At 31.5% G+C, this 54,973-nt stretch overlaps 1 protein-coding gene and 1 long non-coding RNA gene across 3 annotated transcripts; both read right to left on the reverse strand.

Moving 5' to 3' along the window:
• Nucleotides 1–7,341: 7,341 nt before the first annotated feature.
• Nucleotides 7,342–20,071, reverse strand: LOC139492522 (uncharacterized). Its single transcript, XR_011656875.1, has 3 exons — nt 19,738–20,071; nt 17,211–17,287; nt 7,342–8,315 (listed from the first exon to the last, which is right to left on the reverse strand). It is a non-coding gene; the product is annotated as an uncharacterized lncRNA (long non-coding RNA).
• Nucleotides 20,072–27,495: 7,424 nt separating this feature from the next.
• Nucleotides 27,496–33,488, reverse strand: LOC139491725 (uncharacterized). 2 transcript variants are annotated; one of them, XM_071279555.1, is made up of 3 exons: nt 33,364–33,488; nt 32,920–33,099; nt 27,496–31,949 (listed from the first exon to the last, which is right to left on the reverse strand). In XM_071279555.1, the coding sequence occupies exon 3, from the start codon at nt 31,527–31,529 to the stop codon at nt 29,781–29,783; it is 1,749 nt and encodes a 582-aa protein (XP_071135656.1). In that variant the 5' UTR covers nt 31,530–31,949; nt 32,920–33,099; nt 33,364–33,488; the 3' UTR covers nt 27,496–29,780. The 2 variants fall into 2 exon arrangements, with proteins under 2 accessions (XP_071135656.1, XP_071135655.1); XM_071279554.1 differs by lacking the exon at nt 32,920–33,099 and having other exon boundaries at nt 33,364–33,475.
• Nucleotides 33,489–54,973: the final 21,485 nt, after the last annotated feature.

Raw genomic sequence — 54,973 nt, forward strand, 5'->3', positions numbered from 1 at the left:
TAACCTTGTGAAATTTAATAATTTATTACCAACAGAGACATGTGTTAAAGAAGATTGTTACCCTCTTATTAACAAACAACAAATTATTAACATTTACAGTTTTATCAATTCGTTTAATGTGTTTAATGTGTTTAAGCTTTTGCCATTTGATTAGGAACTTTCTGTTATGAGTTTCCCTCGCAGTTCAGTAGTTTTATTATTTTAATTTTCATATGAAGTGTGATCAAATACCTCACAGTCTTGTGACAATACAAGCTTTTTGGAACAGCCACGATATCATATCTTTTAGATATTTGTTAAAGAACTTAAAATACACCATTGTTCTTTTACACATAACCCTTTGACAGCTTATTGCTGTAGAAACATTTCCTACTGTTTGCTGGTAAACCATATTTTGATGGTATATGGCATTGGATTGTAGATATCAGGTTACATTATCGTCCATGCTGACATCGCTGTCACACGTTTATTGATATATACATCTATGTGTGTTAATAATGGATTTGCTGTTATTGTAAAGTTTGCGATACATTGTTAAACCTTTTATAGCAATGAAAATCTTGCTTGTTTTGTTAATTGTTATTTTTACTTGTATCATAACATTTAATTTTTTGTATAATATGGATCCCTTTATTTTCTGGGGAAGCAATCTTCGTTGATTAAGTAAAACTTGTATTTTCGAGGATATTTACATTCGATCTTTTGGCAAAGTCTGCATACATTCTTTTGTCTCAGGATTTTGGACAGGCACACACAGAAAGTGACGGGGACAACCATGTGTCCGTGCGCACTCTAGGAAGTCTAACATTACAAGGGCGTTCAGCTAGTAGTTTCAACTTAAAAGCCAATTGCAAAGGGGTCTAAGGTCCTTTCTTAAAATTTCATTTATGAACAAACATAAAGAACGATTTGAGGGGCATTCAAGAGAACCAAAGAACAAAATCAACAACAAGACCGGAATGAGACCAAAAATATCTTGAAATCCGCCTTACTCTAGATGCAATAAACACTTTTTTATTGATTTTTTAGCAATACAAATATAATAAAGCCAAAAATATTTCAGCTCATGTGATTCTATCCTGTTCATTATCATGTGCGTCTGGTAGCGGATCAACTAGAAAATTATAATTAGTAATAAGATGACAACAATGATATCTCATACTGGGTGCAATCAATGCCACGAACCCCTCAAAACTAAAAAAAAAATATTGCAAATTTACTGAACATATCAGTGGCAAGTGCATTACCTTTACAAATTATCCGCTACACAAAAGCATTTCAGACGAAGGTTTTATTAACACCAGTAAACTATTAAATTGTATATCATTTTGATACAAAAAAAGAAGATGTTGTATAATTGTGTCCATTTAAACATCAGAAAACCAAGAAGAAATAGATCACGTGAGAGAAAAAAAATGTAGTCTGAATCATCGGATGGATATCAATTAGATTGAAACCAGGTGTACTGATGGGATAAACATCTTTTGGCATGAGTGTGTAACTCCACTCAAGTAATATCTGTGGTCTCGTGTCAAAATCAGTCATGTCCGACTTTTGATAGTAAACAGTGAGTACTTGGGTTCATCGATTGAAGAAGAATGTAGTGACACTATAAACAAATTCGTAAATTTGAATTTGAAAATCATGAATCTTATTGTTTTTATCTGTTTTAAATCACAAGCACACAAATATGCTGCATGTTGTGTTTTATCAGACAAGTGCTATCAGCTTAAGTTTTTCGCAGTTTAGATTGGGAAAAGGCTATCGGCAACCATTAGTTCAGCGGCAAAATCCAATATATAAGTACCGGCCCACGTCCACTTGTATTTTTGTCCATCTGATGAGTTAAGCCTTTTTCAACTGATTTTTATAGTTCGTTCTTATGTTGTACTGTTATACCACTGTCCCAGGTTAGGGGGAGGTTTGGGATCCCGCTAACATGTTTAACCCCGCCACATTATTTATGTATGTGCCTGTCCCAAGTCAGGAGCCTGTAATTCAGTGGTTGTCGTTTGTTTATGTGTTACATATTTGTTTTTCTTTCATTTTTTTTTTACATAAATAAGGCCGTTAGTTTTCTCGTTTGAATTGTTTTACAATGTCTTATCGGGGCCTTTTATAGCTGACTATGCGGTATGGGCTTTGCTCATTGTCGAAGGCCGTACGGTGACCTATAGTTGTTAATGTCTGTGTCATTTTGGTCTTTTGTGGATAGTTGTCTCATTGGCAATCATATCACATTTTATACAATTATGGTAAAGGCATGAAACTTCGCACAACGTTAGTTATGATGCTTATAAACAACTTTGGATATAGAACCATTTAAATTATTTCCAAAAAGGTCGTCAAATTCAAAGTTACCACTAATAGTCAATAACCTATATCCTATTTATTGGTATGATTGATTTTTAATCGTAAAAGCAGGAAACTTTACACAGTGCTAGTTATGACGCGTACTTACAGTTTTGGTAAAGAGCCATATTAAAAAATAAAAATAATGGTCACCTTATTAAAAATGGCCAATAGTCAAGAGATAAAGTTCTATATTGTTGGTGTATTTCATCACTTAATTTAAACAGCTTGAAACCTTGTACAGTGCTATTCATGACGCTAACAAACATTTTGGGATACGGAGCCACCTAAAAAAGTTAACTGATAGTCGCCAAATTCAAAATAGCCACCAATAGTCCAGAGGCTAAGTCAAATTTATTGGTTTAATTGCTCTTTTTATAGTACAGCCAGAAACTTTGCACAGTGCTAGTTAAATAGTTAGGAAAATGGAGTCATTTAAACAAATTCCTAAATTGCCACCACATCAAAATGGCCACCAATAGTCAAGAGGTGAACTTCAATACATTTGCACAACTGACCACTTTATAATAAAAGCACGAAACGTTGCATGCTAATGAACATTTTTTGATATAAAGCCAACAATTAGAATCTAAAAGAAGCGTCTGTACCCCAACCATTGCTGTCTTTGGACAGCATGATTAAGTTTGGATTTAATGTTCGGGATCGTTCGTACCTGATCTACTGAAATACACATTAAACATCAGCCACTTTACTTACGTGTATGTTTAAAACAGCAACCTGGTAAATAATGTCATAAAAAAAACTCGATCAAACATTCTGAAATAGGAAAAAAAAACATTGCATACAATGAAAATAACTTGGTACGCTGTCCTTGACCTACATTCACCAGGAGCGCTTAAAACCCGAAACATGGACGTCAAGGATGTATTGAATAAATCTAGAATAGTATAATTAGTAAATGCTTCTTTTTTGATTGATAACATACAAATATTTACTGATGTTCAGTGGTTGTCGTTTATCATGTTAATAGTGTTTCTATTCATATAAAGCAGACTTAATAAAAGAGCTTCTCAGGAAAATTGAAAATAAGCTATCATTATTCTTTAACTTCACGATCCTCTATATAGAAGATTTCCTCTCACTCAATAATTTAGAATAACATAACATTATATTGAAACTAGTTGAAATGGATCGGTTTACCCTTCTGGAGCAAAATTTACACAAATATTTTGGTTGGTTTCGTGTTGCTTGCTGTTTGGTTTACTATGCAGTGTTTTTCGTGTATCGTTGTTGCTATGGTGTAGTTAGTTTCTCTTTGACTAAATAGCTATTAATTTTTCTTTAATATCCTCTGCCTCTATTTACATAAACTATATTTAAGGATGTACTTAGGTGAGGTTTTGGAATCTGTGTCAAATGTTCGGACTCCTTGGTGTTTTTCCATACAATACAATGTAAAATATTTTGCCCCATAACACCCATTTATTTTTTCATATAAGACTTATTAGCTCATGAATGGTCATTTACCAAAATTTTAGAAGATTCTTGATTTTCTTTCTTTTGTTTTGAGACCAAATAATGCAAATGCAAATATAAGGTAAAAGTCCGAGTCAGCCTTTTCCCGCCACATTTTAAATCTCAAATATCTCGAAAAGGAGGTCCATGACCTATCAATATTTTTAGTTTATTTTAATCCTCAATTGATGCTCTACTAGCTTATAGTATCAATTTTCACTTCTTAATTTATTAATTTTCACCTAACCTCACCTAAGTACATCCTTAAGATACAAGTTTTATTAAGAAATGTAAACCTTAGGAAAAAGTCGAAGGAATGTTGGAAAAGAAAGGTGAAAGATACCAATGGGACACTGAAACTCATGCAAAAAAAAAAAAAAAAAAACAAACAAAAAATGACAACGCAATGGCTAAAACAAAACAAACAAATAAACAACAGTAAACTGAACGCAAGATATCAACCTAAAAAAACTGAGCAATACGGACCCCACCTAAAAAGGGGATGACCTGTGGTGCTCTAGAATAGTAAGCAGATTATGCTCCATATGTGGCATCTGCCGTGTTGCTCGTGTTAGTATAGCACTGTCTTAAGTCTATTATGTAGGCCCCTTTCGGGTGAAAGAGGATGGGATTGAAGTTAATACAATTGGAACATATCCATTGTTATCAATGAAATGGATGTTCTGTTCGTGATGGCGTCCGTAAAATGTATGAATGAATGATTTCAAATTCACTTCATGGAACTCTTGGTTGAATAGCTTTTGATTGAGCAGTAACCCTGTATCAAAGAAATCATGAATGGAAACATGAGGAGCTTGAAAAGTTGTTTTAACAATGAACCGAAAAGCCTGGTTCATCACAATACGACTTTTACCTGAATACCTGAATATTTTGACCCTTTTAAGTTTAAAGATTTACATATGATATTTCTTACGTAGGGTACATTTGATCAATAAAAAACAAGTTTAAATATTTCACTTATATTGGAATTGTAATTACCATAGGAAATTAGCACAATGATTGTACGTTCGATTTTTTTAATGTTCCTGTACATATAACAACGGTTAACCTTATACATTTTAGGGAAGCAATCTTAATTTACTTGTAGAGCTCATAATCATTATATGTTTCATGATACAGAAAGTAATTTTACATCATTAAAAGTATCATTTACGCCATCTTTAGCAATTTGCATTATAGGGATGTTTATTCCAAACATGTAATGGCATTTCAATTCTATAAAAATGCAAAATTCATTCAGCAGTATTTAATGTTTTTATTACTTAAATATTGAGATGAAGTCAAAAAGACAGGGCAAATTTTCTTTTAAAATATCGGGTTGTATTTCAACAATTCGTCCAGTTCTTTTCATTGACTTAGATAAATATGTTTTAGCATGAATACCATTGTGCAAAAACGGAGTAAAAAAACCGGCAGAAATTAGCATGCAATATTCTTCTGTCATATCATGTTTAAGTATGAATTATCAGCAGCATCAGTCGTCAAACGTTCGTGATTTAAAGCCCGGATTGTTGGCAGACTTAGCAGTACAAAGTGGCAGTTGGCTGATTTAGAGAAGAAAATGAACATAGTATACTACTGTTGCTTTTTTTGATTAAAAAAAAATATCTGACTCCAAGGACAATATAAAACAGAAAGTCCCTTAACAAACGGTAAAATCAAAAGCGCAATCACATCAAACGACTTAAAATACAACTATCATATTTCAGACTTGGTACAGGGATAAACACACGCAGCGATTGATGTATTAAAAAAAAATATGCAGGGAATTAACCATCAACAAAAGACAACAACAATATAGTAATGCACTAAATTGTGCAAAAATATATACTACACTAAAGAAACAAGACTAGTTATCTTTAACGAATTTCATCCGTAAGGAAACTATTCGTGTGTTTTATTTGGATTTTCCAAGAAAAGTATATTGTTAGGAATAAACTCATTAAAATGTCAGGATTGAATTTTTGTTTTTGCGACTGATTCGCGTTTCGTCTACAAAAAACCCATGAGTAACGCTCGAATAAAAAAGTTCAAAAGGTCGAAAAAAAGTTGAAGAACATGGAGAACCAACAATTCTTCAAAGTTTGCCAAATACAGCTAAGGTAATATATTTCTGAGATAGAAAAACCTTAAGTTTTTTTCAAAAATTCAAAGTTTTGTAAACAGTTGATTTACAATTGTGCCCATATCAAGGATAACTCGCGTCATCAAAGAAATGCTGACAACTATGCTTGTTATACCCTCAGGAAATAAAAGCTCCACCAGTGGTGGCATCAAAACAATGGTTGTAAATAAACTCATCATAGATACCATGATTGAATTTTTGAGGTATTCTTAGATCTTTTTTTTCAAGACAAATCGTCTAATTTGTTCATACATGTATTCATAATATCTTGTGAAATTTCAACCGAATATCGATTAGTATTGCGAACGGTTCACGCAGAGTTGGTAAAGTCGCTTGCTCTTAAAGACGAACCATTTGGTGTTCATACAAGTGTCGTTTTATTTTTTCTTCTTTTGTATATTGTCAATTGATTGTCGTGTTTTGAACATCAGTAAAAGAGCGACGAAAGATACTAGAGGGACAGTCAAACTCATAAATCGAAAATAAACTGACAACGCCATTGGCTAAAAATGAAAAAGACAAACAGACAAACATGACACAACATAGAAAACTAATGCATAAGCAACACGAACCCCACCAAAAACTAGGACTGATCTCAGGTGCTCCGGAAGGGTAAGCAGATCCTGCTCTACATGGGTACCTATTGACCATCATTTATCTACATATTTTCTAAATGAGCATGATAATCAAATGCACTGTTTTTTTTATCAAAAAATGTAGTTTAAATGAGATATACGAAATAGTATAACACACTAGTACATCCGGAAACTTTTATATATATTAGATCATACTATTTTTTACCAAATTATTATGTAACTATTGTATCAAATGTGACCAGTTGTTGGTTACCGGTTGATATCAATATAACCATGTACCAACACATTTTTATCTTGATATTGAGGTCACACTTTAACTTACAGATTTTTTGTTTTTTTGAGTAGTAAATATTTTGCAGAACTGAACGTTAAAATTGATATTTATGTTAAAATTAATTTAATAAAACAGAGACCTTATCAAATTTTAAAGGAACAAAATATCCTAAAAGTTTTGCTAAATACAGCTAAGTAATCTATTATCTATATATTTGAACGTTACAGAATCCGACCCTAATCTATAACAGTACTGGCATTGCACCTGCATTACTTAAAATATATAATTCAGGACTGCTGAAACACTTAATTAAAAGTGTCATATGTGTCCACTTTTTGTAATCATAAATTGTTTCGGCGACTCACATCTATTAAATTGCTCTCAAGCTAAAATTCAAGTCTTCATGAGATACGTTTTTTAAAAGGAATAAAAAGTATAACAAAATAGTGAACTGTTAGTTTAATTAGACAAAGGCCAAATCCATAAATACTGAAAAATATAAATGTTAGACATTTATTTAAATACATTACACAATGAATGTCGATTTTGAAATTGTATCTCTAAGTTTGTCCTTCCACATTCCATTGGTACACATGTCAGTTTTCAAGTACCGAAGAGTACTTCGCAAGTATACATGTATCGAGGGATGATCTGCATTAAGCTGTCCTGTCGTTTCAATGATTCCCCGAATTGCATTTAGCCATCCTGTTGTTTCAATGATTCCCCGAATTACATTAAGCTGTCCTGTTGTTTCAATGATTCCCCGAATTACATTTAGCTGTCCTGTTGTTTCAATGATTCCCCGAATTACATTTAGCTATCCTGTTGTTTCAATGATTCCCCGAATTACATTTAGCTGTCCTGTTGTTTCAATGATTCCCCGAATTACATTTAGCTGTCCTGTTGTTTCAATGATTCCCCGAATTACATTTAGCTTTCCTGTTGTTTCAATGATTCCCCGAATTACATTTAGCTGTCCTGTTGTTTCAATGATTCCCCTAACTGTATTTAGCTGTCTTGTTGTTTCAATGATTCCCTAACTGCATTTCGCTGTCCTGTTGTTTCAATGATTCCCCTAACTGCATTTAGCTGTCCTGTTGTTTCAATGATTCCCCTAACTGCATTTAGCTGTCCTGTTGTTTCAATGATTACCATAACTGCATTTATATGTCCTGTTGTTTCAATGATTCCCTAACTGCATTTAGCTGTCCTGTTGTTTCAATGATTCCCCTAACTGCATTTAGCTGTCCTGTTGTTTCAATGATTCCCCTAACTGCATTTAGCTGTCCTGTTGTTTCAATGATTACCCTAACTGCATTTATATGTCCTGTTGTTTCAATGATTCCCTAACTGCATTTAGCTGTCCCGTTGGCTCAATGATCCCCCAACGGTTTCATAAATGCACTTAATAAGACAGGAATTTCTTACGTCGTCTTTCTGCACGTTTAAGACATTGCCCACAAGATTTAACCTGAAATAATACGGAAGACGGATAATCAAAGTACTCTTAATGTAAATGCATCATGAATGCGGTTAATATTAATTATGTATTTCTTTATACCTAAAAATGCTTTATAACACCGTTTTCATTTATCGCATATTATTGTTAATAGATAAGGTTTTATAAAATCTAACATTGCTGTCAAGGCACTTTTTAAAAATGACATGTCTTCGAGCAAGACCGGTGTTCAAAGATCAAATAGACACTTAATTATTAAATCCAATTTAAAATGTAACAGTTTGTTGTCTAACAAATTGGAATTTATTGTCTTCAAATTCCAATGAAGATATGACAGGTATTAGCAGAATATAGCAATAGACGTGTGAGATCTAAAGATTTATTCATTCGTGTGGCATTGTAAAATAAATAGTATTAAGCGATTAAAAAAATGGCAATATTTTGAATTGGAGTTATCTTCCCTTGGTCATAGATTGAATTATTTTGCAAGTAAAACTGTTATGTGTTCAAGTATGATAATACACATACGTATCTTTTTATAATTTGATTATCTGAACACATGTTATTGATGAATTAGTTGACTTTACATGAACAGAATATACAGAATGAACACCTTTTTTTCAAAATGCTAAGTGGTGTAGAAATTAATCCTTGAATATATCTGTCATAACATCATGCAGGTTTTGTGGTTGCATTTAGAGCTATATTTTACCTTATAATAAGTATAAAGTAAGCTTGTTCTTTTCAGAAAGTATAAAGCAAATTAGCATTAGACGATGATAAGGACTGGTGTAATTGGTGTATAATCAATATTTAACTTTCCATGAGTTTGTTTATACGTAAAGTTCTATCCAATTTTAATTTGTTAATTTATCCAGGAACGAAAATTGCAAATTTTGATATAAAAAAGGAATACAATAGCCTTTATTTAATGATATAAATGATCTATAAAATACTATGCTAAACATTTTTCTAAAATTCTTATATACTAATGGACTCAAAATCGTTTACTTTTTATTTCCCGGATTTGCACAAAATCCTCTTTCGTTCTTCCGGTCTCGTTTTTCATGAGACTTTGAGTAAAAGAGAACCAAAAAGTTTTCTTAAATTTAACGCTTGCGGTTTGTTGCAAACATTAGGCTTCAATTAAAGTGCACATCATATTTATATACACCGATGTCTTTTACAGACATATTTTCAATCAAATACTAGCATTTATATTCGACAAGTGTGCCATATAAAAATATAAGTATTTTAGTGTATTGTTTTACAAACTCGCTTATACTTTTATTTTAAACATGCTATGAAAACAATAAAGTTATTATCTAAGGCTTTTCCTGTAGTAAGGTATGATCAATGTTAACATATCATTTTGAGAAATCATGAACTTTTTGCGAGGAATCAAATGATATTCTTTTCATCTGTTTTTGTATGTTTGCAAACACAGGCACATTTAAAATTAACAGCTACTAATACAAATAAAACAAAAGTTGAAATCTGTAGTACATCTTGACACGAACTCGTGTGCTTACTTATTAAGAATTTTTGCTTATAATAATGACATGAAATAAAGTCATTAGACACATGGGAAAAGTCGCACTACTTTTAAATCTACGATTTGTATGCTGTTTAAGTAGACAGAGTTGCCTTTCATACATCTCTGACACTTAATTCAACAATGACAACTGAAAAAGTTAAGATTTAAAGAAATGATGATACACATCACTATCAAACAAATAATTAACAGAAATAATAATTTTTAGCCATACATTTTCCCCTAAAAGACACAGTTTCCATTCATAAAACTGACAGGGACTATATCTATAGACAACCAATATACGAGTGACCAAACAGGTCGTTTTTGAAGAAAGAAAAAAATCATTTCTTCTTTTTCTATTAAGTCCTTTGATCTTCTCTTCTGCATTTTCTCACTTTATTATAAATGAAATAACATTTTAACTGCATGTTTGAAAATATGAAGTGTGCAACAAACAGAATGCAGGATAAACGTCAATGAGACAGCAACCTAGCGACAAAAATAAGCAAACGACATGTGCACGCTGAATATAGAAAAGGAGATGCGAGTTTCCCTCAATGAGACAGCATCCCAGCGACTACAAATATATATGAATGATATATTTACTTTGCTGATGCTACCACTTGTTTCTTTTTTTTTACTTTTCTACTGATAAAAAACTGTCCGCAACGAAAAAGCCGGTAGTGATGAAAGTGGCATTAAACACTAAAAAAGCAATACAATCAATCATGGTTTATTTCAGACGTGTCCTACATCGTTTTATGGTTTGGCAAACAAGAACCTGTTGAACGGATTTTAAATTGACTGAAAGCAATGTTTTGCAACACATACATTTTACTCTCTTCTTGGATAATGACTGATATATTTGTCGCTGGACATGAATCAGCTACATCAAATACAAATATTTCATCAATGCCTTGTAGAATTGATTGATTGGTTGAGAAACATATTGCTAATGTCATTTATATGCTTGACAAGCACTAGTATATGACTAAAAAGTATAAGTAGACTTAAGAGAAGGTAGGAAGGGTTAAGCATGAGATATAGGACCTGCGTTTATAGGTCTTAGTGTCCATATCTATTTAATATGGAGACCTTTAACTTTGAACTTTATATTTAAAGTTTAAACTTTATAATGGTAAAGTATGTTCCTTGTTTAACTTTAAGACGACGCCTTTATATATAGAATATTTTTTCTTACTACAAAAGGGTGTGGTTTATGTCCAAGGATTGCAAAATTTCTGAGAATATATCGCGCAGTCATTATTTGGATGCATCATTCGGTAGCTAAGTAGACATGTCGTTGAGAAGCACAAATGTACTACACTGACTGTGTCTGTAAAGATTCTATGTGCAAAAACGTAATAGAGTTACGTCCCTGCTATACTGAAGTCTGTAGGTTTCAGCTCTGGAGTTCCCAGTGAAGACATATTTTTGTATGTTTGCAAACACAGGCACATTTAAGATTAACAGCTACTAATACAAATAAAACAAAAGTTGAAATCTGTAGTACATCTTGACACGAACTCGTGTGCTTACTTATTAAGAATTTTTGCTTATAATAATGACATGAAATAAAGTCATTAGACACATGGGAAAAGTCGCACTACTTTTAAATCTACGATTTGTACGCTGTTTAAGTAGACAGAGTTGCCTTTCATACATCTCTGACACTTAATTCAACAATGACAACTGAAAAAGTTAAGATTTAAAGAAATGATGATACACATCACTATCAAACAAATAATAAACAGAAATAATAATTTTTAGCCATACATTTTCCCCTAAAAGACACAGTTTCCATTCATAAAACTGACAGGGACTATATTTATAGACAACCAATATACGAGTGACCAAACAGGTCGTTTTTGAAGAAAGAAAAAAATCATTTCTTCTTTTTCTATTAAGTCCTTTGATCTTCTCTTCTGCATTTTCTCACTTTATTATACATGAAATAACACTTTAACTGCATGTTTGAAAATATGAAGTGTGCAACAAACAGAATGCAGGATAAACGTCAATGAGACAGCAACCTAGCGACAAAAATAAGCAAACGACATGTGCACGCTGAATAAAGAAAAGGAGATGCGAGTTTCCCTCAATGAGACAGCATCCCAGCGACTACAAATATATATGAATGATATATTTACTTTGCTGATGCTACCACTTGTTTCTTTTTTTTTACTTTTCTACTGATAAAAAACTGTCCGCAACGAAAAAGCCGGTAGTGATGAAAGTGGCATTAAACACTAAAAAAGCAATACAATCAATCATGGTTTATTTCAGACGTGTCCTACATCGTTTTATGGTTTGGCAAACAAGAACCTGTTGAACGGATTTTAAATTGACTGAAAGCAATGTTTTGCAACACATACATTTTACTCTCTTCTTGGATAATGACTGATATATTTGTCGCTGGACATGAATCAGCTACATCAAATACAAATATTTCATCAATGCCTTGTAGAATTGATTGATTGGTTGAGAAACATATTGCTAATGTCATTTATATGCTTGACAAGCACTAGTATATGACTAAAAAGTATAAGTAGACTTAAGAGAAGGTAGGAAGGGTTAAGCATGAGATATAGGACCTGCGTTTATAGGTCTTAGTGTCCATATCTATTTAATATGGAGACCTTTAACTTTGAACTTTATATTTAAAGTTTAAACTTTATAAAGGTAAAGTATGTTCCTTGTGTAACTTTAAGACGACGCCTTTATATATAGAATATTTTTTCTTACTACAAAAGGGTGTGGTTTATGTCCAAGGATTGCAAAATTTCTGAGAATATATCGCGCAGTCATTATTTGGATGCATCATTCGGTAGCTAAGTAGACATGTCGTTGAGAAGCACAAATGTACTACACTGACTGTGTCTGTAAAGATTCTATGTGCAAAAACGTAATAGAGTTACGTCCCTGCTATACTGAAGTCTGTAGGTTTCAGCTCTGGAGTTCCTAGTGAAGACATATTTTTGTATGTTTGCAAACTTTTAAGCACATTTAAGATTAACAGCTACTAATACAAATAAAACAAAAGTTGAAATCTGTAGTACATCTTGACACGAACTCGTGTGCTTACTTATTAAGAATTTTTGCTTATAATAATGACATGAAATAAAGTCATTAGACACATGGGAAAAGTCGCACTACTTTTAAATCTACGATTTGTACGCTGTTTAAGTAGACAGAGTTGCCTTTCATACATCTCTGACACTTAATTCAACAATGACAACTGAAAAAGTTAAGATTTAAAGAAATGATGATACACATCACTATCAAACAAATAATAAACAGAAATAATAATTTTTAGCCATACATTTTCCCCTAAAAGACACAGTTTCCATTCATAAAACTGACAGGGACTATATTTATAGACAACCAATATACGAGTGACCAAACAGGTCGTTTTTGAAGAAAGAAAAAAATCATTTCTTCTTTTTCTATTAAGTCCTTTGATCTTCTCTTCTGCATTTTCTCACTTTATTATACATGAAATAACACTTTAACTGCATGTTTGAAAATATGAAATGTGCAACAAACAGAATGCAGGATAAACGTCAATGAGACAGCAACCTAGCGACAAAAATAAGCAAACGACATGTGCACGCTGAATATAGAAAAGGAGATGCGAGTTTCTCTCAATGAGACAGCATCCCAGCGACTACAAATATATATGAATGATATATTTACTTTGCTGATGCTACCACTTGTTTCTTTTTTTTTACTTTTCTACTGATAAAAAACTGTCCGCAACGAAAAAGCCGGTAGTGATGAAAGTGGCATTAAACACTAAAAAAGCAATACAATCAATCATGGTTTATTTCAGACGTGTCCTACATCGTTTTATGGTTTGGCAAACAAGAACCTGTTGAACGGATTTTAAATTGACTGAAAGCAATGTTTTGCAACACATACATTTTACTCTCTTCTTGGATAATGACTGATATATTTGTCGCTGGACATGAATCAGCTACATCAAATACAAATATTTCATCAATGCCTTGTAGAATTGATTGATTGGTTGAGAAACATATTGCTAATGTCATTTATATGCTTGACAAGCACTAGTATATGACTAAAAAGTATAAGTAGACTTAAGAGAAGGTAGGAAGGGTTAAGCATGAGATATAGGACCTGCGTTTATAGGTCTTAGTGTCCATATCTATTTAATATGGAGACCTTTAACTTTGAACTTTATATTTAAAGTTTAAACTTTATAAAGGTAAAGTATGTTCCTTGTGTAACTTTAAGACGACGCCTTTATATATAGAATATTTTTTCTTACTACAAAAGGGTGTGGTTTATGTCCAAGGATTGCAAAATTTCTGAGAATATATCGCGCAGTCATTATTTGGATGCATCATTCGGTAGCTAAGTAGACATGTCGTTGAGAAGCACAAATGTACTACACTGACTGTGTCTGTAAAGATTCTATGTGCAAAAACGTAATAGAGTTACGTCCCTGCTATACTGAAGTCTGTAGGTTTCAGCTCTGGAGTTCCTAGTGAAGACATATTTTTGTATGTTTGCAAACTTTTAAGCACATTTAAGATTAACAGCTACTAATACAAATAAAACAAAAGTTGAAATCTGTAGTACATCTTGACACGAACTCGTGTGCTTACTTATTAAGAATTTTTGCTTATAATAATGACATGAAATAAAGTCATTAGACACATGGGAAAAGTCGCACTACTTTTAAATCTACGATTTGTACGCTGTTTAAGTAGACAGAGTTGCCTTTCATACATCTCTGACACTTAATTCAACAATGACAACTGAAAAAGTTAAGATTTAAAGAAATGATGATACACATCACTATCAAACAAATAATAAACAGAAATAATAATTTTTAGCCATACATTTTCCCCTAAAAGACACAGTTTCCATTCATAAAACTGACAGGGACTATATTTATAGACAACCAATATACGAGTGACCAAACAGGTCGTTTTTGAAGAAAGAAAAAAATCATTTCTTCTTTTTCTATTAAGTCCTTTGATCTTCTCTTCTGCATTTTCTCACTTTATTATACATGAAATAACACTTTAACTGCATGTTTGAAAATATGAAATGTGCAACAAACAGAATGCAGGATAAACGTCAATGAGACAGCAACCTAGCGACAAAAATAAGCAAACGACATGTGCACGCTGAATAAAGAAAAGGAGATGCGAGTTTCCCTCAATGAGACAGCATCCCAGCGACTACAAATATATATGAATGATATATTTACTTTGCTGATGCTACCACTTGTTTCTTTTTTTTTACTTTTCTACTGATAAAAAACTGTCCGCAACGAAAAAGCCGGTAGTGATGAAAGTGGCATTAAACACTAAAAAAGCAATACAATCAATCATGGTTTATTTCAGACGTGTCCTACATCGTTTTATGGTTTGGCAAACAAGAACCTGTTGAACGGATTTTAAATTGACTGAAAGCAATGTTTTGCAACACATACATTTTACTCTCTTCTTGGATAATGACTGATATATTTGTCGCTTCATATGTTAATACGACATTTTTTTTAGTTTAAATAAATAAAGGCAACAGTAGTATACCACTGTTCGAAATTCATAAATCGATAGAGAAAAAAACAAATCCGGGTTACAAACTAAAACTGAGGGAAACGTATCAAATATAAGAGAACTACGTCACAACAGAAACACAACACCAAAATGTAACACACACAGAGACGAACTATGATGAAACAATGGTCATTTTCCTTACTTGGTACAGGGCATTTTATGAAAAAATGGTGGGTTGAACCCAGTTTTGTGGTATGCCAAACCTCACGTTTTTATGGCAATGTTAATTATAACATTAAAATGACAACATTACACGACAGGGCTAATATAAATAAATTTGAGAAAATATTGTAAAACCTTTAACTGGTCATCCGATCTGATTTTTGTTCATATATATATATTGACCTTGATAAGGACTTTTACGATTGACATAAAAAATTGAAACATATCAAGTGTATTTTTACAAATTCACAAAAATGAAGACACATTTAAAAATATATGTGGTTATATTGTAATTGCAAATCTTCGTATGAATAATGTCAGTTCGTTGACGCAACACATGTCTTTCTTCCGATTAATACTTTTTCTTTTATATTTGAAAGTATTGTATTCTATTATTTAATGTGGGTTGTACAGATAATAACATTTATCTTACCTCCTATACATTTCTAGGAATATGTTTGGTTAAAAGCGACCTCGTGGAGACTGTGTATATTCCATATTAGGTTAGTAGGGAGGCGAGGCTTATTTCAAGTTAGTAGTGGATTAAAAAGTATTGAAAGTTCTGTTTAATATTGTTATATCAGGGTTGTTGACAATAAATATTTATCGTTTACATTAGTGTTTTAGTGCAGACCAATTGAAGAAAGTTCTTAAAATTGAACACTGTCTTGAACATTTTAATACAGAAATCAGAAGATGTGCTTTGATAGCAAACAAGACATCTTCAGTCTAAATTAAAAAAAAAATAAAAATAGTCGTTAAGATATATTTGTTACATATTGTGCTAGTGACCTTATATGATATATACAGGGTAGGTAAATTCCATATGGGGTTCGTGCTTCGCTCTCACTCTATATGGAATTTACTGACCCTGTATATATCATATTAGGCCACTTACACACTATGTAACTAATAATACCAAGACAGTAATATGACAGTTGTTGTTCTCTTGTTTCGTTGATTAATTATGTCCAACGTTGTCAGCTTTTATGGACCTCCTCTTTTTGAATTTGCCTTGGAGTTAATTGCTTTTGCTATACTATGTTTTAAAACATGCATACCGTACCTTGACCTATAATGGTTTATTTTTATAAATTGTGAATTGGATGGAGAGTTGTCTCATTAGCACTCATACCACATCTTCCTTTATCTATATGTTATGGCGTTTAAAAGAAGAAAACAAATGAGTAGAGTCATAATTATATTTTCCGTAATATATCTACTTGCAGTTCTGTTCAAGTTACTGTTCAACCAATTTACTTTGTATTTTATTAACACATCGTATTTCTTTAATTACAATAGGGATCATGTGACAATGTATAATATAGTTCTTTTCGGACTTTGAGGACACTTTTTTCAAACCAGTAGTCAATTATCTCAATTGTCGCCACTTAATTAAATTTCTCTTAAACTCCGGAAAGTTGTGCTTAAAATGTAATAATATCTTTGAGTTCATAGCCAAAAAAAAAACCAAACCATTAAGAAATCGTTAAACTACACTATGTGGTAGGATGTAATACATTATTAGGGTTGTAAAGTATAAAACAAAAAAAGGTTATTTAATAAAGAACCTATTTTTGTCATTCGATTACATAAAAGGATTAACAACTATACCTTCTTCTGTAAATGAAGACAATTCTTGGCTGTTTTATTGCCACATATTTCAAGATCAAGATCGTTAATGCAACAGTCTACAAAAATACAATATAAATCATTTGAAAAAAGCAGATTACAAGTTTGAAACAACATACACTGTATTATAAATAAAAAAAATGTATAGTATAACTGTCCAATCCCTTTTCGGCTAGCTACTTAACGATTTAAAATGACAGATTGGTTTATTTTATTTTTCTATTTTGTATAAATCATAAAATATACTCCTTTAGTTTGAATGTAACAGTTTGACTATATATAGTTCTTAGTCACACTTTATGAAATTGATATGCCCTATTTATAATTTTATGTTTGCTTAATGGTCTGTGTAATTCTTAAACCACAAGTATAGTGTATTTGTACCTGTATACCGTGTATTTTGATTTCGTGGTGTCAAAAGCTTCGTCAAAACGCGGGTTTTTATATACTACATATATTTGTTCAACTCAAGGTTCAAAATGTAACAAAAAAATCATTCAATAATGATAGAAAGCATACTTAATAGAAAGGTGATCGTCAATCGAAATCTAAAAAATAATATATATTATTAAGAACATTGAAAAACAATTGGATGACATTATCAATATCTTCTTGTCGCGAAAACCATACATATATATGAGTAATGAAATAAAGAATTCGGTCAAGGAAATGTATTAAATTATAAGTTGAATGAAATTAAATGCGGACCATCCTTGTATAATTTAGGCTACAATAAAATTGTATAAATTTAATAATTAGATCATTTTTTAAAATACTTTATTATAACATTAATTCAGCATTATAGTTGCATCGTATCTCCTGGGTTTGAACATTAATCTTAGACGCTGGTGATAGAAGTTGTTCCTTTGTGCATTTCCTTTTAATTGCCTTGATTTAAAACTGTTGTATTTGTTTATAAACGAAAATTGTTAACAAATTAAATGATATTAAATGTTTTATTAATAACTGTAGTTTTGTTTGAAATTGATGTCCGTTTGTCTAATAAAGTAGTTCGTTAATTAATAAAACGATTTAAATGCGGTAATTTATTTTTACTATTTGAACTTTTATTTCAGCACATTTTTCTAGTGATCCCCCACTTCATTTTAAAGATTTTATCATCTATAGTTTTCGCCTTTTTATTTTAGTAAGTCAGGACACAGGCCTTAAACTTTAACTGTAAATTAAAACTTTATAAAAATGGTCATTCCTACAAACTTTCAAATAGTACCTATACATTCTGTCTATGAGTTTGAAAAAAATGTTCTTTTAATTACACTGTTGGTTTGTAGATAAACAAAACCGCATTTCTGTAAATTATTATTGAAAATTGATAAATTATTATGTCTGCCTTGAAAGATATGATAAATTATTAAAAAAAAACAACGTCGTGAAAGTAAATGAAACAAATATCAATAAAAAAAACCCCACTTTTTCTTCTTTTCAACATTTTGTCTTTGTATTTTGTGTAATTGTTATGTTTTGTGTTGATTTTAATTAATTTCTTTTTGATATATTTGTTGATATACTTGATGTCGACCATTTTACTGTAAAAATTTGCATCTATCCTAATATGGTATTTTTTGTCACTAGATTTAAGTTCATTCTAAATATTGCAAATTTCAGAAAAAAACATTGAATGTTGCATATTTTACCGTTAATGTTATTACTAACACTGCGTCGGTGCCTCTGCTGGTTTACGGTTAGTCCCCGAGGGTATCACCAGCCCAATAGCCAGTACTCCGGTACTGGCATGAAAATACGGATTTTTTTGTATATATATATATATATATATAATTATTATAAATTAAGAAATGTATCTCCCTCATGCAAAGCTCTGATTCCTTTCACGGATTTGACTATACTTTTTGGACCTTTTGGATAATAGCTCTTCATCTTTTATATAAGCTTTGGATTTCAAATATTTTGGCCAAGAGCATCACTGAAGAGACATGTATTGGCGAAATGCGCATCTGGTGCAGGAAAATTGGTACCGTTAATGTTATTACTACCACTGGGTCGATGCCACTGCTGGTGGACGGTTAGTCCCCGAGGGTATCACCAGCCCAGTAGCCAGTACTTCGGTACTGGCATGAAAATACAGATTTTTTTGTGTTATTAAAATTTGCTGTTATAGTATTTTGGAAATTATTATAAATTAAGGAATGTATCTCCCTCATGTAAAGCTCTGATTCCTTTCACGGATTTGGCTATACTTTTTGGACCTTTTGGACAATAGCTCTTCATCTTTTATATAAGCTTTGGATTTCAAATATTTTGGCCACGAGGATTTCTGAAGAGACATGTATTGTCGAAATGCGCATCTGGTGCAAGAAAATTGGTACCGTTAATGTTATTGTTACGGCACATTTAAACATTTCCTTTTGAATAATTCCTTAGGACTTGTGATTTATTATTATTATTATTATTATTGTTATTATTATTATTATTATTATTAAAAATAAAATTCAGTCTTTTGAAATAAAAATTCTGAAGAAAGGAAACTTACCACAGTGTGCCATGCTTTGAGTGACCAGCTGAAAAATAACCAATATCAAAATTCCTGTTTGTACACACTTCATATTGCAAATAAAGCTGAGAATGAACTTAAGAGCTGTACGAAGCTTTTTCGTTTTATAGCCTTCAACCAACCTATATATAGTTGGAAAAATGTTGGAGGGAAAATGACATATTTGTTGCAATGCCTCAAAAATGTACACTCCTTTTGTATTAGTACTTTATATGTCGTTTGGATAGGTATACTATCCATCACTGTTTTAGTTCTACAAAAACTACTGTATATACCTTGGGTTTTCCAAACGGGGAATGTAGTAGGCTCCGGATTTAACTCGCCGCACCAACAATCCACTTAGTATACACAACAATGGAACATGGTATTAAACAATTTAACGAAGGACGAAACTTAAACATTTTAACCGCAAATCTTCCTAATGATTAAGGAACTCCTTTTATTTGATTAGTTCTCAATTTCAAAGTAAATATGATTTAAATATTGTGAGCCTGGTATAGTTTATGAGATAATTCAACCTTTAATACATATATCTTATAAAAAATCAAAATGTGGCCAATAAACAAAGAAAATGTAAGTATTATAAAAACGACATCGTTTAAATAGATACTAAATACATTAATGGCAGCTTTATATTATCAGTGTAAAATAGTACCTTAATGAAGTCATTAATCGTTTGTTATATATCAGATTACACGAAAAGCGATGATGTTCAACATTTGATAAAATACACATTTTCAGGATCGTAAAAGGAAAGACTAACATAGAAATTGTTGAAAATCGTTATATTTCTTTTTTCTTACTATTTGCAATTTTGGTTATCCGTCAGGTAAAAACAACTTACAAATGAATTGTAGGGACATATCATTCGTATATTTTTCCTGATTTATTTATACATGTAGTATGATGTTTTTATGCAATTATATAACGTATTTATATCTAATTGTCGACGTACGTAACTTGTCTGCGTTGTGTTGTATTATTTTCTATCAAAATCGAATTATTTAGATGTTTCACTTTATAATGAAAACAAAACCTAGACCTAGTCACATGTGGAGTAGGATCTGCTTACCCGTCCGGAGCACCTGAGATCACCCCTAGTTTTTTTGGAGTTCGTGTTGTTTATTCTTTATTTTACCAGACACTTAAAACCCTCCATCCTTTAATGGTGCATTTTACATAGATAAATAAAATCGTATAATTTAAACAAAATGAGGATGTTAAATTTGATGTATGCCTTTTGGTGCTTCTTCGTTACATTTGTTGTATTTATAGTGATTTAGATGATAACACAATGTTGATTGCTGTACCCCTATTTTTGTTACCTTTTGACCTATTGTGTCTTTTTGTTTTGTTCACGCATCGGTGACAATATAATGGAATTTGATGCGACTGTCATACAAGTGAGAGGTTTCGCTAGCTACAAAACCAGGTTCAATCCACCATCTTCTACATTTGAAAATGCCTGTACCAAGTCAGGAATATGACAGTTCTTGTCCATTCGTTTTTGATGCGTTTTGTTATTTGATTTTGCCATGTGATTATAGACTTTCCGAATTGATTTTCCTCTGAGTTCAGTATTTTTGTGATTTTTCTTTTTTCTATGTTGTGTCATGTGTTCTAATGTTTGTCTGTTTGTCTTGTTTTATTTTTAACCATGGCGTTGTCAATTTATTTTCGATTTATGAGTTTGACTGTCCCTTTGGTATCTTTCGTCCCTCTTTTTTAAGAGATGAAATGTGGCATCGACAGTTAAAACCCTCAAAATCTCTCATTTAAAATATTATCACGTTGTTTATTGTTTTTCGATTGAAAAAAAACCAGCAAAACAAACACATTTGTGCTTAGAGGCATACATTAGGAAATAAGTACAATGTATATAAACGTTTGTCTTGAGTTGATTCATATAGGACGTCAATATTATCTACTGAACAGTTTAAGTGAGCACAGGTCTTGAAAACTTTTTTTCTTCTGACAACTAATATTCCTGTTGGAATATAACTGTGAAAACGTCCTCTAATAAAGGCAACAGTAGTATATTGCTGTTAAAAACTCATAATTCGATAAAGAAAAACTAAATCCGGGTCACAAACTAAAACTGAGGGAAACGTATAAAACATAAGAGAACTACGACACATCAGAGACACAACCACGAAATGTAACACACACAGAGACGAACTATAATGTAACAATGGCTATTTTCCTGACTTAGTACAGTGTATTGTATGAAAAAACGGTGGGTTGAACCCGGTTTTGTGGCATGCCAAACTTCCCGCTTTAATGGCAGTGTCTTTAATCTAAATGATACCTACGTTTTGTTTTGCCAGTTTTATATAAACTTGTACATCATGATTTTTACCTTTGTATTTTTTTGCCAAAATTACTGTCTTACAAGCTCTATGAGCCGAAAATAATTAAACAAAAAATAATCATTAATTAAGCAGCGAGAACGCCATGAATACTTAAAGATTGTGCAACAAGAACACAAGAAGTGTATTATTTCATTGATTAATATGAAAATTCAAACAACTTGTCTAGTTTCCAACGTTGCTGGTTGTATATGGTGGTTGTTCTTAATGTTTATAAATTTTATGTCACATTTAATCTTAAACCATGGATTTGTTCCAAATCTCGTAAACAGAATTTCATCCTTTTTTCCCTCGAGTATGACATATCTGATCCCTTGTCACCGTATTTGTACAACTAATCAGAACTTTACGGGTGTCACTGAAAAAGCACAACTTGCTTGCAGGTGAAGTTCGTGTTGTTGTTATACCCCTATTTGTTACATTGTGTTCAATGCTTCGTTGTCAATATAATGGAATTTGATGCCTCCGTCGTACATGTGAGATATAGCGCTATAAAACCAGGTTTTGAAGTGTTTTATTATTTGCTTCTTCCATTTGATAAGGGACTTTCCGTTTTTAATTTTCCTCGGAGTTAAGTATTTTTGTTTTAAATTTTTCTTAGAGAACTTGATATCAAGCAAAATGTTTGGCTTGGTTCTTGGTTCTTAGTCTATAGTTTTGAATGTAGTGTTTTGTAAACGGTCGTAACTTCTGCATTCTTTTAATCTACGTCAGAACTGAATATATATTGTTTAACGATATGTAAATGTATTAGTACTATTCTGTACAACGTAAGTATAGTTATCATAAAATAACTTAAAATGTTTGAAATATTTACCTATAAAATTAAACATTCAAACGGATAGCATAAAGTATTATCAATTCACTAAATGACAGTGTGTTTTCATTGATAACAAAAAGTCAATCCCCTTTCCCAATATCAGATCGAGACATTCAATCTTTAAATTATATAATATGAATACACTAGTTTTAATTTCACGGCTTTTTTAACCTTGCAATCTAAATATAACTTGTTCAATTGTAAGACATTGACACACAAAATCATCTCAAAAATATTTATTTATAAACTTTTAATTAGGTCAACCGCAAACTTATCAGAGGTATTTCAAGTACTTTTATCAATTTGTTTAGACATTATTAAGTTTTATACCAGTAACTAATCATAACAATGTTATCTGAATATTTGCTCCTTAAAATCTGATTCAACTACATTGACGTGTATATTTGATGTAGAATGACGAACTCAAACACTACTTATTGTATGAGACTTATTTAGTAACTTTTCAGAATTTTTCATGACAGTTGTAATAATTTAATTGATTTTTGTCTGACACCAACTTGTTGTTTTTCTATAGGAAAAATGGTTTGAAACAATAGTTTGCATTGAATGTTCGATCGACTAAGGCCGTGTTCACATTGACCTACACTCGGTAATGTGTAAGTGTAACTCACACGTAAACTAAACAAAATTACGTTCACATTGATAAAACTCCATGTTTACATGTAGTGTAAAACATGTTTTGTCTACATGCAGTCGATACTCGACGTAGGCCTTGTGTAGATTAAGTGTACACAAAACTAGGCATTTAAAACATAAGTTTCACCGTGTACATATTTAAGGAAGAAACAATTTTCGAATAAAATTGATATTTAAAACAATTATTAATAAAGTTATTTACAGACATATTTGTCTTAACTTGATATTTTTATTTGTTTTTTTTAAAACTTAACGTAGCTTTATTAAGCCTTTATCAAGACTCAAAGCAGCATCATTGTCGAACACATAATTCATTTGAAAATTAAGGTCTTTCCGAATCGACTTGACTTGAACAGAAATGTTTGCCACTGGTATTTATTCAAACAACGATTCACTCATAAATGCATTACTTAAAAAGTGTGAGGTAAATGTATTGTTTGTCTAGTACATGTATCTCGGATCCGTTAAATTACCCTTAAAACTAAAGAAAAAAAACATTACCCCCTCCCTTTGCCAAATACTCCTTGGAGAAGAAATACCATTTGAACTAAACAGAAAAGATAGGAATATAGTGATCCGTGATATATTATTCCTTCTTCTCCTTCAATCTCTGTACCGATGTAATGCATTGGGTTTATGAGAATATAAATAGATATTCTTCGCCTGTAAGTATGCTGCTGCAGCCTACGTTTTCTAATGCTTAATCGATACATCTTTATTATTTTTTAACTACTGCAAATCATCAAAACGGCTTTCATAAAGAAGCAACCACTTAACTTAAAAAAGAAGGGGGGGGGGTAATTTCTAATGCTTAATCGAGACATGTTTATTATTTTTGAACTACTGCAAATCATCCAAATGGCTTTCATAAAGAAACAACCACTTAACTTAAAAAAAAGGGGTGGGGGGAGGTGTTATTTTGTTAATTTATCTGAGCCAGAATTTTTTTCGCGCAAACGTTTTATTCTGGTTTTTTTCGACGTTGGTAATCAATTTTATTTTCAACATTTAGCACTATAATGTATGGGGAAACTCTTGATTTAGAATATTTTGGGGTTCGGAATATTTCCATGGATCCCCCTCCCCCGATTTGAAGTCAAATGGTCGTTCCCTTACTGCTAGAAAAGTTGTCCGAAAACTTTGCATTCGGTTCTACGTGATGAACATTTAAATGACATAGAGTTTACAAGTGTGAACAAATCTTATGTACAGGTAATTAAACAAGGTGAACAAATTTAATGTGAAACCAATGTCCAGTACATTAAACTAAACAAGTTTACTGTACATGGCGTTTGGTGTGAACACGACCTAAAATGTATCATGTTTCTATCTCAGGGTAGATCGAAGTTGAATTTCATTCTAAATGTGAAGTTGTTAAGTGCAACAATTTGCTAAACAAGCTGCCGTTTAATTGGGTCTCTAAACGTTGCTACGTTTAAGTAAACTCGTATTTTAAAAAGAGTTGATACATACACAGTTAAAAGTAGCAAAAAGAGGGGGAATTTGCTTTACTTCCTTTCTTTATAACAAATAAGATAACATCTGAAATCTCGTTTTCGCAATTTCAGTTGATATCACCTTTTACAAAAAAATTGTCGTCAGTCGACTGACAAAACCTTTTTTGAAGAATTTTTAACTTTAAAATTACTTGGCCAATTGGAAACAAACTTGTTATTCACGAATCTGAAATTTGCAGCTTTAAAAATGCGCATTAATTTTCAGAAAATCAATAAAACAGTGTACGAGAATCCATAGATACAAAGATTTGTATTTGGCTCTATCTGTAGAAAACTTATAAAATCTTAAATTATACACTGATATCTGTGTTAACTCGTCGAACCTTTAAACCAACTTATCAGTAAAGGTTATCTTACCAGTGGTGTAATTCGATCTTTGAATATACTTTACATTGACCACTATATCTATTTTATCATCAGCAAATTAATCATAACTAAATTTGTACTCTTTTCAAACGGGATGTATAAAGACACATCCACGTTCATTCTTTATCCATAAAGAGGTTAACTCCTAACTATCTTATTGCCTGTCGATACATTTTATTTTGGCATTGCACAAGCCATGTCGTCTTTGACTGACCATGAAGTTAAAATATTAAAACCCTGTGTTTTAGTTGATTTTTGTCTCTGATGCATGATTTTTTATTATTAATTGTTTTTAGCTTTTATCTATCTGTCAGTAACTGCACGTACTCTTGAAATGTACTTTCTTGTTAATTTGACCTGTTGATACTATTTGTTATGTTTTTTTGTTATTCAAAGTTTACTTATTGAGGGTTATATCTGGTCTATATACCAGCTTTGATAACTGTTTAGTAATACTATACATTTTCACTTCTTCGTACCATGAACTTCAAAGTTTTTTTTTGGTAAAACTATTTCTTTTCTCCTTTTATACTGTTTACATAACAACAAAATTATTTTCATTCACCGGTGCATACTATTTTTGCAAATGGCGGATTTTTGTTCAAGGTTGTGTTTTTTATCTGAAATTGTTTAACATTTCACAGCGGTATAATACTTTTACTTTAATTATTCATCCTTTATTTTGTTTATTTTGTATTTACATTGTATCATAGATCAAATTTATTCGTTCAGTGTATGTTCACTTGTGTTAATACGTCTTTTGGTTGATATTTTTCAGTGTGTCATTCTATGTTGTGATGTTACACTATTGTTTCAGATGAGAGAGAAGGGTTGGTACCATTCAAACGTTAAAACCCGCTGCTATTATTTGCACCTTTTCTAAGTATGAAATCTGATGTTCAGTATTTGTCGTTTGTTGATGTGGTTTATAAGTGTTTCTCGTTTCTCGTTTATATTGATTAGGCCGTTGGTTTTCCTGTTTGAATGGTTTTGCAATAGTAATTGCCGAGGCCTTGTAGAACTTGCAGTTCGGTGTGATCCAAAGCTCCGTGTAGAAGACCGTCCTTTGACCTATAATGGTTTACTTTTATTAATTTTTACTTGGATGGAGTTGTCTCATTGGCTCTCATACCACATCTTCTTATATCTATATAAGTTAATTGCTATTCTTAAAGAAATGTAAATATGTGATGATAACTTTGAAAAATATTTCACATGGTTCTTGCAGTCGTTAAAAAATCTTTAATCAAGATAAAATAAAAAATGAACACAATTCAGTGAAATTACGCTATTAAAAACAAATCGTTATACTTAAATGAGGTTAAACAAATATATTTTGATCTTTGAAATAAAAAGAAGTAAATAACCTCTGCCACACTTTAAAATGTCAGGCAATAAATATATATGTATATATACATTAAAACATAAGTAAATAAGCTGCTTATTTATTTAATCAAATAAGATGTGTATTACCCTTTCAAGAATATTGTGAAATCATTATTGAAAGATTATTTCTATCAGACAGTTGTTATTGTTGACAATCAGAAATGAAGACGAGAGATAGCGCAATCATTTCCAGCTGTGGAGTACCCGACTTTTTTCTCACTTATGTGGGTGTGTTTGTTATGAGTATAATTTCATATAGATGTTTTTGTTTCTTTGTATAAATGACAAAAAAGAAGATGTGCTAAATGACTAAAAAAGATCATATTCACTTGTTAAAGATGTCAACTCGAAAGTTAAATTCAAAATTGAATTATACCTGTTCACGCGCATATAACTCTATTCAAATTCAAAGAAGATTTACATTGCCATGCTTTGACTTTAATATATTTATTTTTTTTTGGGGGGGGGATATTTTCTTTTATCTTTAATATTAAATTGTGCTTAAGTCATACCTGACAAGTTTTGGCGCTTAAGTAATACCACGGCAGACGTACCCCATCGTTTCGTACTTAAAATTTCATAACTGAAAATAGTTGCACTATCATAAACGATTAAATAACGCTTTCCAAATATATATTTATTTATTTTATCACAAAATACCTTTACAATGTACCCATTCAACTCTTACACAATAATATCACGCAAAGCAATTACAATTATTTATTTATTGGAAGCATCACAATCTTATTTATAATGCCAACCTATGACTTCTATTGTAAAAAAGGTCCGGTGTTTTTTTCTTATGAAATGGAACACGCAGAATTTAGAAGATAAAAGTAGATTCGTTACCTCTATATCATGTTAATTTCATAACCAGATCTGGTCGGAGTATAATTACCAGTAACTTTAGTTTTCCAATATTCAAATCAGTTAAAAATATACAAAATAAAGATCTAAAAAAAGGAAATGTTTGATGCGCATAGGCCAACCATCTTGCAAATCTCCACTAAGTCAAAATGTCACAATGAGGAATAAAACACAGGCTGTAACAATAGTTTTTTTTAGCGAATTAACAAAGTTAAAAATGGAAATGGGGAAAGTATCAAAGAGACACCACCCCGACCAACAAGTAGAAGGCGGAGGCCACCAGTGAATCTTCAAGACAGTATGAAAACTACTCACACGAAGGCGGACTTCACCTGGCCCTAAAATAAAATATGTACTATTTCAATGAAAATGGACGTTACACCAAACTATAAAAATGCATGCAACAGTGGTATACCGCTGTTCGAAAGTCATAAATCGATTGACAGAAAAGAACAGAGTTACAAATATAACCGACGAAACACATCAACTATAAGAGGAAAACAACGAAACAGAGAAACACTGAGGTGTAACAAAAACAAACAACAATGCAACACACACAGAAACGAACTATATGAAAACAACTTCCATTTTGACTTGGTAAAGATCATTTTAAGAATAAAATAGTGGGTTGAACCTGGTTTTATGTCTACCCAAACCTCGTTCTTTTCTGGCAATGTTAAATATAACACTCAAAATGACAGAAATACTTAACAAATAAATGCAAAAACATTAACGTCAGAGAAATACACAAATCAACAACACAATAGTACATTTCCACATGCTGACCACAGGATAAAAACGAACACGTAAAACAACTTTAAGCTTGCCTTTATGCTTTAATGATTTTTTTTGGGGTACATTAATTAGACTGTTAGTGTTCTCATTTGAATTGTTTTACATTTGTCATTTCAGGGTCTTATATTACTGACTGTGCGGGCTTTGCTCATTGTTGAAGACCATACCGTGACCTATAGTTGTTAAATTTCTTTTAATTTTTGAAAGTAGCTTAAGTCAACAGATATAAACAATTCACCAAAGTTTCATAAAATTTGTGAAAGTGTTTATGAGTAATTGTCCGAAAATTGGAAAATCCCCCCCTTTTAAGAATAAAGATTCATAACACGAAAACGTAAAATCTGAAATTTATAAAAATCGAAAAGGAACATATGTCAATAGATATAAACAATTCACCAAAGTTTCATTTAAGTTGATGAAAGCATTTTTGGGTTATTGTGCGAAAACTGGAAAATCCCCCTTTTTTAAGGATAAAACTTCATAACATGGAAAAGAAAAATCTGAAATTCATAAAAATCGAAAGGGAGCTTACATCAATAAATATAAACCAAAGTTTCATTAAAGTTCATGGAAGTATTTATAAAATTCAGAAGGGAGCTTACGTCAATAAATATAAACAATTCAGTAAAGTTTCATTTAAGTTGATGAAAGAATTTTTAAGTTATTGTCCGAAAACTGGAAAATCCCCACTTTTTTAAGGATAAAATTTAATAACATGGAAACGAAAAATCTGAAATTTATAAAAATAAAAAGGGATATAAACAATTTAACAAAGTTTCATAAAAGTTTGTGGAAGCGTTTTTTAGTTATTGTTCGAAGTGTGGACGACGGACGGATCACGGTATACCATAATACGTCTCATCTTAGACGGGCGTATAAAAACGACACAACAGAACCAAGTATTGTCCGTCCAACGACAGGATTTAACGCCACAAAAGATAGTCATAGATAAGTTTCTAAAGGCAAAATTTTTCTCTCATGTTTTCTATCACGTTTTAGACACGATCAACGACATTCTAGCAGAATGAATTCTTTAAAATATAAATTTCAAACGATTTGTATCATAAAGTTGTTTGGATAGGATGTTTTCAAAGAAGTTTAGTAGGAAAGAGCAAACAATCTAAATTTTATTTTTTTTTCTTAAGATTAGACCAGTCAAATAAATGAACAGAATCAGAAATCGAATATTCCAGTCTTACTCAAGTTCGTTTTAAATTCTAGAGTGGACAAAAATATCAATTTTCACTAGTTTAACAATTTCAATTTACACCAGCGGGCAAAATGGCTGGAGTCATTAGAAAAATAAGAAAACATTTTCTCTCCTATTCGCTCCCTAGCTCTACAAACTACTTCCTCTGGTTCATAAGTTGTAAAATCGCTCGCATAATCAAATACTGAAACTGTTCCATTAAATGGAACTTTCAAAATATCACTTTGTATTTTTTTCTCTTTAAAAAGTCCATTGAATGCATAGTGTGCAATTTCGCACTTAATATGTTTTTCTTTTCGTTTGATTATGTCGAGAACCACCGAACAGTGCTGAAGTTTGAAATATCTATACAAAATTATGTCACCTTTTTGTAAGTCGTCCTTAAGCCAAACTTTCTTTTTTGTAACACTTAGCATTTTCTCATTTCTCTCGAAGCACATTTTACAAAGCATGCCATGTTTATATTCAACCTGGTTCCTTAATAGTTCGTCACTAAGTCCACTTAATCCTTTCTGTAACTGAAAACATATTTTAAAAACAACCACAGCTTTCCTTATCTGAATGCTGAGTTTTTTCCCAGTTACACACCAAGAAACAAAATGTTCGCAATTATTATCAAACACATCATAAGCAAATTCTTCCTTAGTACCACGTGCAAGGTACGCTCCGATTGCCCGTTTAACTACTTCTTCGGGGGATCTCGGCTTTATACTTCCCCAATATTTACAAATGCTAACTATATCCGTCTTTAAATTGACAGTTTCAGTAGCACGTTTTAATTTAGCTAGCTTTCCTTTACGACGCATACTATCCCTTAACGCACCCATAGCACTGTTTGTATGGTGAATTAACTCCAAACCAACTTGATCGCTGTTATCATCCTTCGATGGAAATACTCTAACAACAATTGCATGATGGTCATAAAAACTCCTTGAAAGAATAATATGGTCGCCTTGGTTGATTTCCTTCCAGTTTTTAACTTGTACTGGTTTAATACAATCCATACAACTTCTACCAGCCTCACTCTCATCATGCTTCATCGATTGAAAAGATGAGTGTAAAACATTCGAATCCGTGTCATCATCGGAACTGCTACAAGAGAATCGGTCTTTATCGTAGTATACCCTATCATCATTATTTGTTTCAAGTAAATAATCGCTTTCGTCCTTCTTTTGTATCGATTCTAAAGTGGATTCAATATCTATGTAAAATGTAGAGTTTCCTATTTCTATGCCATTTTCAGAAATATCATCAAAGCCAAAATCGTTTAGTTTTTTTCTTGAATTTTGTCTTGATAGGGTATCTACCTCTTCAGTTATTTTGTCTAAATCAAATTGTTTCACTTCTTTTGAAGGTGTATTTGTTTGTGTCAATTTATAGATAGTAATGTGTGACGGGGGTCTTTGCATTATCGGGGAATCGTCTAACTTTGAACTTTTTGATGATGGATTTACAACATGGAATTCGTCTGGCGATTTTTCTGCTTTAGTATTTATATCCATTAAAGATTTGGTATATGTTATGGTCTTCTGACGAACTTCGTTGTCATTAGACTTTGTTTCAATCTTTGCGACATCAATTGACTCGCGACTTGCTCCTTGTTGATTTTCAGTAGATGACTTTTCATTTATATTATAAAAGAAGATTGTGTCGTGTGACTGGTCAACAGAATCGTCAACATGTTTTTCGCTGTTCCAATATTTAACCAAATGAGTATGTTCCTCAATCAAGTCTATCGGGTTATCAATAGTCTTTTGGCAGCTTTTTGCCTCCAAGTCGCTCATTTGAACTTAGTTTTTAGTAATAATTTTTCTATCATTAGTGTTTTCCAAAATTAACTTTCTAGAGTTTCTAGAGTGTCCATCGATTTACTTTTAATCTAAATGGTTTCTCATTGTGACCACTTACGAAATAATTCTGTATTAATTGTAAGATGATCGACCTCTTTTATCATGACTCCAGCCTATTGTTGTAATTTTGTACTATCAACTGACCGCTGATTTAGTCCGAGATAATGTCTCTTAGTTGCAAAGTTATCTATATGATTGGTTTAATGTTATTGTCTGTCACTGCTATGTTGCAAGTTTCCTGGTTTTGAAATTTTTAATGTAGTTCGTAGATTTTCATATCTATCTTGATCTTTCTATTCGGATTTGCCAGCAATCAAACTTGGCGGCTTTACAGTCTAAGTGCTATTATTTCCACTGAAAAAGAAAACAACACGTGTCACATATTTGTTGCCCTATAGACTGGTTTTTATATAAGTATCCATTGCGTAGCTATCGCCTATAAAGCCGATTCATGAACATGGGACATAAATTCAAATTCGAACTAATAAATATCATGAATGTTTGTATTTAGTGTGTAAAGTTGTGAGTGTTTGTTAGTGTCTACATGATTTGTGCTCTTTCACGCAAAAAAGAAAAAAAAACATATTCTAAACAATGTGGAAAGATTCAACATAATTGAAATAATAATGTTTCGTCTATGAATATAAAATCTGGTACCAAATATAAAGAAGCTCTTGTTTGAACTTGCTACAGAAAATACGAAACAATTTTCGTATTTTTGCATCAATTTACGAAAGACAAATGAATACTTCACAGCATGTATGTATATTGACCAGATCTGTGTTTCAATGTGTCACTTTGATACCATTATTTCTTGAAAACACATGAATGTAAAAAGGAAAATCACAAGCATACTGAACTCAGAGGAAATCAAATAGGAAAGTCCCTAATCACCTAATCACGTCGCAAAATCAAACGACAAAACACATCAAAAATGAATGGACAACAACTGTCATATTTCTGACTTAGTACAGGCATTTTCAAATGTAGAAAATGGTGGATAAAATCTGGTTTTATAGCGCTAAACCTCTCATTTGTACGACAGTCTCATCAAATTCCGTAATATGTACAATGATGCTTGAATTAAACAGACATGATAAATAAAATAGTCAAAATATGGGTACAGCAGTCATCATCGTGTTACAGTTTTAAAAGAAACAATGTCGCGTGTCTGACGTCAGAAAAATCTACATAATACAAATGTACATTGTATGAGTAAACAAATACTTTTTTACATACTTCTCATATATGATCATGTATTAATGTTACAATATAGGTATTTCCTAATTCTTATTAGGTTTATATGTAAGCATATTACACTTACAATTATATGTTATTGTTCGTCCGTGTATAATTATGAATTGATGCACCATGTTCAACCGGAAATTTTACAATCGTTTCCTTGACGTTAAACTGAAGTGTTTACTTCTTCCTGTTATGTTACCATGAAATGTGATAATGTTCTTTTGTTATGCATATACTTCTGTTATCATTGCACCTCAATCTAAATAAATAACACAGAATAAAAACGGACAAATTTTACATAGAATTTGAGGTCAAAATCATTGATTTTAGAATATAATGTGATTACAAAATTTTATCTACCTTCCAAATCTGTTGCTTCTTTAAATAGATTGATAGATCTATATGATCAAGTGTTCGTCACAATGTCAACAAAGTATACAAGATATATATCTATTACTTAACAGATATTATAACTTCCCTTTTCTGATAAAGATGCTTTAGCCCATTATAAACCCGTACTTACCTTTGTTTCAAGTCGCTGCAAATAGTTATAAGATTTAGAAATAATTATTTGACCAATTTTATAGGTGAATTTTTTGAAAGAGAAATCAGGTTACAGGTCAAACTTGATTCACGGGAGATAATCATAATCAAACTTCATTTATTTTCCACCGATCGTTCTAAGGTAAAAACATGGATTCCAATAATTAGTTTACTAAGAATTCATAGCTAGAGGCCTAACCATATTTTATATTTTTAGATGATGATTTTTCGTTACTAAAACATAAAAAAACATACTATTAAGTAACTGCTGACCTTTGACAACATGATTAAAGAACATGAGTATAATATTAAAAATTAAACATGTTAAAGTCAGAACTATTTAAATTAAGTTTATTTTCTTTATATTCTAGATTTGCAATAGATTTTTCCTGAGGATTTTACAAATGACTGCAATATTTGTTGAAAGATGTGTTATTCAGTTTTGTTTTATAATATAACGCCATTGTTCATCGTAACACTCAGTTTTAAAGTACTCTTTATATAGTATTGGAACAAGACAGAATATGGAATGTTGTTGACATATTAATAACTTAGGAACCCCCGTCTTTGTTGGATACTTGTCTTTTAATTTGTTTTAGTCTTGTAAGTTAATAGCTGTGGCTTACACGGGTGTATGTGGGGGGTGGGTATGAACACAGAGGCGACTTTGTGTTTGTCATGTTCCGTTACACATGATATGTTCAGTTCCTTGTGTCTAAGCGGCTGGTAACTGCTTCCACAAATTTATCATTTGTATGCATGCTTACCAAAGTCTTTACAAGTCTATCATAACTTTACACGATGGCGGATTGGGTTTTTTTTTGTGGAATTTTCTTTATGCCCGCGTCACACTGTCCCGATTTTTATGCCGATGGCAACACGATTATGGAAATTTTCAAAATCGGGACTGATCGTATCCAGATCGAGCTATTCGTAGTATCATCTTTAGCCATCGTAGAACCATCGGCCACTTTTTCTAGCCTTCGGGGACAACTTCGGGAAGGGTTCTAAATTTTTTAACATGTTAAAAAATCCCCGAAGGTGCGTCCGATGTCGAGGGTTCGTATTGAGTTCGTATCACCATCTTCACCATCGTAATGTCCCCGGGAATGCATCTTTGAACATCGTATTGCATTCGTGTTTCCATCGTTTCCATCGGGCAGTTTTGACATTACGATGTCTACACGAATGAATCACGAAGCTACCCGAAGGTCTTACGATGGCAACACGACTTCGTGAAAACCTCGTAATTCCGTCGTGTTGTCATCGAATAAAAGTACGAAGGCGACAAGATGGAACTACGACGGCAATAAATCCAGCTAAATATAAGTTAATTTTCGCGCTAAAATACATTTAAAGTGCCACTCGCGATATGCACTGGTCAGTCTAATACGACAGTTAAGAAAGACGTTCACAAAACATGGAGCTCATATCATATGATTCTATGAGAACAAGAAAGGCGACAGCGTTGTTTTTATTAATTCAAATGAACAAGAAGAGCAGCTATTACAGGCTCAGGATTTACTTTTACAAGTAAAATATTATTTTTTTGTCAATTTTTCATATCAAGTAACATAATGGAAATCATAAACGCGCCTCGTACACCAACACTGCAGGTACACGTATATAGGGAAACCAACTTTTTCTTCATTATTCTGATATTTTATGTATCGTCTGATCGCTGAGTTGTTATCACACGAACGTTTACTCCATAACCATTTTGTTTTCTATATGTCATATTTTGCCGCATTTGTTGCTTTCCGCACATCCTTCCTTTAGTCTATATTATTATGATATTCTCCTGGAAAGAGCTCTTTTTGAATAAAAGGGATCAACGAACCCATTACCTTACCTTTAAGATAGATCAGTAAACATGGGCATAATTATGGGTGATTATTCAGACTAGTGCACACATTTTACAGTTCAAACAAGGCAAGCCGAGACTGGCATCCCCTCGTATGTAACATATTGGGGACAAATATGGACACTCTATTTGTATATGACACATGCAGAAAATGGTAAATTGAATATGCATATTTAATACATAAACTATTTTTTTTAGAAATCAACCAAAACATTCAGTAACTGGAAATACCTTTAATATTGTCTTTAGAACCAGCTGGTAAAAAAATGAGCAACCAATTTCCTGTGTATTATGCTATTTCAAGGAGAAAAAAACAAGTCCATATGAATGACCTTGACCTTTGGCCTTGAACGTAAAAAATGTCATATCATTACAAGGAGTAACACTATACGAAATGTTGTTAAAATCTTTTGAAGCATATTGGTTTTAGAGTGTCCACAAGGGTGATATTGCCTTGTATTACAACTGCCACTGTGACCTTGACCTTTAAACTTTAAAGTCAATAGCGCTTAAGATATTCTTAACGAGTAACACCATTCACAATTTAAAACGCGTGATGCCTTCGGCATATACTTTAAATGCATCGTAAGCTGTACACGACGTCTTTTAGACATCGTATGGCCATCGCGCCATCATCGTAATCCATCGTGTAGCCTTCGTAATCCATCGTGTAGCCTTCGTTATCCATCGTGTAGGCTTCGGCTGAGATATGAAGCTAAAATACCCGTCTTCGGCTAACCTTCGTATGCCCATCTTTTGATATCGTATATAATTTCGGCACCATCGTATAGACTTCTTTATTAATCGTACTTGCTTCGGTCACTTTTTGGTATTTTAACGAGATCGAGACTAACTTCGAACGAACTTACAATTTTCGCATTCGGGTGTCCATCGTAAATAAAAATCGGGACAGTGTGACGCGGGAAATAAAAACGACAGAGATTTGATTTTTGTTATAATATTTTCAGTTTGTTGTAATTAATTTTCGAATGCTTTTACTATGTTTTAGTTTTATATTTGTTGTTGACATGATGCACAGTGTCAATTGGCATAGAACATGTTTCGTCTGATTGTCATGACTTGGCTACGGTAAAAAAAAATCAAACCTTAAAACAGTTAAAATGAATTTTCATGATTAGACTGACACACGATAGCGTTTATTCTGAAATAACTGAAACCTTCCTAAAGTATTGAATTATTTCAGAAGTCAATTGGTATTATCCATTAGGTCATCACCGAAAGAATTGAGAAAACAACCTTGGTATCAATACTTTATAATGACCATGTGTTGAAGGTTATACATTCAACGTTAGACCTGTTCCTTTAACCCTAATCATTTGATTTGGATATGATTTGAAGTTGACATGAATCGATTTTACTAATAAAATGTTTAAGGAATACAATTAGGAATCATTACCTTCCAGATAGTTAGAAATATTGACGACCACTTTACTCTGACCAGTTGAACTATTTAAACAAAATATCATCAAACAAGAATATGTCCATAATACACTAAAGCCCAATTAGCACTATCATTTTCTATGTTGAGTGGACCGTGAAAATGGGGAAAAACTTAAATTTGGCATTCGAATTAGAAAGATCACATCATAGGAAACATTTGTACTAAGTTTAAGTTGATTAGAGTTCAACTTCATCAAAATCTTCCTTGACCAAAAAACGTTAATCTGGAGCAGGACATACGAACGAACGGACGTACGAACGAACGAACACACGCACATTCCAGAAAACAAATGCCAATAAATGGGGCATAAAACCTAAATAGAATAAATATATAGTCTCACATGTCGCAAGGTTCGTCCTGAATACGCAGGAAATAGTTCTGATTTGTCGTAGAGCAGACACCAATTCTATATTTCCTACAAAATGCTATGGTTTTAAAATTGAGGTGAAAAATAAGTAAGCACTTATTTTGTTTGCCAATGATTCATGCATGGTCGTTTGAAAAAAAAAGATCGTCAAAAACAGTTGATCAGGGTCTTGTAAACAAATAAATTCGCATAATATTTTAAAAGAAGATTTGGGATGATTGCATATGAGACAACTCACTTTAAGAGAGCAAATGACACGAGGAGTTGACAATAGTTACCAAAGGTACCAGGCTTTGATACGCCAGACGCGCATTTCGTGTTAAGGGCATACGAAACAGTTTTGATTCTTTATAGAAATTTTAATGAAAATTTGCATATAGTTTATTTGTTATCTGATTTATTCAAATATGTAATAAAAACATACCTTCATGTGCTACTATTTGAATAAGTAGAGGTCAAAATTTCAGATATTTGCTTAAATCCGGATTTGTGAACGAGTTTTTCCATATATTTTGTTAAATTATTTGTAAATTCTGTTTTATATAAACGTTCCATAAATTTGTACATTTTATTTTTTTGAATAACTTTTATGTTTCAAATGTTCATAAATGTTGAAAAAAACCCGTAATTTTTGTTTTATATTTATGAAATTTAAAACAAAAGTTGTTGATTTTTTCATGAAAATTGGTACATATAATTTTCATATGTTATCACAACAAATGTCAACATCATCAGAAGAACACCTGTCACATATTGTTTCTTTATAAGGCACACTTGGTTTAATATATTGCCTAGTTTGAACTATTAATTTGTGATTATTTATTCTAAACTTTGTATATTTTTTTCTATTGAATTTTTGAATAAAATCCAGATATTTCTCCTTTTCAATGAACATTTTTAAAACTTTAAAATATGTACGTAGTTTACAACTTTCCATGATCAACTTTTGTCTTGTATCTGCCCACTTTTTTTTTTTGTAAAATTTAGAAAAGTATTTTTTGAGTTACTGTTTAAAGTGTGTGGCTTGTATCTGTTTAAAGTTTGAAATATCAATATTTTACAATGTTTGACACAAGTAGAAAATATATGTACCAAGTGATAATAAGATTCCTCGATAGTGTAACATTTTATTTTCTACATAAGTATTTTTCACTTTTCTACTTTTCTAATCGAACTAAATATTTAATTATATTTTTGAATATATCCATAACTAAAGCGTAGCGTCCTAGTTCGCACATAACAGCAAAATTTGAGCTGTTCTTTTAAACCCCTAGAGTAAATTTCAAAAAATGGTGGCTGGTCCAGGGAAAACATTTGCTAATTTAACAAAGTTGCATAAAACATCTGATTTAACCTTTATGTTAATATCACTTATATTTCAGAGCAACATAACAAAATGGGTTTCATAATATGGTGAAATACATGACTTGAAGTTGAAATTGATGGTTGTAGTGAAAGTAAATCTTTTTTAAGTTTCCATAGGGCCTTATTTGCCCTGTTCTAAAGTTTATGTTGTGCTCCAGTGGAAGAACAAGAAGAGGAGACTATGATGGCCAAGTATTTATTTGATTTCACACATTCCAGGGTTGTCAAATTAAGTGTGAATGCGTCACGTAATAATTTCCCAGATTTATTAAATATTATAATTTATTATATAATTTCTGTTTTATTTATATTTACATTTACCAATCATCAGAGATTTTTTGTAATCTTCTGGGTCTTGTTTTGGAGGCTTATATGAGAATATTATAATAAAACTAAGTCATCTGCATACATTAGACAATCAATTCTAGGTATATTTAAAAATAGTTGGCTAGATGAATTGGATAAATAATCTGGAAAGTCAAAGTCATTTATAAAATATTTACAGCTGAGAGTACCATTTGTGAAAATATCAAATGAAAAATAATATTGAAAATGTTTTTAAAAAGATTTTGAATAAGGATAGAGACTCTTCGGCAAAGCTAAAACCTTTAAAGTTAGTAAATACTTTTCAATGGTCTATATAAAAAAAACCATATAGTAATTTATATCTATTATGCAGTTTTTCCCTAAAAATATGCTACGAATGACAAAATGTAGTAACTGTTATAAGATTGCCAATGAGACAACCATCCGTCAGAGTTCAAATAGCGGATACATGCAAATACAAATCACCAAATAGTCGTCAACAATGAAAAAAACCAAACATACCTGATCATCTCTAAAACGCTCCGACGTAAAAAATGTGGAACAATTTTATTGAGACAAGAAAACTAACGGTCTTCATTTGTAAAAATATAAATAAAAAAAAAAACAGAAACAATATGACAGACATGAACGGCGGATCATCATTTAAATTGTTTTTCCTGTGGTACACTTTTATCAACACTACTAACCGACATTCTTTGTTTATCTTAAAGTCTTCATTAATACCTTTTCATTGATAATATGCACTCTGTGTGTTTCGTTTGTTCTGGTTGGTTTTTTCAATCTTTGTATTACACTTGCTTTTGTATTTGCTGATTTTTGTTTATTTAAGAACCATGTGAAGTTGATAATATGACCTTTTTATTTTAGCCTGTTTTTTTGGTAATTTGGATTATGAAAGGCGCCACCAGTAATAAGTCATAATAAGAACTTGCGTGTTATCAAGGTTGTTATCGTAAACCCGAACTTTTGACATAGGGTCATATACTTCACTTTAAATGTTGTTAAAAAGAGAGATTTTACAAAAACTGTAAAATTATCGAAGATGAAATGTACTTCTTTCTAAAGTGTTATACACAACAGCCCGTGTGGATTTTGCTTTTTCCACCTGCCCAATGTGGGTAGTCCACCCGTGCCCACTCTAGCTATAATCTCTTTTTTGTAAAACTATTGATTGAAAATGCTTATCTGCTTTTTTCAAGTGATTGTACTTGCAAGTCTTTAGATGATACAAAAGAAATTGAATGCCCACTCCTACAGGTGGACAGAGTGGACAAGATAGAAATTTTGCCCACCCGGTGCCCACTACCATGGTGGGCCGGTGGACAAAGCAAAATCCACCCACGCTGTAGTGTAGTTACAGTAACAAAAGAAAAGTCTTATTTTTTTTTTTATAAATGAGAATATTTTTTTTTACAACAGTCTTAAGATCGCAGGACAGATGACTCTTAAAATATTTTAAATTTCCTTAAGTATATTAATGATATTAATGATATTGTTTTATTTTGATTTTGTGTCACATGCTATAGATATATAGAGTTATGGCAAAATGTCAATTGAATGCAATTAATTTAATATGTCAATTGAATGAAATTAAAAAATAAATTTTTTCTTTATGTACTTTTATATTTGTGTAAATGTGTTTGGTATAAGCGTACCATTTAGAATATATAAATCGGTATTGCGTTTCTTATGATTATATTATTATGGGGATAAAAACCATGGAATCAAGCCATTATGCAGTATTTTATTTTTGTCACTTAGATCGCCTGAAGTCATATATTTTGGAACGAAGCTCTGTGTAATCAGTTTGATTTAGTAAATATATAATCTGGGAGTGAATGGTTTATTTATCAGCTGTTGTTGAACAAGATTTCAGTTACAGCAAGTACCGAGTCTCTTAGATCTGCGTTTTTTCTTTTCTACTTCTGTTTTTTTTTTAATTTGCTTCATGTCGATATAGTGGGTCAATCCATGCTGCACTGATTTTTATAGTTTGTTCATATATTATAATGTTACCACATTGTCCGACGTTAGGAAGATAGTTGAGTGCTCACGAAAAAAATGACTCCGTGTGAGCATTGTCCAATTTAGGAGCCTGTATTTCAATATTTAACATTAGTTGTTTTGTCATATTTGTTTTTCGATTAATGTTTTGTTATTAAGACAATAACAACCAAAACCAAGGAGTAAATAAAGACTCACAAAACCAAAGGAAATTTACATCAACAGTTATAAATAAGAAATAAGAAACAACACGAACTCCTCTAAAAACCGGAAGTAAAATCAGGTGCTCCGGAAGGGTAAGCATTTCCTGCACCGTATACGGCATCCGTCGTGTTATTTCTTTGTTCAGTGCGGTAATGATGGAAAGTTATTATGACTGAGGAAGAATATCTGATATGATTTCTGACACATCTGCCAATCAGCTCATGATGGCGACCGTAAATTTTTTTGAGTGATGACCTTAATTTGATTTATTCACAGCCCTGTCTTATAAAGATGGCCGTTGGTGTTTTGTTTTGTTGCACATTTTGAACAAAACGAACGCAAAAGACCATCCCATTTTTCATGAAGCACGAAAGGAAAAATATATTACACAAAATTGTATATGTTCACATGTGAATAAGATCAAGAACACACTACTACACACATTGTCATGTGAGCTGGGAGCAAAGTTATTTCACATGAAATATCCAAAAAAGTAGTTATTGAACTTCAAGTCTTACTACACTCATAAAAAATGATGCATTGTTATCCTTCATGTACATATTCAAGATCACAATTGTTTAACAAGCACGACATAGTTTACCAGGTCTCATGGCCAATCTCATGGCCAATGCACAATATTACCCTTCACGGAGACGCTTGATTTAGTACTACTGATTGTTATAAACAAGGCGTCATAGTTATTACTTTGAATTTGAAACATTAAGTATGATGGATCAAATAAAAGAGGGGCGAAAGATACCAGAGAGACAATCAAACTCATAGATTTAAAATAAACTGACAACGCCATGGCTAAGAAAAGAAGACAAACAGACAAATAATAGTACACAAGACATAACATAGAAAACTAAAGACTAAGCAACACGAATCCTACCAAAACCAAGGAGGGATCTCAAATAACACATACATTTGTACATAAAAGATTCACAGAGTAGATTGAAACTCCTTAATAAATATTACTATAGAGACGAATTTTTTTAATATACATGTATATAACTCCCAAGCAAAAAACTTGGGAGGAAAAATGTGAAGAACAAAATTAATATTTAAGAAAACAACTCCCAAAAATGCAAAATGGATGACTGCTGATGCTCTGTATGACAACTTAAGAAGACATTGATAAGTTGTAATTCTTGTGTCTCGTCCGTTTGTTTAGTTTCTGAACAATTGCGCATGTTTGAATAAGACATAACAAAGATTTAACAATGGTCATATGGATAAATGTTCGATTTAAGGTGGTACCTAACACTACAGGGAGATAACTCAGTAAAGTCAGCTAAACGTTTTAATTACGTTGTGTTGTAGAAGGAATATGAAGCTTCTCAATGATTAAAATTGGGGTTCGTCAAACTGCTATATAACCAGTGTAATTTTTCTGACCAAACGGTTGGTTCAAAATTTTTGAAATTTTTATATTTTTGTTAAAGGGTCAAAGTAAATACTTTGACAAAATTGTATGACAATTAAACGAGCCAAATTAATTTTATTGAAAGTGTTGGGTACCACCTTAAATTGCTTGAAAATGTAATTAAAGAATTGAATGCTTGTTTTTTTAAACGATTAAGGTAAACAAAAATAATAAACATGTAGACATACAAAATATGACTTGGTCAACGCTACTACTATCCCAATAAAATTATGGAAAGAAGAAATTAATTCCTAAACAAGATTTTAATAACCGGACTTTTTGTCGAGTATGTGGGAACATTGCTAAAACATTAATAAGTTCTTTTTGACAGATAACCTTGCCTTTGTTGACGAAAAACGAAAAAAAAAAATAAGGATAGGAAACTACATCATACTATCTTATCAATGGAGACGACATTGTGTAAACTTTAAAGGTAGATGAAACAAAGATCGACTCGTGAGTTTGTAGTTTTAATAAAAGATGACCGCACGAACAAAAATTGACCGCGCGTAAGATTTTGTTCTTTTACGGAAGGAAACATTTTTGATAAATTGTTGATATTAACGATAGTCCAGTTAATTAAGACGGTCATTAATAACAGGTGATAACATGTATTCTTATCTGACGTCCTTATTTCGCCTTGTAAACAAGTCCGTATTCTAATTAGAACAACATATGATTGAAAGATGCCCACAACCTGACTGTTTACATTCTTGCTATATAATATTAAATCATTTTATATTCACCCTGTTTTTATTAAAATAGCTCGGTAAATATGGAAATGAAATGTGCATACAACAGAACGAGGAAAAGGGGAACAGCCATTACAAGTATTCATAATGGTATTTTGACCTATGATAATACCGTATTTGTCCATTACAATCTTCAAAATTTTCGACCAATTAAGTTTGAATGGATAAAAACGATATTAACTAATTATATTTAAAACCCTTATTTGGCGAAAATAAAATGAGAGACACATTTTGTGCATAAGGAAATCCCTGTACCAAGTCAGGAATATTGCAGTTGCTTTTTTCGTTTGATGTATTTGAGCTTTGTGCCATTTGGGAAATGACTTTTCGTTTGAATTTTTCCGTGGTATTTTTTCTATTTTACTTTTTTATTCATTTTACTGTGCAAGGGTTGATGGAAATTTCATATGTTGTTTAAAAAAAGAAATAAAAACAGAAAAAGAGTTATGAACACAGTGCTTAACTATCATATAAGTTTGAACTTTAAAAATAAGAAAGAGAAAAATCATGTGGACAGTCTGTTGTCCCTTATAGTATACACTTGTATGAAATAGATTTACATCTATTGTGACAAACAAGTATTTTTTGCAAAAACCATAAAAAAAAAAAAAAAAAAAAAAAAAAAAAAATCAGCACACATGGTGCGATGCAAAACTATTTCGATCCTGGAAGGTTTCACTGTATCGTTCTTCTGATTAAATCCTAATTGTCATCAATTACACTTCTCAAACAGAAATAAAAGTGCATTTTTTAAAATTTCAACAAATTTCTAAAAAGATAATACATATATCTAGTATAATGTTTTGAATGCATTTTATCATTAACAGCATAACGCATATTTCATGTTTAAATTTTTACAATTATTGTATGACGATTCTTTCTCAGCATGATGTCATTATTTTTTATTAACTAGGTTTTTCTATTTTACGATTGAAGATCTTTTTTTTGTTTTGATTTTGTTAATTTGTATTCTAAATTTACGCATTTTTTTAACCTTTGGCGCCAATGTTTTTAGGTCATCAACATATTTTGAAAACTAAACTACTTAAGAATCTAGCATACCTAGATAGTGTCCAATTGGCTAAAAGGCTTCAGAGTTAAAGTGTATGCCGATCGCGTGACGTCGAATACAAAATGATATACGATGTAAGCTGAAACTGCGCTGAGAAGATTCCTGCTAGTATCATGATTAAAAAAATGCATCTATTTCTATTAAGGACGAGTTTTCTTGAACCTAGTCCAGATAAGCAACCCCAAAAAAATGGCAACTCGTTGTAAAACATGTTGCACCGAACAAACTGTACTGTCAGTTAGAAATTAGTCTAGGTCAAACCTCAATGTACCCAGGGATGAAAAATAAAGCGGTCAGAGAAAATTCAATCCATCAAAAATTTCACGCAACTCAGTCTATGTTTTCCAACCATAACTAAACATTTATTTAAGAATGAGGAGACAGCTGAATTGTATGTTAAGATCAGACGGTATCAATTGGTGATTTTATTGTCGCACATTAAGTTTACCGGCGACGCGCTAGCGGAGCTTGTAAACGGGTATTTGCTACCATCAAATCAATATTGATGCCGTCGGACCTTAAAATACAATAGGTTATCTCCATTCTAATAAAACTTGCTGAAAACTACGTCAAATCATACATTTAAAATAGGTCATACGTCGATTGCGCTTGCACGTACGTCTTCATTGCAAATTTCTAATTGATGCCATGATATTGTGTGACGTCATCAAATCAAAATAAACGTTACAGACGTTGTTGCATTTGAATAAACCCTTGCCGAAGAATCAACCTTTTCATTTACCGTGCCGGGTATCTTTTTCTGAAATCAAGGCTTACCAAATCTTCAAACATCATGGAAAATACTGAAAAACATCAAGTGAATAAACATCTAAAGATATTAGAAAAAGTAATAACGCCTTCATTGTTAATTCATAACAAATTTGTCTTATTACTTTACATAGAAGTGTCAATGCAGCTTTAAATTCAATTAAAAAACTATACATAAAATTTTGCATCACTAATTATTATAATTAAATACATCTTAACAAATTGTTTGAATACCAAAAATACCTTGACTGATTTTCGATATTCTCAGCTTGTATTTGTCAATGTCTAATGACTTGCTATTTCAGTTGCGGTTAACCAAAGAAAAAATATTCTTTATAAATAAAGATTTAAATTAATATTAAATATTGTGGTTTTGTGCTTAGGCGTAAGATTAAATTATAGTAAAATATTTGAGATATTGAAGTTTTGTGTGTTATTTTTTTTATTAAAAATTGAAACGTTTAATAATCTTTTCATTAAGGTATTATGGAGTTGTCATCAATTATGAATTTGGATGTATGCATGTAATGTGGGGAAAAGGGATCGACTTTTAGTAATGTATGTAAACACAATGCATATTGAATTTCTGATAGTTTAGAATGGATTTCATTACAGTGTAGATATGGACACATGATATTTAAATGTTGTCCTGTGTATCACTGGATATCGACAACAAAAAAATCACGGCAAAAGGGATGCACATTATTATTTTTCACATTTCCATTTATACAGATGCACATTAGCCAATATTCTAACCATTTTGTTCCTTTTTGTTGGTTCAATTCTAGATCTATTGAAATGTTATTGAAAATCCAAAGCCTTTACCATTGCACTCGTTTATTATGGGGTTGTCATCAATTATGAATTTGGCTGTATGCATGTAATGTGGGGAAAAGGGATCGACTTCTAGTAATGTATGTAAACACAATGTATATTGAATTTTTTATAGTTTAGAATGGATTTCATAACAGCGTAGACATAGACACATGGTATCTAAATGTTGTTGTGTGTATCACTAGATATCGACACTTCAAAATCACGCAATTATAAATTATAGTATATCAGGGGCCTGGCAAAAGGGATGCACATAGTAACTATCTTTCACATTTCCATTTATACATTCAAATGAGCCGAATTTTTAACCTTTTTGTTCATTTTTGTTGGTTTAATTGTAGACCTTTTTTAATTTTTTTTTTTAAAATCCATAGCCTTCACCATTAACTCATCATAGATACCAGGACTAAAATTTTACACTTACGCCAGACGCGCGTTTCGTCTACAAAAGACTCATCAGTGACGCTCGAATCAAAAAATGTTTAAAAGCCCAAATAAATTACGAAGTTGAAGAGCATTGAGGACCAAAAATTCCTAAAAGTTTTGCCAAATACAGCTAAGGATTTCTATTCCATTGCACTCGTTTTTTGACATTTCTGAAAATAAAAGACAGGGAAATATGCCTTTTTGTGAGAAAACGGCCAAAATATTTCGACGCCAAAGCCAAAATTTCCCAATTTGCGGTGCTGCACGCAGTGATAGTAATTATTTCCTTAAAATTTTTAGATTAAGATATTAATTAAACTAGTCTCTCAAGTACAATTCAAGGGGAGGATCTTAGAAGTGTCGTGTGTAGTGGTATAAAAAATTGATCAATCAAGTTTTAGGTTTTATTACGAGTGTTAATTTATGTATCAATTATTATGAATCCATGGTATTGTAAAATTCTCGAAAAAAAAATTAATACCTCTCGGAAACATATAACTTGTATTCTTCAAGTAGGTTTAAGATAAAGATAATGCTCTAAAGGGAAAACCAGTTGGTGGGTTTAAAGTTTATTGATAGGTGATAAAGCGAATGTCATATTCAAGTTATAAGTGAGATTTTAATGGCAATTGATCATTAAATCATACACTTTAACAGACGATAGATTTAAAATCTGATTTTATCAGTGTTTTCATGATGATTTACTTTGTCACGAACAAAACCTCGTTTCCACTATGTTTATTCAAACAATTAAGTAAGCTTAAATGCATAATGACTGTCTTATATACAAAGATGTTATGCTGTCGTCCGTTTTTTCCACGTACAATTACATAAAAAGAATACATGTCTGTCTACATTTGATTGCTTATCTCTTTCAATAAAAAAAACCACTTAAAACATTTAGAGCAAAACATAAAAAAAAAGTTCTTTTATAGCAGCTATATAATTACTTTTTGTTTAATACAAAATAAAACTAAGCACAAATAAATGAGCATTGTTGTAAAAATCGCCGCTACTGTATTGCTTCTTGTTTGATTAAAATTCGTTGCCTCCCAAGTTTTCTGATGACACGTCACCATACGCGACTTTTATATAAAGAAATGCTAGTATTATTTGTTGGGTATTAAAAAAAAATAAATTATGACTGCATGTGTTGAAAAATGGTATAAGGGCAGTTGAAACCAAAGTAAAAATATGTATTTATCGCAATTTTAAACCATAATTCATAATCCTGCTCGACAATTTCTTTCCGACTTTATATCCAATAACGAGTCATGGTTCATTATCACTAACTTCCTTAAGTATCAATGTTTATTTAAAGATGGCAGACATAATGATCTATTTGAAAAGTTTTTTCTTCGTTAAACTAACACATTTCATTCTCTGCTTTGTTCCTTTAAACAAAGTGTTAACATTGAAAGAACATTTTTATGATTGTCGACTCTTTAAAGGTAAGAAACATTCCGCAATCAATTCAATCAGTTCAATTAAAGGTCACCTAATGGCAGAGGACAAATAAATAAGGGCTAAGATCCTCTGCAACGTTATATTATTCCAGTAAATTATAGGAATTGTAAAACCCCTAATATGACAATTGTAAATTATAGTGAAACCAAGTACTATAAGATAATAACATTACATTTTTTATATCAGATTTGTTATCATCCCAAGGTTCAATATCGGACTCAGAACCGAAATCTCAAATAGTGCCATGTAATTATCGGTGCCTTGGGTCACACCGAACAGCAAGCTATTAAGGGCTTAATGACATCATAGTGTAAAACCTTTCAAAAACGATAATCAACAGTCGAATCTATAAAAAAAAAAAAAGCAATAAAACTAGTTTTTTCCACCATTTTCTACAGAAGAAAATGCTTTTACCAAGTCAAGAATATGACAGTTGTTCTACATTCGGTTACTGTGTTTGAGCTGATGATTTTGCCTTTTGATTAGGGACTTTCCTTTTTGAGTTTATTATTTATTTGCTTTGACCTTTTATGAACGGAACAACAGGGTTCCTGACTTAGGAAAGGTCATATTGAATTGCAGTCAATATTTAAAACTTCTGTATTCACTTTTTTAAATTTTCTAACGCGTCTCAAAGAAGTCAAGAGTTATTAGCTTATCAACAATGTCAATAATTTATCGTTTTATCACAACGAAAAGAATTAAAAAAAATATTTTGTTAGATATTGTCTGTTCACTCACACATGCGGATTCTTCTCCAAAACAAGAAACGCCCAGACTACAAAGCAAAAAATAACAACTTCTAAGCTGTGACCAGATAGTAAGAAAACAGAAATGGTAAGTTGATAAACATTTCATCATTTCCTTTTTTTTACGATAATTTGTTTATTATGTCTTATCCAATCTTTATAATTATCGGGTTTTATATTGTATATTGTGCGATGTAAGTCAAAATAGAAGAATACTTTTAACAAAATATTACCAATGATGATCATGTATTATCAAGGATCTCGAAGTAAACATTTTTATTTTCATTTTTTTTCTGTATCTTAAATACGAATATTCAGAAACTATGAAAGCATAAAGTAGATAGTATTTTGCTAAAAGTGTCTGTACACTCACAAATCTGGATCTATCTCCAAAATAAACATACTCACAAGACAAAGCTGAAAATATCATTTATTTAATCATGACCAATATGTATGATTGATATTAAAGCAACACAACAAAACCAAATTATATACCATAAAATAAAAAATTGAAAACAAAACGCTACAAAATTATAAGCGTCCAAAGCACTTTTCTGGATTTACCTTCACCCGGAACGCTCAAAGCCAAACATTTGAAATCCGAAGATGTATAAGTACCGAAACCGTTGAAGAGTTATATAACAAAAAATACCTAAAATAAATAGCCAAATTCATCTAAAGACAACTTTGCATAAGGGAGTTGAAACCTTAGTTTCGTAATAATTTAAAAATTTATAAACATAGTGTTTTACTGAAGGAATACTAAAATCGTCGTTTTTATATGACTAGTAATATTATTACTCATCGAATAATTCATTAAAATTGATATTTTTGTTTACTTGGCTACCATTCTAAGTTTTTATCTAATAAATAGATTGGTGTATAAATAAACTCGCAACAGATTGCAGGCTTAACATATTTAATTAATTCATATTTATGTTCAGAAACTAACAAACAAAAAAGATCCGTAACCATTCAGACGTTTTGTGGTTAAAACATCCCAAACGATATAATAAAGTCCTTTGTGTGTTAACACCTTTGTTGTAGATATATATGTTTTTACTTACCATATAACTTTTAAGGTGAGTTTAATCGATCACCTCCTACATTGTTTGTTTGAAAAATCTGCAGCAGATGCATATGATTATCTACACAAATAAAGCAGTCATGGATACGTATCTAAACCCCCCAAAAAGTACAAATTCAAAAGAAATTCACATTGTCCCTTTCTCCCCAACATTTTTCTTACTGTAAGTAGGTTGGTCGAAAACTATAAAACTTCAATGTTGTTAGATTATTTCAACTCTCATCGTTATCTGCAAAATGAAGTTTTTACAGACAGGAATCTTGATATTTGCTATTTTTTATCTGGTCTCTCAAAGCATGGCACATTGTGGTGAGTATCGTTTTTTAAGAGTGTATAAATATAATGACTTTATATATTTCGGTATTCAGATTCCCTGTTAATAGTGATCAAAGGTACCCGGATTATAATTCAGTACGCCAGCCGCGCGTTTCGTCTACAAAAGACTCATCTGTGACGCTCAAACTAAACATCAAACTCATTTTAATTAAGGAATGTATATCTCTCATATATGGTTTCCTTGTCTCCAAGTTATACTTTACTTTTCGGTTTTATAAACTCTTTAACGTTTGTATTAGATTTCAACCATCAAATAGTTTAGACTCTATCTTTACAAAAGAGATAAAAATAAAAATAAAAAAACTACTACTACTACTACTACTAATAATAGAGATAATAATAATAATATTAATAATAATAATACTAATAATTAAAGTAATAGCAATAATAATAATAATAATAAAAGTAATAATTATATAATAATGATAATACTCATATTTATAATAATGATTATAATAATAATTATAATAATAATGAAAATAATAATAATAATAATTATAATAATAATGAAAATAAAAATAATAATAATTATAATAATGAAAATAATAATAATAATAATAATAATGTTAATAATAATAATAAATAATAAAAAACAATAATAAGAATAAAAATAATATAAATAATAATAATATTAATGATAATGATACTACTACTACTACTATTACTACTGTTAATAATAATAATTATAATGATAATAATGATAGTAATAATAATAATAATAATAATAATAATAATAATAATAATAATAATAATAATAATAATAATAATAATAATAATAATAATAATAATAATAATAATAAAAGTAATAATAATAATGATAATAATAATAATAATAATCATATGGAAAACAAGTGTCAGCTCAACAATAATCTATCTTTATGAATTTTTAAAATACAATAATGTTTGAAATATCAGACACAACAGATCACTCACCCAAAGTCAGTAATGTAAAGTTGATTTGAAATTATCGTAAATAAAATGATATTTGTCAGTACATGCTTCAGTTACAGTTTTCTAGTTAAAGATCAAGAAAGTAATATGAATGTATGGAGAATAAAATTAAAAAAAATATATATAATATATGCACATGCATACGGTTGAAGATTGATGCCATATATAGGATCAAACAATTTGAAATGAAACCAAAGTAAAACAATAACAGAATTACATATATAAAAATAAGCACAACTATAAAAGAACAAAATAGGGGGAATATTTATTGGAAAATGTTTCATTCAATAAATAATTTTTAGAGAAGACATTTCTTTTATGTTTCAAAGAATCTATTAGAAATGTCAAATTTTCCTGAACAACAATCATTTATCGAAATAGATTTTGTTATCTATAAGCAACAACGTAATTCAAATTTTGTATTTATAAAAATATATATGCAAAAAGGTGGAGATTTAATTCATAATACTAATTTCCTTGACCAACTGTTTTTATTTCATCACTAGTACATGTGAACAGTATATATTGATGAAGTCTTCCAATTATATTAAGATATTCAAAAATACAAGTTTTCTTATATATATACGTGGAAAGGTAACACACGGCCAGCGAAAGCTCTTTTTTTTGAGAGCCCAGGTGGTCGTGTGGTCTAGCGGGACGGCTGCAGTGCAGGCAATTTGGTGTCACGATATCACAGTAGCATGGGTTCGAATCCCGGCGAGGGAAGAACCAAAAATTTGCGAAAGCAAATTTACAGATCTAACATTGTTTGGTTGATGTTTAGACGAGTTGTATATATATATATATATATATATATATATATATATATATATATATATATATATATATATATATATATATACATAAGTACGTCTGAGTCAGTGACAACCCTACAACAGATGTATCCATCGGATCGCCATCAATGATGGTGATACATGGCTGTGTACATAATGTATATACAACTCGTCTAAACATCAACCCAACAATGTTAGATCTGTAAATTTGCTTTCGCAAATTTTTGGTTCTTCCCTCGCCGGGATTCGAACCCATGCTACTGTGATATCGTGACACCAAATCGCCTGCACTGCAGCCGTCCCGCTAGACCACACGACCACCTGGGCTCTCAAAATAAAAGAGCTTTCGGTGGCCATATGTTACCTTTCCACGTCAGTTTTAATCTAGCGGCGTACTACAGTACATGATATATAAGGCATGACCAAGGTGTGTGATTATAAGCAAATTAGCAAACAATCAAATCAATCACGCAATTTGTTCGATTCGTTCAATTTTTTGATATTGGCTGGATTTATACAAAACGACTTGACTTGACACATTTTTCATTTTAACAAAACAGCAAACTTTTATTTTTTTCCAGTTTTTCTATCCAATCATGAGACGAAATATAATAAAATATATGAATAACCTAAAGCCTCGGTCACACCTTACCGGATAGCTCGAACGGACGCCTAACGGATAACTTTTTTTCAATCCGTTCATGTCCGTTAGACGTCCGTTCTTATCCGTTAGACGTCCGTCCATATCCGTTGCATGTCCGTTAAGCGTACGTTTTATCCGTCGGCGTCCGTTCTGTCCGGTGGAAAATTTTGAGCAAGCATGTTCAAAACTTTGAACGGACGTCCAACGGATTAAATGTTTCCGTTTTGTATCCGTTACGTGTCCGTTATACATCCGTTGGAGGTCTGGAAGATAAATTCACCAACGGACTTTTCCGGACGTTTAACGGATAAAACGGATGTTGAACGGATGAGAAACGGACTTCTACCGGACGTATAACGGATAAAACGGATGATGAACGGATCTGAAACGGATAAATGCAAATTAAAAATTTCGCGTCAGAAATGCCAATTATTGGTATGTCAAATTTCTTAAGGTTCATGAATTCTTGTTATTCATAATCGATCTTAGAGACTCAGTATATGCACGTCTTCACAATCAAGCAGTTTTTATTCAGGCCAGACACTGCCTTTGACGGAATTTTGAAGAACAAACCAAAACCAGTTACACAGAAACATTTTGAATATATATCCGATTTACATGTATTATTATTGTCGTCCTTGATTTTTCCGTATATCTTGTTTATCCGTTTTATCCGGCACGCTTCCGTTAGGTGTCCGTTTTATGCGGTACTCGTCCGTTGGATGTACGTTCGACATCCGTTCTGTCCGGTACGTGTCCGTTTCTCGTACGTTGCATATCCGATGTGTGTCCGTTATGCATCCGTTACACGTCCGTTTTATTCGGTCAGTACATCAACGGACTCCCAACGGATAACAATTTGTCAACGGACAACTTTTATTTTCATCCGTTAGGCGTCCGTTCGTGCTATCCGGTACGGTGTGACCGAGGCTTAAGGGTGTAACTTTGATTTAATTGAGTCAATTTATGATAGGATAAAGTATTGTTATCAAAGTGTAGGTGTGACACTGCTCATAATTGATCGATTAAAAATTTGCATGTAGGTTAACCTTACAGGAAGCTTTAGAAGAAGTTTTCATATCTTACACGCCGCGACAGACAAACATTATGAAGCAAAGTAAAAAAATAGATTTCAATTAGACAAGGCTTCGTGTAGTTTTTGAATTAGAAATAAACGTATGAAATGAAGAAAATGAATTCGTTTTAATTATATTCTACTTTTCTGCTAGATATAAAAAAAACAGTCATTCTACAAATAAATATTAACTTCTGTTAATAAGTGGTTAAAACATACAACTTCAGTATAATTTTATAGTCGTTTTATAGCACACAGTTTTCCTTCACAACGAAACACTCACTGTGAAACCTGAAAATAGATATTATCACAGTATCCACGTTATTACAGTAGTCCTAAACATCGTTCAAGCCTGATTTGCTTTAAACTTTCTAAGAAAAGACCAAAACATAATCCACTATGGGAAATTTATAAGAAAAAAATGTTGCAAAGAGGCTAGATAATCTCTTGTATTCTTTATATCAGTACCGTGGTATTGTTTATTTACTTAAAATGCACTTTATCGGGAAAGAGAGCCTATATGGGATTATTTTTTAACATATTGAACTTTAAACTAAAAACACTTTTTGTTGACGTCTTGTTAGATTTTATCGTTTTTAACTTGAACAGTTTTAACTTTAACTTATGATAAATTATATGTTGTTTTTCATAATCTATAAATATTTTCTTCTTTCAAGTTAAATGTTATGACCGTTATAATGAACGTTCGAAGAAACGTGAGCAGGAAATAATCAAGTTTCTTTTTAAATCAGTACACCTATGAATGACAAGACAGTTTATTACAACATAGACACACATATAGTGCTACAAGAGAATAACAATTATACATTTTCAATGACTGGAGCAATTGAAGCTTTATTCGAAGAACATATTAGTACAATTTTATGATTATCCTATGTGATAGATTCATGCCAAATACATATGTGCCGTGTTGTCTTTTAGATTTAAAGGTGTTGATTTTGCTCAATCTTAAGTTATTCTGTGTATCGCTTACTGTTGTTTAGCGGTACATTATTATTTCTTTGGTCTATTTTTTTTTTATTTGCCTTCAGTATTTTTTCACTTCTGATCTCTTCAAATGAATTGTTACTGGTAATGCCTATCTGACAAAAGATGACTTCATATCACATGCATAAATGGCGTTTTCATTACACCCATTGTTTTCATAATAATGTTATTTTATCTTAACACATCCATACCTGCAATCAAATGCTTTAAGCATCCTAATAATAACTTTTGTCAATTTAGGCAAATTTAGTTGTGCAATAAATTGACCAAGGTTTTCACTTTTGCTGGTGTTTTTAAATGTTAAGTTTATTCTTATTAGCTTTTTTCTATGATTTACATACAAATTTAAACAATATTGTTTCTGTATATAATTCATATTACGTCGAGTGTCTAATGTAGAAATAAAGAAAAATTTAACACTCGGCTAATTTGGTTCATTTCCAACGTATCTACTCGCTATACAAAGGGATTGTCTTTTCATTAACCAAAACTGTGTCTGTGTCTGATTGAAAACGGTTTACAGAAATACATTTTATTCGTGAAGCAACATTTGATATATGGGTCTTTTTTTTTTTAAATTCGAAAAACTTCCGGAAAATTGAAATCTCA

The sequence above is a fragment of the Mytilus edulis genome, chromosome 10 (assembly GCF_963676685.1).
Source record: "Mytilus edulis chromosome 10, xbMytEdul2.2, whole genome shotgun sequence".
NCBI classification, from domain to species: Eukaryota; Metazoa; Mollusca; class Bivalvia; order Mytilida; family Mytilidae; genus Mytilus; species Mytilus edulis.

Coding starts and splice junctions, on each gene's coding strand:
- LOC139491725 (XM_071279555.1), bottom strand. CDS start 31,529: ATGAGCGACTTGGAGGCAAAAAGCTGCCAAAAGACTATTGATAACCCG.